At 38.5% G+C, this 67,766-nt stretch overlaps 4 protein-coding genes across 6 annotated transcripts; 2 read left to right on the top strand and 2 right to left on the bottom strand.

Moving 5' to 3' along the window:
- Window positions 1-1,886: 1,886 nt before the first annotated feature.
- Window positions 1,887-2,525, top strand: LOC145090198 (uncharacterized). Its single transcript, XM_079028524.1, has one exon. The coding sequence runs from the start codon at window positions 1,887-1,889 to the stop codon at window positions 2,523-2,525; it is 639 nt and encodes a 212-aa protein (XP_078884650.1).
- A 1,825-nt stretch (window positions 2,526-4,350) lies between these two features.
- LOC145090199 (putative mitochondrial protein AtMg00820) lies at window positions 4,351-4,755 on the top strand. The gene has a single exon (XM_079028525.1). It carries the CDS (start codon window positions 4,351-4,353, stop codon window positions 4,753-4,755), a length of 405 nt encoding a protein of 134 aa, XP_078884651.1.
- A 24,073-nt stretch (window positions 4,756-28,828) lies between these two features.
- LOC145090882 (putative protein phosphatase 2C 76) lies at window positions 28,829-31,774 on the bottom strand. Its single transcript, XM_079028921.1, has 9 exons — window positions 31,490-31,774; window positions 30,566-30,879; window positions 30,304-30,431; window positions 30,125-30,223; window positions 29,895-30,053; window positions 29,675-29,761; window positions 29,468-29,559; window positions 29,322-29,396; window positions 28,829-29,190 (listed from the first exon to the last, which is right to left on the bottom strand). The coding sequence occupies exons 2-9, from the start codon at window positions 30,811-30,813 to the stop codon at window positions 29,038-29,040; spliced, it is 1,041 nt and encodes a 346-aa protein (XP_078885047.1). The 5' UTR covers window positions 30,814-30,879; window positions 31,490-31,774; the 3' UTR covers window positions 28,829-29,037.
- A 5,761-nt stretch (window positions 31,775-37,535) lies between these two features.
- On the bottom strand, window positions 37,536-41,331 carry LOC145088924 (uncharacterized). Of its 3 annotated transcripts, none has more exons than XM_079027408.1 (2): window positions 41,102-41,331; window positions 37,536-40,209 (listed from the first exon to the last, which is right to left on the bottom strand). In XM_079027408.1, the coding sequence occupies exon 2, from the start codon at window positions 40,061-40,063 to the stop codon at window positions 38,198-38,200; it is 1,866 nt and encodes a 621-aa protein (XP_078883534.1). In that variant the 5' UTR covers window positions 40,064-40,209; window positions 41,102-41,331; the 3' UTR covers window positions 37,536-38,197. The 3 variants fall into 3 exon arrangements, with proteins under 3 accessions (XP_078883534.1, XP_078883532.1, XP_078883533.1); XM_079027406.1 differs by having other exon boundaries at window positions 41,096-41,331; XM_079027407.1 differs by having other exon boundaries at window positions 37,536-40,212; window positions 41,096-41,331.
- Between the last annotated feature and the right edge of the window lie 26,435 nt (window positions 41,332-67,766).

The raw sequence follows: 67,766 nt of genomic DNA on the forward strand, positions 1-67,766 counted from the left end.
GGTGAGTTTCCCTTTGTGTGAATGGGTCTACGGCCACAATGCCGGCCCATGTAGTTATGAGTAGGAAGACCTGGGGGTTAGCCCTAGGCACTGTTTGCTATTATGATATTCACGACCAATGTCCAATGTCGGGAGGGTGCCCAAGGAACGATTCGCATGATAGAGTATACTTGTTGTCTGTGTGATACTTGTATGTGCCTGGTAGGGAGGTGAGTGTGAGCGAGGTCCTGTATCTCACCATTAGCAGGAGTGTGGACGGGGTTCCATATCTCATTAATAGCCGAGCAGGGTCGAGGCCCGAGTTAGGAAAGAAGTGAGTGTGGGCTAGGCACGTATCTCACTATCAGCATGAGTGTGGACGGGGTTCCATGACTCATTAGTAGCAGGGCAGGGTGGGGCACAAGATAGGCGAGGCCTTAGGATAGTAATGCAGTAGGGTATGTTAAGTTTATATGTTATGTGTTATGGTTATATGTTTGCATGCATTTAGCGGGTTGGGCCCAGAGACAGGCAGGGCCTAAAGTAAAACATATATGTATACCGAGCCGGGTTCAGACACAGACGGGGCCTGGGATCAGGCGGGGCCCGATGTAGTGGGTGAGGCCTGAAGTAGCGGGCATGGCCCAGTGCTTACAGTATGGAATTATGTATGGTATGTGATAGGTTGGGGAACTCACTAAGCTTCGTGCTTACGGTTTTCAGTTTTGGTTTCAGGTACTTCCGGTAGCGGAGGGAAGAGCTCGGGGTGATCGCATGGCACACACCATTGTTTAGTCAGCCTGTGGTGTTTTACTATGATAATAAGAATATGTTTTGAATTAACACTCTGATTTTATGTTGTGATTTATGTTATGGATTGAAAAATTGTGGTTTAAGTATGTTTTAAAAATGAAATTTTTAGTCATGATTTTTGGGTCGTTTCAAGAAAGGGAGGAGGAGTGAGTACAATGAGGCAGGAGGCGGATCACAATTTTAGCAGAGGGACACAACGATGGCTTGGTGGTTCGTTCGGTGTCCCAAACATCCGGATTCAACATAACGGTGGCGTCCGACGGCTAGACCGCCAATGGTCGGGTGGTGGTCAGTTACGACAAAGTGGCGGCTGGAGGACTTCCGATGATGGCAGCTGTGTCATGGATTAGGGTTAAGGCAATGCAAAAGTTATATAGCCACTACCATAACAATCTTCATCCCATAATTACAATTTCAGTCCCTCCCTCCCCATTCTCTTCAAAATGAGACCATAAGTTACCATTTAAACCCTGCCTCTTAAAACCTTTACAAATTAAGTCCAACTTTTACCAAGTAGCCCCTTCTTTCATAAATCCTTTCATATTAGGTCTAATACTTACCAAATATCCCCCTGTATTCTAAAATCTTTACAAAATAAATCTCGAATTTATACCTTGACCCCCAAATAATCCCACTTATTGCATTTGGCTTCCCAAAACCAACACCTTGCTATATAATTATTGATTTTAGGGCTACTATACATTCATCAATATATTTATTTATTTATTTATTTAATAAATGGGGTGTTACACAACCCATGATGGCCAGCCCTAATGAAACCCTAATCTTGTTTATTATATAAACAACTCTTCTCTTTAAGAAGAGACACATAAAAATTATTATCTTTCTTCTTCTTCAAACTATTACAGAATCTTCTAGCAATTTGGCTTACGACTTCTGTGTCTAGATTCATAAGTGTCCTCTTGGATTATCCTATGCTGAATTTCTTGCAACCTAGGTATAGGGTAGAAATATCAGTTTGGAAAGTGTTCACACGATCCAAGTGGTATCCAAATCTCCAACATAAACCCTATATTTTCCAACATTCGAACTAATATTTCCAGTTTCTGGAGATAGGAGACTCAATCAACGAGATGACCATGAAGTTTGCAAAGTTGGAGAAGTTCAAAGGCGTCGACTTCAGATGCTGGGAGGAGAAGATGCACTTCATGCCGACTACTCTGAAAGCAGCATACATGTTGACTACTTACAGACCAGCGGAGGCTGAGGAAGGTGTTGTTGTGACAGTTGAAGAGATAAGGTGGAGACAGAAGTGGGACAACGATGACTACATCTGCAAAGGTTACATTCTGAACGATATGTCTGATGCTCTATTTGATATCTATAGTGAAGCCTTGTGCGCCAAGGAGTTATGGGACACCCTTGAATTGAAATACGTCACTGAGGACGCTTCTAGCAAGAAGTTTCTGGTCAGTGATTTTAATAATTATAAGAGGGACGATTCAAGGTCTGTCACTGAACAATACAATGAACTCTTTGGCATATATGGTCAGTTTAAACTACACCGTATGAATATGGATGAATCCATTGTTGTGCCAACCATCATTGACAAACTTCCTGCATCTTGGAAAGACTTAAAACATACCTTAAGACATCAAAAGGAAGAACTATATTTGGTTCAACTTATTAGTCATATTCATATTGAAAAATCTCTTCGTGCGAAGGAAAGTGACAAATCTGAAAAACACAAAGGAAAAGTTAAATCTGGATAGCCCTCGGTTCATATGGTTGAAAACAAACCAAGAAATCAGAACCACAAAGGACATGGCAAACTTAAGCATGAACATGTCCCAAGCAACTCCAACAAAAAGAAAAAGGATCTGGTTTGTTGGAGGTGCAATCAGATTGGGCATTGAAAGTGTGATTGTCGTGTGAACTTAGGCAACAATGGTTCTGGAAACAGTGGATCCAATAGGAAGGAGAACGGGTCTTTGGCCCAATTTAAAAGAGGTCAGTTTTTTACTAACTTTGATAATTCTAATCAGAATTATGTTTACTATGTTTCATTCATTCCTGAATCATTCTATATGCAGGATGATGATGTTGCTTGGTGGATCGACTACGGGGCAACGAACCATGTATGTAAGGATAAACGGATGTTTGAAACATTAACTCTACTTGAAGATGGTTCGGTGCTAAAATGGGAGACAATTATTGTATTTCTATTTGTGGTGTTGGTGTCGTGTGTCTTGAATTTACTTCTGGAAGGACAATTAGGCTTTCTGATGTTTAAGATTTGCAAGAATCTTGTTACTTCTAGTTGTTTGAATTCTGATGGTTTTAAACAAGTTATTGATTCGGATAATTTTATTTTATCTAAGGGTGGAATATTTGTTGGGTTTGGATATTTAAATAATAGAATGTTTCGTTTGAATATTGTTGTCAAATCATTACATGTTCATAATTCTGCGTTTGTATCTTATGCTTCTAATGTGGATAAATCTATGCTTTGGCATGTAAGATTAGATCATGTCAACTTTAGAAGGATGCATAAGATTTCAAAAGATGGATTAATTCCACCCTTTGATATCACTTCTGATAAATGTAAAACATGCATTCTTACAAAAGGGATAAAACATCCCTTTCCTAGTGTCACTAGAAATTTAGCTGTTTTGGAACTTGTACACAGTGATCTGTGTGATTTTCACTCCACTCCTTCTTTGGGAAATAAAAAGTATGTAGTCACCTTTATTGATGACTGCACTCGGTTTTGCTATGTGTATTTGTTACATTCTAAGGATGAAGCTTAGATAAATTCAAAATATACAAAAACGAGGTGGAATTGCATCCGGTTAAATGTCTTAGGACTGATAAGGGAGGTGAATATATGGATCCCATATACTTCCAGTCAGTGGGTATCATTCATGAGACCACGACACCTTACACACCCCAATAGAACGGTATTGTTGAACATAAAAATCAAGTTTTAAAGGAAATGGTAAACTCGATGTTGTCATACTCGGGATTGAGTGATGGATTTTGGGGAGAGGCCATGTTAACGGCATGCTATTTATTAAATTGGGTTCCAAATAAAAGGAACAAAACAGTCCCATATGAACTTTGGTTTAAGAAAAAGTCGAATCTGAGTTATTTTCGGTTTTGGGGATGTTGGGCAGTTGTAAAACTCACTGAGCCCAAAAAGAAAATTTTAGGAGAACGTGGAATTGATTGTATATTCATTGGATATGCTGAACATTCCAAGGCATATAGGTTTATGTAATAGAACCTAATGATTCAGTTTCAATTAACACCGTTATCGAATCACGAGATGCAATTTATGATGAGATGCATTTTTCATCAATTCAAAGGCCTAAGGATCTGACTTTTGGTACTAATAAAATCCAAGATTCAAAAAGTCAATATGGTGGTAATGTATAAAAACCAGAAGAGCTTCGTAGAAGCAAAAGAGTCCAAATTGCAAAAAATTTCGGATCTGAATTCCAACTGTATTTGGTGGAAGGTTCAAGGGATGAAATTAATTTTGAATACTCTTAGTGCTATAGTATTGAAGATGATCCTAATACATATCAAGAGGCCATGGATTCTCGCGATAGTGCCATTTGGAAGGAAGTAATTGATGATGAAATGTCATCAGTTCTTGAGAACAACACATGGGTATTGTCTGATTTGCCTCCATGTTCTAAACCACTTGGTTGCAAATGGATTTTCAAAAAGAAAATGAATTTTAATGGGACTATTAACAAATTCAAAGCCCGGTTAGTCATTCAAGGTTTTAGACAAAAACCCGGTGTTGACTATTTTGATACGTATGCTCCAGTTGCACGTATTTCTACAATTAGATTGTTGATTGCCTTGGAAAGTATCCACAATCTGTTTATTCACCAAATGGATGTGAAAACAATCTTTTTAAATCTTAATCTTGACAAGGATGTTTACATGAAACAATCTTTTGTCTTTTGGTTTCAAGACAAACCAATGTGACAAATATGTTTATAGTAGATTTGATGATCCTACTAGAGCTGGAGTGATCATTTGCTTATATATACATGACATGTTGATTTTTGGTACCGACCAAAATCAAGTAGATGAAACAAAGAAATTGTTATCATCTAAGTTTTCCATGAAAGATTTAGGAGAGGCTGATGTAATTCTTGGAATAAGAATTAAAAGGATGAACAAAGGTTTGGTGATGACTCAAAGTCATTATATTGAGAAAATTCTCAAGCGGTTTGATTTTATCGATTGTTCTCCTGTGAGAACTCTTATGGATCCAAGTGTGAAACTAATGCTAAACAATGGCATTCCTATTTCACAATTGGAATACTCTAAGGTTATTTCTAGCTTGATGTATGCCATGACAAGTACCAGACCTGGTATTGGTTTTGATGTGGGCAAGTTGATCAGGTACACTAGTAATCCTAGTACTCAAGATTGGCAAGCAGTGAATAGAGTGTTTAAGTATCTCAAAGGAACCATGGATTATGGTTTGAGTTACTTAGGGAGTCTTGCGGTTTTAGAAGGTCGTTCGGATGCAAGTTGGATAACCAACATGGAGGACCATTCCTCAATTTCTGGTTGAGTATTCTTGCTTGGGGGAGGTGCCATTTCTAGGGCTTCCAAGAAGCAATCTTGCATTACAAACTCAACAATGGAATCTAAGTTTGTTGCGTTAGCAGCTGCTGGTAAAGAAGCAGAGTCGCTAAGGAATTTATTCTATGAGATTCCTTTGTGCTCTAAAACGATAGTACCTATATCTATCCTTTATGATAGTGCAACTGCTTTGGCTAAGGCATACATCCAGGTTTATAATGGCAAGTCTATACACTTAGGTGTTAGACATAGTATGATTAGAGAACTAATCATGAATGGCGTGATTTCGATTGAGTTTATGAAATCGCAACAAAATTTGGCAGATCACTTGACTAAAGGTCTGATAAGAAACTTAGTGCATAAGTCTGTAATCGGGATAGGATTAAAGTCCATGTAATTATGTAATAATGAGACACCCAATTCCCTCCTAATATAATGTCAGGAGTTGAATTCAATGTGGAATGCTCATACTTATAGATTGGAACACATGAAGTATACACCCCAGGTATGTGTTCGGTTCTCCAAGGTAGTCAGGTTGAAGTTTAACTTCTTAATAATTCATTTGATAAATGTATGTGCAGATACATGGAAAGTCGTTACCTACGTGATTGTGAAGTGTAACCCCATTTCAAGAGGTTGTGGACTTGACCTTGATACGATCATGATAGGATTGGGACACACGGCTTTATAAGAGTCTCGAGTTGTATTTTGCTAGAAATTCAATAAACTAGTATGTATTTTACTTTCTTGTATTCAAATGGGTTGATGGGTTCAATTCTTAGAACACCCTGATTCTCGAGTATTTACAAGTGTATGATACTAAGTGGAAATTCAATCGTTTCGATATTTTCATTATGTACTAGTTTGGTTTGTTTTGATAAGGTTATGTTTGTTTAAGGGTTACACTAAAATGGGGGAGGATTGTCAGCGATTTTAGTGTCACAATGTCATTTTATGTAATTGGAACTAACATATGAGCTAAGGGGCTTCATAATATGTACGGGTTTGTGTAAAGTGCACGCATGTATAAGATCGAATTAGAACCCGATTCGACGACAATTCGGGGTCCGAGGGCAGCGCCCCTGGGTCAGGGGTTTCCAAAGGGGCAGCGCCCCTTTGGCAGGGTCTAGGGGCAGCGCCCTTAGTGGGGTCCAAGGGGCAGAGCCCCTGGCTGGGGTCCCGATATTTACATATGGGAACATAGTGAGAAATTCAAATAGGTTACTATAGTAAAACTAACGAAACTAGTTAGTTTTGGAAACCCTAAATCCTCATTAAATTTCGGATTTCCTGTCTTGCTTCCAAAGCAACCCATGACGGTCAGCCCTAATGAAACTCTAATCTCGTTTATCATATAAACGGTTCTTCTCTTTAAGAAGAGACACACGAAAATTATTAGCTCTCTTCTTCTTCAAACGATTACAGAATCTTCTAGCAATTTGGTTTACCACTTTTGTGCCTAGATTCGTAAGTATCCTCTTGGATTATCCTAGGCTGAATTTCTTGCAACTCAGGCATAGGGTAGAAATATCAGTTCTGAAAATGTTCACACAATCCAAATGGTATCCAGATCTCCAACATAAACCATATATTTTTCCACATGATATAGATGTACTTTGGAAATATCTATTATAATAAATAAAAATCATTTTTGTCACATGTCATATTTTTATTTATTTTGTCACATGTCATTTTGTGGTTATATTAAATTAACTTTTATTCAACATGTCATTTTATGGTTTTTTCTATGTTATTAAATTTCAATAGTATTTAAATGTAAATAATAAATGCATATCAATTTCATTAATGGATTTTCCTTCTAATTTTAAAATTCTTAAATTAAAGTCTCATTAGTTTCCGTTTTTATTTATTAAATTTTTTTGTTTAAATTTAAAAAGAAAAAAAAATAGTTCAATTTTAATAGTTTAATTTTTTTTCATTTTTCTTGTAAATTCAAAATTTTCAAATGTTTCAAATTTTATATTTAATTTTTCTTTTAAATAAACCAATGTAATATATAGGTCTCACACCTAATATTATAATATGTATCGTTGTTTTTTACTAGAAAATTCTTTAAAAAATATTTTATAATGATCTACGTTATGTAAATTCGTTTTTAATTTTTATATTTAATAATTGTTACATGTTATATGTAAAATCACGTCTAACGGGTCAAGATTTATCAACATCAAGTTTGATGAGTCATTAAAAAAAAGATAAATTGGATTGTTTGTACAATTCACATATTCCTCGTTACAAAGCTCATGTAAAGATAAACTCGTTATAAAGCCCATGTAAAGGTAAATCATCAATATTAGTGGTATTTTGGACATATCGTGGCTTAAACAATAGACCTTCCGTATAAAATTTTGTACCTCAACTACTAGACATTTATGGCATGATAAAACTTTGGTAAGTCATTAGTCATCGTAACGAAATAATTGACTTTGCAAGATAGTTGGAGCTCCAATCGCCATAGTTTAGTTTATATTTGAAATGTAAACAAGCTAGATGTATCAAAATTAATTAGTGTGTGATTCATATCGGTGCAGTGGCGGCCGGGTAACACACGTAAATTTTAAAGGTAGAACGTTCAAAAATTACATTACATAAAAAGAATTTCAAAAAAATCCACTACCCCTAAAAATTTAAGGGGTAACACGAACCACCCCGGACGCCTTATTAGATCCGCCCGTGCATTGTTGTCTGATTCACATCATTTTGAAGATTATATAAAGACAATTTTAAGCATATGTATATATAAATATCAGCAAAAAAAATTAGCCAAATTTAAAGAGAGATAAACGGTCTTTTAATATAGTCGAAATATATAAGCACATGATAATACCCAAAACACCTAAGAGCCAAACATCTAGATAAATTTAGATGCATATCATTTTGTTTACATTTAAAAAAAAAATACTTTTTTCACAGTTTTTCATTAAGCTAAAACTATTTTTTGTAAAATGTTATTTTCATTAAAAAAAATTGTCATTTTCCAGTGGGGTGGGGATGGGGAAGGGGTTAAAGTTCATCCAAATTTATCAATCATTCAGTGTAATAATAAAGTTCACGAAACATAGTGTAGGAAAAAAATAATTTCGTAGATTACAAAACCTTTGTGATATATATTGAAAAAACTTATCATTTTATGTTTTTCTCTTACATCTTTAGGTCATTTTTTGGATTAACTCAATATATAATAGGTAAAAAGGTTCATGTTAATACATAAATTTCATAAACAAATGATGTATAGGTAAATAGGTACATAAGAACGCTACAGGGATTGACCTATACCGACGACTTTTACAACCCCTTTGCCAACGACAAGTCATCAGGAAGCCTATATCGACGACAAGTCGTCGGCGGAAGTGCAAATAGTCATCGGGATAGATACCCCTTACTAACGACAATTCGTCTGCGGAGGCTCTATTGAAACTGATTTCTAGAAAAAAGTAAATAAAGTTAAGACTTTTACTAACATGTTGTCTTGATACAACCAGTAGAGACGACCTGTCGTCGGTATAGGTGTGTAACCGCTTTTATCATTTGAGATATAGCGACGACTTGTCGTTGGTATAGGTCAAAACCGGTTTTACAGTTAAGACTTAAGACCTATTCAAACTATGTCAGAACCGGCTATTCACCTGAAAAATTAGACATTGTGACAAAAAGATAAAGCTTTAAAACAAAATCCTAATAACTTAACGAAAAAGTTATATCAAGTGAAATAAATCTCAAACAACCAACCTTATACAACTTATCAAAAAGTATTGGACATAAGAGATAAGATGAATCAACCTTCACCCAAAATCAAGCCAACGAGACACACACACACACACACACACACACACACACACACACACATATATATATATATATATATATATATAGCCAGGTTCAAATGTTTTTAGCAAGTATTGTGTGCCTAAATGCATCAATGAGAATTCAAGAAATAATAAATCATTAAATAAATCATTAAAGGGTATTTTGGACATTTTGTACTTTTAATTAAGGAAATCATTTAATATAAATCTTGCAATTAAGGAAATAAAGTAATATATTTGACCTAGTCATTTGTGCTCTCGTTTATAGGCGTGCATATTGTTCCGTTCCAACCTTAGCACATCTCTTTCTTTTTTGCAGCCTTCTTTAGCAACCAACGAGAATGTTTGATTAGAGATAGCTTCAACATGAATCTTCCAGATTTTCGTTTCAGTCAGCCTTCATCTTCCAGATTTTCATTTCAGTTTGAACATCGATGGATGTTTGATTAGAGATAACTTCAACATGAATCTTGAAGAGGAAGGGGTTCGCTTGTGTGCTCTCGTTAGGGCTTCTTTCCATCGTGTTTCATGAGACGACATCACATTTGCCGCTTGTTAGCACGGTGGACTCCTCCCATGTAGCATCTGGTTCCTGGTATGTAAAATTTATCTAAGTGTTGCATTGTTTTTAGCCTCTGACTCGGCGAGTTGTAGGCCCGACTCGCCGAGTAGAGACGGGAGATAGAGCACGTTTAAGTTGGCGACTCGGCGAGTCCCCGTTGTCTGATGAAACCCTAATTTCAAGAGTTTGCACCCTATTTAAGTCATCTTATGCGCCCCCAAGCTCGCCCCCTTCACCCTCAGAGCTCCCTATATCGTCCAACCCTTGTTCCTTGTGAGATTGATGTGCTTTGGTGTGTTTTCTTGAAGATTTTGAGAGAAAAGGAGAGTAGATCAAGAAGAGAAGAAGGAGGCCACACATATTGGTGTTATTTCAGTGACTTCCTTGAGGTATAACTCAGTTTCCCTCTGTTTTCATGCTTATAGTCCCTTATAGCTCCATTAAAGTCCTTCTTGAGCCATTTCCAAGCTTGATTATGAATTAGGGTTTGTAATAAGTTGATTAACCTTTAGATCTAGGCATGATTGAGCTCCAAGAGCTCGGATCTACTACCTTTATGGAGCCATATTGCATGAAAGCCCTAGATCTACTCTTTTAGTGCATTTTGAGCCCTAAAACCTTCATTGGTGTTTATTTACACGTAATGTTGGAAACTTTATGTGTTAATCAAGCCCTAGAAACCCAGATCTATGTATGGCATGAGCTGGATTCAAGCAAAATCGAGTATATAGTATTTGCATGTGATAGACTCGGCGAGTCGTTCATCGGACTCGGCGAGTCGAGTCGCGAGTCCCCGAGTTTTCCCCCTTTTCGTGTTTGCGGAGTGGAGTAGTGAGTCATGGGGTGTGACTCAGTGAGTCGGAAGCCAGACTCACCCATGAAGGAACTCGGCGAGTCAATGCCCTGACTCGGCGAGTCCAAGGCAATCTTCTTGCCTCAAGAACAGACTCAGCGAGTTGTTCATACAACTCGACGAGTTGTTCATACAACTCGACGAGTTGTTCATACAACTCGACGAGTCTCAGCATAGAATGTTCTTCGGATGAAGATGAACTCGACGAGTTGTTCATACAACTCGGCAAGTAGGATGAAGGACTAGTGGACATCGATTAGAAGAAAACTCGTCGAGTCAATGCCTAACTCGACGAGTAGTGACGGGATTATGGTCAATCGAATGGATAGGGACTCGGCGAGTTGGCAATCCAACTCGGCGAGTCGAGTCAACTGGAAGTTGACTTTGACTTTGACTCTTGGCTTGGTCAGGGGGTAAATGGTCATTTTACCCTGAGGTCGGTTAGCAGTATTTGACTGAGTGTTTTGTGGGAATTATAGCCGGAGGATTTCCGGGGCAGCAGCAGCAGAAGACAGTCAGTTCCCACGCAGATCAGCAGCTACTTTGAGGTGAGTTACCTTCCAGTAGCGGTGGGTTTACGGCCACAATGTCGGCCCACCAGTAGGAATTGTATGATAGATGTTTGTCTCTGTGATATTCATCTAGGGTTGCTACTACCTGTGATATGTTATTGTGCTAGTATGATATGATGCTATGTGCTAGTGACAGTAGGGGGAATAGTCCCCCAGAATACTGGTCGATAGGGCCGAAGGGGCGGTCATGCCCAACCATGCTAGATAGATTATGTGATATATGTGTTATGTGGTAGTAGTAGGGGTGAAATAGTCCCCAGTATCCGATCGAGAGGACCGAAGGGGAGGCTAGCTCCCAGATATGCTAGTAAGCATCCGGTCGAGAGGACCGAAGGGGAGACCAGCACCCAGATATGCTAGTCAGTATCCGTTCGAGAGGACCACAGGGGAGGCCAGCTCCCAGATAGATTAGTATGTATCCAGTCGAGAGGACCGAAGGGGTAGGTCGGGCACCCAGATATGCCTGACAATATATGTATGTTATGTGATTGTATGGTATGTGGTATGTTAGGGGAACTCGCTAAGCCTCGTGCTTACAGTTTTCAGTTTTGGTTTCAGGTACCTCTTCTTCGAAGGGGAATGAGTTGGCGCTGTAGCGGCACATCACATACATGCTTTCTATTTCACACTATGAGATCTTCCTGGGGATTTGTACTCGGACATTATTATGTTTTATAAAATGGTTTTTCAAACACGCAACATCTTTTGTGAAATTATATGATCGGTGAATGTTTTATTTCTAATGTTTTGCAAAGTATATGTTTTAAAAATGAAATTTTTGGCTCGTATTTTTGGGATGTTACAAGTTGGTATCAGAGCCCTGGTTTGAGGGATTCGGACACACCTTCGGGGGTGTCTGAACTCAAATCGAGGGATTAAAAGATTTAAAGAAGAAAATATTTTCTAAAAAGCTAAGTAAAGAGTTTTAAGAAGGAACGAAGTGTGTGATGTGCGCGACCGGCCGAGCTCAAGTAAGTATTCCCCAAAGTACCCATACAAGCTTATGTTATGCTTATCAGTTTCAGTAGAACAGCATGCTAGAATAGGACTAAGGATCTAGGGTGATGCCTTATGTGCCTGCTTTATGTGCTTCAGTGTATGAAAATTGCATGCTAGAATTGAGTAGACGGCAGTAGGATAGCCTTTTAGGTTATGTCTGATAGTATGAGTTTAGCATTGTATGCTAGTTCAACTTCTCTCTATGAGGACGGATTTGCTTGAGATTGTTCCCTTTTGTCTGAATGTTGCTTGCTTTGTGCTTCGTGGGACTCTGAGTGATGGGAGTTAGACATTAGGTGAATATGTCACGTCATATGTGATCAGGGTTGAATAATCTTAGAGTGTTGGATTTGGCCCTATTGCGCAGCTCTTGTCTGAGTCTAACTGTTGTAGAGCCGAGTCTGTTACTCGAAGGATTATCTGAGCCTCACCACATGTGATGGTATTCAGGTAATGACTAATTGGCATTACAAGGAGGCCTTCAGCAGCTGAGGACCGGGTAGGGTGGAGTTAGATATTTTCCTGGGGCAAGCCTTGGAAGAGTATAGCAGTGATCAGCGGTAGTGAAAGGGACCTGGTGGAGTCAAGGCAGTCCTTGGAGAAGGTACGGATAGATGTGGAAGGTAGTATGGGCCCGTACTACTGAAAGCATAGGATCCGTACCTGAACCAAGGAAAGCCAAGATAAGACCAGGGAACTTGTAGTAGGTGTGATCCCTCCACAGGTATCAGTATCGCTAACGATTATTATTTATGAATTTCAGAATGGTGGTACTACGCTTGAGGCCAGCAGTTGGCAGTACCGGAGAGGGATCGGGTTCGAGATCAGGTTCCAAGCCAGTAGATGAGGGGCTACGCGAGTTCATCGCGTCAGAGATCACCAAAGGCATCCTTGAGTCGACCCCCATTATCTTCGGGTCGATCAAGGAAGGGATAGTGGAGTTGGTGGAGGATCGCCTCAGGGCATTCAGGAGCGACATGGCATTTGCCCAGTCGGGATCTCTCACACTGTCCTTCAAGGACTTCCGGGGCAGTGGTGTGCCAGATTTTCACGAGGCGAAGGACCCCATAGCTGCCAGGCGATGGATTGCAGACATTGAGTCTGCACAGTTGACTAGCTTCTGCCCTGAGGGGTCGAAGGTGAGATATGCAGCAGGATGTTTGAGAGATCGAGCTAGGGATTGGTGGGAGTCCGTTGGTGACTCGTTGGGAGCCTCGGCTGTCGAGGCTATGACCTGGTCGGACTTCGTGACCAGGTTCAGAGCAGAGTTTGCACCGGCTGTCGAGCTTCAGCAGCTGGCCAGGGAGTTCCTAGATATGAGACAGGCGACAGAGACTGTGGCGGAGATCACCGCCAAGTTCTGGGAGAGGGCGTTGCTAGTGCCCCAGTACGCAGGTGATGAGGATATGAGGAGGACCCGCTATCATGACATGCTACGAGCTGATATTCGGGAGCATGTCAGTTTTTCAGCTTGCCCTACCATGGACTCTATGATTGCCAGGGCAAGGGAGAGGGAGATAGATCTGTAGCACATCCGGAAGAGGAAGGCGGAAGAGAGGCATGTTATGGGGGCTTCGGGGAAGAAGCCCAAGGGACCAATTGCGGGGCTGAAAGGCCAACAGGGGCGGGGCTACTGCAGGAAGTGCGGCAAGACGCACGAGGGATCGTGCAAGTTGGGATCGTTAGGCTGCTAAAAGTGCGGCAAGTTAGGGCACTTCAGCAGGGATTGTACCGCCCCTGCACCTGTGATACAGACGTCGGAGTTGCTTGTTTCCACTGCAACCAGAGGGGCCATAAAAAGGCCAATTACCCCCGGTTGGTAGCATCAGCGCCGGTTAAGGCGCCAGCTCCAGCTACCTTGTGTATTACAGATGGATGGCAGGGAAAGGCAGAGGCTCCAGTGGTAAGGAGCCGAGTGTTTCATCTGACTATCGAGGAGGCTCGCGCCGCACCCGATGTGGTGACGGGGATGATTCTTTCCCTCTATCTTATTTTTATGATGTTATGATATTGATTTGTGCTCTGTGTATATGCGTTAGGATTGTTCTATGTGAACGGTATCCCTGTTCAGGTGTTGTTTGACTCGGGTGCCACCCGATCATTTGTTTCCCTTGCGCTTAGCAAGAGGTTTACTGAGTCTTCGGGCATGTTGGATTGCCCTTTAGAGGTAGAGATTGCCGATGATCGATCGGTGCGAGCATCAGCAATATTCAGGGATTGTGTTCTAAGGTTATTTGAGGAGCGCTATTTGGTGGATTTGGTTCCCATCCCGTTGCGGGGGAACAAGGTGATTATAGACATGGATTGGCTGAGCCCTAATGGGGCGGTGATAGATTGCGCACAGCAGCTAGTGCGGATCAGGACCCCAAGTGGGTGAGAGTTGGTAATCTACGGTGAGAGGCCACAGCGTGGACCCACAGTATGTTCAGCAGCGAGAACTAGGCGCTACCTTCAGCAGGGTTGCGCGGGATATGTCGCGTACGTTATGGATACCCAGGAGACGGGTAAGGCGACGGTGAGCGAGGTTCTAGTGGTGCGAGACTACACTGATGTGTTCCCGGAGGAGCTTCCTGAAATACCTCCGGAGCGTCAGGTAGAGTTCAGGATCGACCTAGTTCCTGGTGCGGCTCCGATAGCCAAGGCACCCTATCTGTTGGCTCCTCCCGAGATGCAGGAGTTGTCTACGCAGCTGCAGGAGCTACTAGACAAGGGATTTATTCGACCAAGCAGTTCACCCTGGGGAGCCCCAATCATGTTTGTGAAGAAGAAGGACGGGTCGCATCGAATGTGTATAGATTACCGGGAGCTGAATAAGGTAACGGTGAAGAACCGTTACCCACTCCCGAGGATTGATGACCTCTTTGATCAGTTACAGGGAGCATCTTGGTTCTCCAAGATCGATTTGCGTTCAGGTTATCATCAGATAAGGGTCAGAGAGGAGGATGTACAGAAGACCGCGTTTCGGACGCGTTATGGCCATTATGAGTTCGTGGTGATGCTGTTTGGGCTCACCAATGCTCCTTCCGCGTTCATGTACCTCATGAACCGCGTGTGTAGACCGATGTTGGATCGGTCTGTGATAGTTTTCATTGATGACATCTTGGTTTATTCCAAGACGCAGGAGGAGCACGAGGAGCATCTGAGAGAGGTTTTGGAGACCTTGAGGAGGGAGAGCTTGTACGCCAAGTTCTCCAAATGTGAGTTTTGGTTGCGCGAGGTGCAGTTTCTTGGGCACCTCGTCAACCAAAACGGGATTTCAGTAGACCCGGCCAAGGTGGAGGCCGTGATGAGATGGGAGGTTCCGAAGTCTCCATCCGAGATTCGGAGTTTCCTAGGATTAGCAGGCTACTATCGAAGATTCATTCAGGATTTCTCCAAGATAGTCGTACCCCTGACACGGTTGACTAGGAAAGTCGTGGTCTTTCGATGGGGGCCTGAGCAGCAGGCCGCGTTCGAGATTCTGAGGCAGAGGTTGTGCGAGGCGCCAATCTTAGCCCTGTCCGAGGGCGTAGAGGATTTTGTGGTATACTGTGATGCGTCTATCTCGGGCTTAGGCGCAGTATTGATGCAGAAGGGACATGTCATTGCTTATGCCTCAAGGCAGCTGAAGCCTCACGAGGCGAGCTACCCGACGCATGATTTAGAGTTGGGGGCGGTGGTCTTCGCCCTCAAGATTTGGCGACATTACCTCTACGGGGTTCGATGTACCATTTACACAGACCACAAGAGTTTGAGGTACCTCATGGATCAGTCGAATCTGAACATGAGGCAGCGTCGGTGGTTGGACGTGGTGAAGGATTATGATTGCGAGAACCTTTATCACCCGGGGAAGGCCAATGTGGTGGTTGATGCGCTTAGCCGTAAGGCGGCACCGGTCGGGGATGTGTGTATGAGGATGACGGTGGTGACTCCACTGATAGAGCAGATTCGGGAAGCTCAGCAGGAGGCTATGAAGGAGGAACATCGGAAGAGTGAGCGAATAGTGGGTCAAGTCACCTCCTTCGATTATGATAGTCGAGGATTATTAACACTACACCGTAGGGTGTGGGTGTCGTATCATGGAGGCGTGTGCCAGATCTTGATGGAGGAGGCGCACAAATACCGATTCTCTATTCATCCAGGGGCGACGAAGATGTATAGGGATCTTCGTCTAGACTATTGGTGGCCCTGCATGAAGCGGGATGTGGCGTGGTACGTCGAGCGGTGTTTGACCTGCAGGAAGGTCAAGGCCGAGCATCAGAGACCGCACGGCAAGATGCATCCGTTGGATATCCCGTTGGCGAGAGGGTCATGGGGAGCACCGAGGTGGTGCTCAAGACGACCGATAGAATCCAGTAGGTTCGAAGCAGGCTTCAGACTGCGCAGAGTCGACAGAAAAGTTACGCCGACAAGCGTCGATCAGACCTGGAGTTCTAGGTCGGGGATATGGTTCTCCTGAAAGTGTCGCCTTGGAAAGGCGTCATTCGATTCAGGAAACGGGGCAAGTTGGGCCCGAGGTACATTGGTCCGTTCAGGGTTGTAGCCCGGGTGGGCAAGGTGGCATATAGGCTGGATCTGCCAGCCGAGCTCAGTCAGATCCACAACACCTTCCATGTCTCCCAGCTGCGGAAATGCCTAGTGGATGATTCAGCGGTGGTATCGCTAGAGGATATACAAGTTGATGACAGCCTGAATTACATTGAGCGCCCAGTCGCAATACTTGACCGGAAGTCGAGGGATCTGAGAAACAAGAGGGTGGAATTAGTGAAGGTGCAATGGCAACACCGAAAGGGTTCAGAATGGACATGGGAGCCGGTGGAAAAAATGATGGAGCATTACCCCCGAGCTATTTCAAGATCGAGCAGCAGACTTCGAGTACGAAGTCTAAAATAAGTGGGGGAGATTTGTAGCACCTGGTTCCTGGTATGTAAAATTTATCTAAGTGTTGCATTTTTTTTAGCCTTGGACTCGGCGAGTTGTAGGCCCGACTCGCCGAGTAGAGACGGGAGATGGAGCACGTTTAAGTTGGCGACTCAGCAAGTCCATATTCTGGACTCGGCGAGTCCCCGCTGTCTGATGAAACCCTAATTTCAAGGGTTTGCACCCTATTTAAGTCATCTTATGCGCCCCCAAGCTCGCCCCCTTCACCCTCAGAGCTCCCTATATCGTCCAACCCTTGTTCCTTGTGAGATTGATGTGCTTTGGTGTGTTTTCTTGAAGATTTTGAGAGAAAATGAGAGTAGATCAAGAAGAGAAGAAGGAGGCCAGACATATTGGTGTTATTTTAGTGACTTCCTTGAGGTATAACTCAGTTTCCCTCTGTTTTCATGCTTATAGTCCCTTATAGCTCCATTAAAGTCCTTCTTGAGCCATTTCCAAGCTTGATTATGAATTAGGGTTTGTAATAAGTTGATTAACCTTTAGATCTAGGCATGATTGATCTCCAAGAGCTCGGATCTACTACCTTTATGGAGCCATATTGCATGAAAGCCCTAGATCTACTCTTTTAGTGCATTTTGAGCCCTAAAACCTTCATTGGTGTTTATTTACACGTAATGTTGGAAACTTTACGTGTTAATCAAGCCCTAGAAACCCAGATCTATGTATGGCATGAGCTGGATTCAAGCAAAATCGAGTATATAGTATTTTCATGTGATAGACTCGGCGAGTCGTTCATCGGACTCGGCGAGTCGAGTCGCGAGTCCCCGAGTTTTCCCCCTTTTCGTGTTTGCGGAGTGGAGTAGTGAGTCATGGGGTGTGACTCAGTGAGTCGGAAGCCAGACTCACCCATGAAGGAACTCGGCGAGTCAATGCCCTGACTCGGCAAGTCCAAGGCAATCTTCTTGCCTCAAGAACAGACTCGGCGAGTTGTTCATACAACTTGGCGAGTCTCAGCATAGAATGTTCTTCGGATGAAGATGAACTCGACGAGTTGTTCATACAACTCGGCGAGTAGGATGAAGGACTATTGGACATAGGTTAGAAGAAAACTCGTCGAGTCAATGCCTAACTCGATGAGTAGTGACGGGATTATGGTCAATCGAATGGATAGGGACTCGGCGAGTCGGGTCAACTGGAAGTTGACTTTGACTTTGACTCTTGGCTTGGTTAGGGGGTAAATGGTCATTTTATCCTGAGGTCGGTTAGCAGTATTTGACTGAGTGTTTTGTGGGACTTATAGCCGGAGGATTTCCAGGGCAGCAGCAGAAGAAGACAGTCAGTTCCCATGCAGATCATCAGCTACTTTGAGGTGAGTTACCTTCCAGTACCGGTGGGTCTACGGCCACAATGTCGGCCCACCAGTAGGAATCGTATGATAGATGTTTGTCTCTGTGATATTCATCTAGGGTTGCTACTACCTGTGATATGTTATTGTGCTAGTATGATATGATGCTATGTGCTAGTGACAGTAAGGGGGGGGGGGGGGAATAGTCCCCCAGAATATCGGTCGATAGGGCCGAAAGGGCGGTCATCCCAACCATGCTAGATAGATTATGTGATAAATGTGTTATGTGGTAGTAGTAGGGGTGAAATAGTCCCCAGTATCCGGTCGAGAGGACTGAAGGGGAGGCCAACTCCAAGATATGCTAGTCAGCATCCGGTCGAGAGGACCGAAGGGGAGACCAGCACCCAGATATGCTAGTCAATATCCGGTCGAGAGGACCGAAGGGGAGGCCAGCTCCCAGATAGACTAGTATGTATCCGGTCGAAAGGACCAAAGGGGTAGGCCGGGCACCCAGATATGCCTGACAATATATGTATGTTATGTGATTGTATGGTATGTGGTATGTTGGGGGAACTCACTAAGCTTCGTGCTTACAGTTTTCACTTTTGGTTTCAGGTACCTCTTCTTCGAAAGGGAAGGAGCTGGCGTAGTAGCGGCTCATCACATACATGCTTTGTATTCCGCACTATGAGATCTTCCTGGGGATTTGTACTCTGACACTATTATGTTTTATAAAATGGCTTTTCAGACACGCAACATCTTTTGTGAAATGATATGATCGGTGAATGTTTTATTTCTAATGTTTTGCAAAGTATATGTTTTAAAAATGAAATTTTTGGCTCGTATTTTTGTGATGTTACATTGTAACTGTGACAACCGTCAATTTTCGGTCAAGTCAAAGTCAACTAAAGTCAACAAGTCAAACCGGTCAACTCAATTTGTCGTGAGTATTAGAGTTTACGTTATGTAATTTCTAAACAACTCTCTATTCTAATGAGAGATCATAAATCGAAAAGTGTGTATATCTAGATCTCCTTAACCTAAAACGGTGGTACGTGGAGAGCCAAACCGATAAAACAATGTTACATACTCATCGGGAGTATGCAAGATCCTTAAACAAGGCTTAACGGGGTTTACGGACCTTGCAGTGCGAAGCCGGACACTCAAAAAAGTCACCAATGAAACCTCTCTCAATCGTTTTCACTCAATCTCTTCTTATCAGAAATCTCTCCAAGAATGTCAAATCGCTTCCAAATCTCTCTAAGAATGTGAAATCTCTCCCACATATCTCTTTGTATGAGAAATCTCTCCAAGAATGTCAAATCTCTCCCAAATCTCTCTAAGTATGTGGAATCTCTCCCAAATCTCTCTCTGAATGAGAAATCTCTCCAAGTATGTCAAATCTCTCCCAAATCTCTCTAAGTATGTGAAATCTCTCCCAAATCTCTCTCTGAATGAGAAATCTCTCCAAGTATGTCAAATCTCTCCCAAATCTCTCTAAGTATGTGAAATCTCTCCCAAATCTCTCTCTGAATGAGAAATCTCTCCAAGAATGTCAAATCTCTCCCAAATCTCTCTAAGTATGTGAAATCTCTCCCAAATCTCTCTCTGAATGAGAAATCTCTCCAAGTATGTCAAATCTCTCCCAAATCTCTCTAAGAATGTGAAATCTCTCCCAAATATCTCTTTGTATGTGAAATCTCTCCAAGTATGTCAAATCTCTCCCAAATCTCTCTGAGTATGTGGAATCTCTCTCAAATCTCTCTCGAAATCTCTCCCAACTCTCTATAATCACTCGGGGCATCCCGACCCTCGAATTTGGCGAAAACACCCCAAAAACGGAAGTCTAAACGAAAAAACGGACTTAAGGAACCGAAACCCCTCTTAGGAACCGAAACCCCTCTTAAGAACCGAACCTCCTGATGAAGAGGAACCGAACCGAAAGTACTGTTCACTACTAACCGAACCTCGCTTAAAAGGAAGAACCGAACCCGAAGGTACTGTTCACTACAGTTCATTCGGTTCTGACTTCTCGCCTTTTATCTCCGGACCGAAACCTCACCTTCGCTTCTGACCCTTCGGACCGAGCCTTCGGACTGAGCCCCTCGCCTTCGCTTCTTGCTTCTGGTTCGCACCGTTCGCTTTCGGCTCAGCACCAGCAGGGACCGAACCTTGGCCTAGGACCAAGAGGTCTCGCTGGGAACGCTTTTTCTCCCGGTTTTCGACTAAATTTGCATTTTAGGCCCGTTATTAATTGTTTTAGCATGGGATTTTCACCCAAAACTTTATTTTAACATATAAGGCCCCTAAACTATTAATTAATCACGTTTTTAAGGATAAAACCTTATCCAAAAGGGAGTATGTGAAGTACAAAGATGGAGTGTTGACTTTCCTTTATTTTATGACTCAAGCAACCTTCATCACCCACTCCATGTCACTATTCCCCATCAGCCCTTACCTAGTCATTTCATTGTACTTTTCCCACCTTTTTCCAACCCCACAATTGGTCAAAGGCTAGAAAAGCCTCCTCTCTCCTCATTTCTCTCATTTTCTCTCTTTTCACCAAAAAGAGCAAACTCTTTTCTCTCTCATTTTCCCTCTCTAGAACTCGAGATTTGAGGGCTGATCTTGGGATTTTCCTCCACATTTGGTAAGAATAATCCCTTCTCTTTATGATTATTTCACTTCTTTCTACTCGAATCATGGATATCTTACGCAAACTCTCTCATAATTGTGTTAGATCTTCGAATCTTCAAGTGATTCTTCAAGTGTTCTTGGGTTGAACACTTCTCTTCTTCAACACTTACCTACTGAAATCACTTAAGGTGAGTTCATACCCCTACATTTTTTATGTTTTCTTAAGTTTTTAGGGGGGGAATACAAGTTAAAACACCAAGAACATAACTAAATTTTTCTAACAGCTTTCATCAGAAAAGCTGGACTCCATTCACGGACTGTTTTGGATAACTTAAACATTTTTGTTTGAAAAACTGTTTTGGATAACTAAATTTTTCTAACAGCTTTCATCAGAAAAGTTGGACTCCATTCACGGACTGTTTTGGACAACTTAAACATTTTTGTTTGAAAAACAGTTTTAGGTGTAAGTAGTTCCAGTTCTTATCTTTAAAATGACTACTTGCACATCTCCATACGATTTTTCTACAATTTATGGTGATTTTTACAAAACTGCCTATCATTTCAAACACCAATCCGGACCTGTCTGTGATTATGGACTTTTTCACCCAAGTTGGAGGTCATTAAAAATCATGATAAAAATTATGAGTAAACTAGACACATTTTGGGAACTCTCAGAATTTACGGATTTAGTTTTCGACTTCGTATGATTTTTCTATGGCTTTTCTAAAACAGTGCAAGAAGGTCTAATTTAGTTAACATCATATAATTTTCATAACACTTTGTATTATGTTGAGCAAAGTGTATAATAATAAATTCTAAGTATTGAATGTGTTTCTTTGTAAATTTTATCATCATAAACTGAAAATAAGTCATTCATGATAAGATTATTCATTCATTTAGAACACGTATATAAGCTATAATAAGCATAGTTTAATGGATTTCATAACACTAACGCTTTTTCATAAAAGAGTTCTTATATATTACAAACATTTTGGATAAAACTATAATAGGTATAGTTTATGATACATCACATAACACACACGTACAAAAAGGGTACATTCATACAGAAAGGTTTTACACTCACGCACACAACTCGTAAACTTGTTAACCTAAATTGTGAGACAATCTCTTTCCGTACGTCCGAGTGCGGGATATAATTCCTGTTAGTTATAATCAGAGTCTCCTGGAGGGAGAACGTGTGATATGTGTATTTTTATATATATTTTTATGCACTTTATCTTAATATTTTGGCCTTATTTATTCTATTTTAGAACTAAAAAATACTCATAATACTTTGAATTATGTTTTGCAGCTATTTGTTGTCGATAAAGCACAAAAGAAAAGACTGAAGCGGAAACGGGGCTTAGAAGCTAAAAGAAAGAAAAGAATGCTGAGGAAGCGGGTACGCCCCGCGTACCTTAAGGTTACACCCCGCGTACACCTTTGCACCGGATAGACTTGATCGCGTGATTATCTTGAGTACGCGCTGCGTAATCCTAAGTACGCCCAGCGTACTTAGGTCGGCCACAAAGACTATAAATGTCGATTTTTAGCTAACCAGGGGAAGGGATTCGACTTCTAACCTAATTTAGTCGACAATTAACTTCTGTTAAGCCGTTTTGAGGGTCTAGAAGGCGGCCGGAAGGCTGTTAAGCTAACGGGAGCGGAGATCGGAAGGATTGGAGAGAGGATACATGTCGGTTATCATATGGATTGCTGACGTGACCATGTTTAGCATTCCATGGTGGTACTTTTCTGTATTTAGTTTCTGATTTAGGTGTAAAAACCTTTTACTTTGTGTTTATGATTGAATGAAGCTTTGATTATTAGACTAATTGCTATATTAAATAGTTTATTTGTGTTTAATTTATCTTGCCAAGCTTGTTTAAAGATCCTCATGTGTTAATGATGATTATTTTCTGTTAATTGTTAAGTGAATTGAGTTGCTTGAACATCTGCTCGATTTGCTTGTCTCTTATGATTTTTGATGACCATCGAGATTATAAGACTAGAAATAACGAATGTGAAACTAGGATTAATTTGAGAATAAGTAAGTTAATGTGTGAGCCTTGTTAGATGACCATCAACAAGAGGTTAATTAAATGTCTACATTGATTAACTATATTTACAAGTCTTGCTTGATACGAACTGAACACTAGGAAGCATGTTAGTTTAATCAACTGATCACTGTTTGAATTGACTTGTTTGCTAAAGGATTAGTTATAGTGAACGCGAATCTAATCATTTTAGGAATCGGTGAACATTGAATAAATGAATTTGTGTATGCAATTATCTATGTTTTAAGGTGTAATTTATCTAAACCAAAGTACCTGAAGAGATGTGCTTTCCTGTTAGTTTATCGAGAGTTGTTATTTGCTAGTTTGAGATTTATTAAACCATTTTAATTATTATTTTCGTGTGACCTGTAACCTATAATCAAATATATTAAATTAATCCACCGTTCCCTGTGATCGACACCCGACTTACCTAAGCTATACTGTAATCTGACTAGGTACACTGCCTATAAGTGCATAGATAGTCTAAGTTTGTTAGGTTATAAATATTAAAATTAGTGGGTACTTTTGTGCACATCAACGTGATAGTTGTGTATAGATCTATATTGGGTTTGACACCCCACACCTTGTTGCTAACTACAGTGGGACCTGCAGGTCTACGGGTGACAAATGTCATTTCAGTTTTACGACGTCTGAGAAACGTCGTGGCAGGTTCATTTAGTCATAGTATGATTATAGCGACTCACATAGGGATATAACAATACATAAAGTTTACGGGATTTTTATAAAACTTAAGTGGGTTTTATGTCGATTTTAAAATCATTTTTTTTTATCTCAATAAGTACAGATATTACTGTACACTTTCGGTTTTGGTATTTATGACTACACATCATTTGAAACCACATTTATATCTTTAAGTATGGACAATACTTGGTATTTTCTCGGTCTTGGGATTTAGGACTACATATACATAAAGTATTAACAAACATAAGAATTTACGGGAATTTCATTTAATTCAAGCGTGTTTATGTCAATTTAAACACATATCATTTTCTATTAGTAAGAGAGGTTACTTATACATTTTGGTCTTCGGTTATAAGACTACATTACATAACTTTTATAAAGAAAATATCGGATTTTCTGGATACATATACTATCGCTTTTACAAGGAAAACGGTTTACTTCTCCAACAAAATTTCTTATGAACTCACCAACCTTTGTGTTGACACTTTCTCAAAACTACTTGTATTCTCAGGAAATCAATAAACAGGTAACCAAGTGCTTTTGAGGATGGGACGTTAAGGCGTCAAACATTTCATACTTATTGTCTACATATTGTAATTGATTTAGAACATGTAATTCATACAATGATGTAACTCTTTCGAATAGATATATATGATTGGTTGTATTTACTTTGAGCACTATTATACTCGTTGTTGTGATACTATACATGAAGTCCTCCACCCCCGGACGTTTCCGCCATCCTTGGTTTGGGGGTGTGACAGTAACGACCCAATTTTCACGACCAAAAATTTTGTTTTAAAACATTACTTTAGAGAATATTAATAACTAAAGCATTGTTTGATCAAACCATAACACAAAGTGAACCATGTCTAAAAGCCAATTCATACACCCAATCAAAATATCAGAGTACAAATCCCAGTGAAGCTCGTAAATGCGGAAACCGGAGAGTGTGTGTGTGACATGCTGCTACTGCGCCGGCTCCTTTCCCCTAGCTGAGGAGGTACCTGAAACCAGAACTGAAAACTGTAAGCACAAAGCTTAGTGAGTTCCCCCATCGTACCACATACCATACAAACACATAACATACTTACTGCCAGGCTATTCTGGGGTGCCTGACTACCCGGTACGGCCGTTCTGGGGTGCCGTCCTACCCGTGTCAAGCCATTTTGGGGTGCTGACTACCCATGTCAAGCCATTCTAGGGTGCTGACTACCCATGTCAAGCCATTCTGGGGTGCTGACTACCCATCGGTCCTAACAACCGATCTTCGGGGACTAGTCCCCTCTTACTACCTTTATCTCATATAACATAACAAGCCAGCATGCAATCATATCATCACGTACTGTCAGACATATCTGGGGTGTCCGACCTACCCTTCGGTCCTAACAACCGAACTCTACAACTATCACATATACATATCATGTCAGCATACAACATATCAGGTAGTAGCAAACCTAGATGATATCACGAAGACAATCATCTAACATACAACTCCTACTGGTGGGCCGGCATTGTGGCCGTAGACCCACCGCTACTGGAAGGTAACTCACCTCGAAGTAGCTGCTGATCTGATCGGGAACTGACTGCCTACTGCTGCCGCTGCTGCTCCAAAAATCCTCCGGATGCAATTCCCACAACATACTCAATCAAACACTGCTCACTGACCTTTGGGTAAAATGACCATTTTACCCCTGACCATGCCCTAAGTCAAAGTCAGAGTCAACTTTCAGTTGACCCGACTCGCCGAGTTGGCTTTCCAACTCGCTGAGTCACCACCCAAACGATTGTCCTGGATCCCGTTCCTACTCGTCGAGTTAGGCGACGACTCGACGAGTTCTCCTTCTAAACTGATATTCAAGTCCTTCATCCAACTCGTCGAGTTGTACGAACAACTCGTCGAGTTCATCTTCATCCGATGAACACTTATGCTAAGACTCGCCGAGTTGTATGAACAACTCGTCGAGTCTGTTCTTGATCTAAGGGCATTGACTCGCCGAGTACCTCCATAGATGAGTTCAGCTTCCGACTCACTGCTCACTCGACACTACGAAAAGGGGACAAACTCGGAGACTCGCGAACAGACTCGCCGAGTCACATGAACGACTCGCCGAGTCGTTGCCATGCGCCCACTAAATACACAGATTTGCTCGATTTCAGTCCATGCCATTCACAGATCTGGACTTCTAGGACATGAATCACACGTAAAGTTTCCAACTTTACGTGTGGATATTCACCAATATGGATTTTAGGGCTCAAAATGCCTCAAAAGGGTAGATCTAGGGTGAACAAGCAACATGGGGCCATAAAGCTAACAGATTTGAGCTCCTGGAGCTCAATCTTGCCTAGATCTAGAGGCCAATCGACTTATTACAAACCCTCAAGCATACACAATCTTGGAAATGGCTCAAAAAGGACTTTTATGGAGCTATAAGCTTAAAAACAGAGGGGAAACGAGCTATACCTTAGGGGAAACGTTGGAATGACACAGAGATGCTTGGCCTCCTTCTCCTCTTCTTGATTCCCTCTTCTTTTCCTTCAAAGAAACTTCAATACACCACAAAACACTTCAAACTCACAAGAAAGCAAGACTAGAGAGAGATACAGGGCTCTGAGGGTGAATGGGAGCTGGCTTGGGGCAGTTAAGTCATTTAAATAGGGTGCAAACCCCTGAAACTTAGGGTTTCATCCAACAGCTGTGACTCACCGAGTCCAGGATATGGACTCGCTGAGTCGCCAACTTAAACTTGTCCCGGGTCCTGCATCCACTCGGCGAGTCGGACCTATGACTCGTCGAGTCCAAGGCTAAAAGAAGGGAAATACTCAAATAACATTTACGTACCAGGAACCGGGTGCTACATACATCCCACTTCAGTAACATCACCTGCCCGACTTTCACTTCCGCCAGACCTTCTGCTACCTGGAGCTGTATGAGATGCTTAAAGGGTTCTGATTGTGGATTATGTGCTTCACAAACTGATAAGGTAAAAACCATACTTGTTATTGACTTTTTTAGTCAAACTAACTAATCTTTAACTCCATAACTCGTACTAATCATTCAATCTTTTCAAAATCTACAAAAAAAAACCTTTTGAGGAATAAAACTATAATCAATTCCGAGATATACCCATTAAGATTCTGAGGTGTTTGTGGTGGAATCGCTGCTACATCAAACTAGATTTCAAATCTTATCGTTGCTAAATCATTCTTATCGTTAACTGAAGCCATAGGAACTTCCTGGACTTTTCTAGGGTTTGGGGTTATATCAGTCATAGGAACTTAATGGACTTTTCTCAGGTGCCTAAACATTTTTCTTGCTTTTCAATTTTCTATTAATTCTCAGGTTCAATTTTTCTTTTATCTTTATCTTGTACTCAATAATTAACTTGAACATGTTAGGCTTGATGTAATTTCCCAAATAAAGTTAACCCGGTTCCAAATCTTTTATAATAAAATGTTTGTCAACTTATTTATGTTGCTGATCTTGTATATTGTAGGTATACCTTCAGAATTTGGTCTTCAAAATTCTGCCTTTAAAGTGTTTGTGAAAAGTCCTCAACGAATGAGAGTGACAATGAGTGCACTCTATAAGGGGTTACATTCTTGGAACATTATTCAAAGCATGTGAATATGAGGCCTTTACAAAGCAGCATTATCGCGAGCTTTGAGGCATGAGTAAATCTGAAACAAAAAGAAAGTTGACTCAATAAAAGCCTGAATTGGAGAAATATGAAGACTTTTATACATTTTTGTGAGAGGAGCAGAGAAAACTTGAAGTAAACCCACGATTGCATCCAGCAATGGGAAGATGTTGACATATCTTTTACTAATGCACATGTAAGTCTTTGTTATTATTCATTGATTCTTTTTCTACATAGAATGTTGTGAATGGAGTAGCATATGATTGATTTATATGATATTTGTGAATAGTCTTTTAATAAACACGCGCTGTAATATGTTTTTGAAATCTGTAAATATAGCTTGCTCAAGGCTTGTTTTCATGTTAGTATGAATGTTATTAAGTTTGGATTTAGAATGTAAAAAACAATAAACAGGTGTAAAATAGCGATTCTGATAGAATATTCAAACCCATTCTGCAAAAATAGTTTATTCTGTAAGAATATTTATTGTTGTATTCTGATAGAATTGTAGTTAATTGTTTATATGTTTAATGTGCAGTTGTTACAAGTGTATCACTACAAAATATTTTGCAATAAATTTGTGATAGAAATTGCTTGAAAAATGGTTTGAAGACCTCATGGTAAAGGCTTGAAGAATGCATTAAAGAATGATCACACTCATACAATGTAATTAAGATTGTTGTTATTTTTTAGGAATTACATTTGTTATTTTTTCAGAATGTTGTTATTATTCAATGAATCACAATCATACAATGTAATTATTTGGTATATTATTAGTTTAAGAATTGATTTTGTGTATTTTTTCAGAATGTATTTAGTAGTTTATGATTGGCATTATGTCATTCTGACAGAATAAAATCGAAAATATATTTACTAGTTCATGGTTGTCATTCTATCATTCTGACGGAATAAAATCGAAAAATATATTTACTAATTTATGATTGGCATTCTATCATTCTGACAGAATAAAATCGGATTTTTAAATTTGAATTAATTTAAAATATTCAGATTTTTTAAAATAAAAAATCTAATTAATTATCCTTAAAAATCCAAAAATTTCCTTTTTTAATATAGGTTAATTGACTAAAATGTCTTTATGCTGAAATTAGTGTGATTATATGGTACATGTTATCCTATTTTAATATCATAGACCCTCAGATAATGACTTTTGATTCTATTACATCCGGTGGTCTAGATCTGTGCATTCTGACACACAATAGTTACTAGAAACAATATAACCTAACCCTATATATATATATATATATATATATATATATATATATATATATATATATATATATATATATATATATATATATATATATATATATATATATATATATATATATATATATATATCCCAGTGTTACATTTGGCAATGAAAATGAACATAATGAATATGATTGGTGGGAGTAAAGAGAAAGAAAGTGACATCTTTTATTCAAGTGTAAAAGCAAACAGGATCAAGAGCAAAAATTAGAATTTACACGAGAAGACACAATTTTCATGTCTCTCTTCACTGCAGAACAAAAGTTGCAAAAGAAAGCCATAAATTGAATAAAAAAACATGAACATCTTGAGCAGCAATGCAAGAAAACCGAGGCATGAAATCCCTCCGGCATTAGGCATCAGTTTGGGTTTGTGGTTTTATGGTGGTAGGCTTGACTACAATGCAGGTGATATTATCACAACTGCCACGGGTAAAAGCAGTCTCCGTCAGCTTTTGAGCTGCTGCCTCTGGTTCTTCTTCAGTCTGTGCAAGTGACACAGCATCCTGATGATGCAAAATTTCACAATCAAGCTTACTTCTTCAACAAACATTATACATATATATATATATATATATATATATATATATATATATATATATATATATATATATATAGTATGTTATATATATACTACCTCATTGGGTACAACGTCCCAGAGACCATCACTTGCAAGAACCAGCAGTTCAAATGCTTCATTCAGCTCTTGTTCCTGCAAAAGAGAAAATGTAGGTAGGTTCAACAGGGAATCTAATATTAAGGTAACTAACATGAAATGGCAACCTGGATTTCAGGTTCGGCCACCACATATTGCTTCAGCATACGGTTTCCAAATGCACGAGACATTGCCAATACGCCTCCAACCCTCCATGTGCCTTGAACAAAAATTAAAGACAAATATTTGAATATCAAAACATGAATTAGAAAGTACGTACTCCTGTTAAGTAGTATTAATTAAGTTATCCATTTTCCATTCACCGCTTAATTTACCTGCCCACATGACAACCCCACCAGCACTTTCAATTCGCATCCGCTCATCACTTCTGTTTGGTTTGTGATCCTCAGAGAGGGCGATCGCTGCCATTATCAACAACAACTCAAACGGGTTTAGTAATTAGTTAACCTCGATCAAACAACAATTAATCTTATCTTATGATCATCCAGCCAGCCAGCCAGCCTCACTGCTAATTTGATAGGAAATTAATTTTACCTTTGCCCTCATTGGATATTACAGTCCGGGAATCTCCAACATTAGCAACATACAGATAGTTTCCTACCAAAACTGCTGTCGAAGCAGTAGACCCATCATCGCGAAAATTATCCTTTTCGGACTCCAAAAAGTCTTTGTCGGTTTGCTGATAAGTCTCACCTGTCAAGTTATTCAAATTCTTGGATTCAAAATTCATGTTGTATGTGCATGATAAGAATTAGTGAACTCACTAATAGCCACTTTTGTGTTTGTTATAAACTCTGGATGCTTCATGAGGTTCTTAAACAGATTTTCCTTTAAATATTGAGATGCACGCGAACCACCATGACCTACAATCAAAATATTCATTCATTCATTTTAAAATTTAAATCTGCAAATTTAAAAATTAGCTGATGGGAAAGAATATAACCGTCAAATATCCCGAAGAGGCAGACCATTTTCCCATCGATCTTGCAAGTCTTGATGTCATAAAAATCCTCCATGCTAGGTCTTTTACCTCTGAAACTTGAATAACCGCAGCTCAATTTTCCATCTTCACTGCCAATATTAGGGTGTAGCTTTAATACATAATAATTAATCACATGTGGATTGCGCCTATAGGTTTATATATACTTACTCTAGAATGTACAGCATTCTTACAAAACGTACAATGAATAAGAGAATCAATTTACCTCTTCCAACCTCCACTTGTATATGAACCATCACTATCCTTCTCTGTCAAAGCATCAGCAATCAAACCCCGACTCCCGGATGCACCTGCAGCCATCATCCTTTTCCCAGTTGTCAACCACTTGTGATCAGAAGAAAATGTTACTATAGGACTTGTCTTCAATTTTGCAAACTGCAACAACCCTTCCACAGGTTTCCCAATATGCCCTCCTTGCAGAATCAATGTCCTCAGGTAACTGCTGCATATCATCTAAGAATCCACAACCTGGTTTGGCCCTGTATGCCAAACCTTTACCTTGAGTTACCAACAAATTTCCTGCTAATGTCACAGATTTCATCATATTTCTAAACAATCAGGGGCGTAATATGTATACCAACATACATAGAAACTCATATATTTACGCTTTTGAATAGCAATATATATACCAATGTGTTGTAATATATATATATATATATATATATATATATATATATATATATATATATATATATATATATATATATATGATTGCCTTCGTTCATGTTATGTGGGATGATGTAGGTGCATATAGACGTTTAGAAACAAAAATGTCTCAATACCTGGTTCCTGTTCTCCATCAAACATGCTTTAGAGTAGACACATAGATTACAAACCATCAACCATGTTATGTATTCTGTAGCAACGTTCTCAAAGAACCAATCCCTCCAAATTAAAGTATTTATTCATATAAGATGATTTTAAAAATTATAAATCATATCATAAATGGACAAATTTGGAGGCATGAGAATAATTTACTGGAAACTAGATGCAATCATAATGTGCTCATATATACTACTATAATGAGTGAAATGGAATCAATTGCTATGAATTTCAATACCAAAATCCTGAATTTCAGTCCCTAACGTGATGATTATAAACATGAAAACAAACAAAGAGGAAATCTTACTTTTAGATTGATCGGTTTTCAACGAGCATAACAGATCGATAAGCACCAATCTTTGCAAAAAGAATCAACCAATTGGTGATTATCCAAGAATATCTTGATATACGGATGCGTCCCCTCAACAACAATCTCTTACAAAATTGTCCACAAAAATATAAAAATTAATTATATAGAAACCTGGAATCCTCAATAAAAAAAGAACAAGTCCAAATGGTGGAATCGGAAACACTACAAATTAAGCGGTAATTCAATGGCATTTGTTCCAAGAAAATTGAAGGTGAATAATCCTAAAAGAGTTTTCTTACAAAACTATAAATAAATAAAAATAAAACGTGGCTGTAGGATTAAACCAAGAGAATTGTAACCGTGTGTCTAAGTATTTTCTTTTTGTAGAAAAACAAAACTAAAAGGACCCAAAACAAAACAAAACTCAAATAAAATAAACAAATTAGTTGTAAGGCACCCACCAAATTTCTCTTTATTTTATTGGATCGATATCGACTTTAGTTTAGGAAAGGAAAACGGAGAGTTGCGAAACGAGAGGCGACTGGACTGGTTCTAAGAATCAGAAGAGAAGATCAATACAAAAATTGATGTGCACGTGCGACTGGTTGTGTGCCATTACCTGCTGGCTCACCTCTAAAATGCGCCTTCACATATATACATGTATATGTATATAAAATTATAAAACATTAAATCCTGAGATGCACCCACAGTTACCGACTTACCGGACCGGAGAACTAGACAGTAAGGCAGTAAGGCGATCATGGGTGCGGGTTTTCACCTTACTTGCGAGTGTAATACCCAACTTTATATCTTCATGAAATATATATACATGCATATAAATTTTTCACAAGAGTAGACTCGAATGTATCTAATCTTTCCAAGCATTTCATGTGTGAAGTTAGATTACACTTTTCCATTTGATGAAAAAAATGTTAAAATCCGAAAGTAAAATGTAAAGTTGAAGTTCTCTTTTAATCCTGTTTCCAACTTTCAAAATTTTCCTTTAGATAATAAAATATCATTAACTAAATAACTATTATTATATATAAAAAACAAATCTTCATAGTTCACGTGGTTTTTTAGAATATCAAACTTAGTTTCCAACCTTTTCGTTCTGGCCATGTTGTATCAAATTTTATCGTATAAAATAATTTTTATATCCTTTTTAACTTATTTTGTACTTTTTTAATATTTAATAAAAAAATAAAAAAGAAAATAAATAACATCGCCTATCTTCTTCCCATCCCCACCCCCACATGATATACTGATCTCTACCCCCTCTCTCTTTTTCACTAAAATCCAAACTTAGTTCAACCCTAATATAAAAGTTTATCAACCAGTTTGCTATCAAGAATAGTAAAAAAGATTCACATGTTGTCAGCTAGCTGTTACAATATGTAATTACTCACTAAAATACTATAATTTTGATATGTTTATTGCTATAAAGTTTATCATTATTTAAAAAAATCTTTAGTTTATATAATTTGATTTGTTACACGTTAGGGCCTAAGGGCCTTTTTTCTGCCTCGTCTTGGGCATTTGAATCCCCATGATCGGCCCTGGTCCCCCCTTTAACCCTCCCATTTACCTGCCTTATACCATAGATCACAACTATCCGTCTTTCTCGCTTTTTACTCCAATCGGTCTCCTTCGCTGCCACCACAACCATCACCGCCATCGGTATCTATATCGATTTAGGCACACCAGCTTCCCAAACCACCGTCATCATGAATTTCCACTAAACCAAAATCCTAGAACTTCCCAAGGTTTTGTCCACAACATATTACTACTAAAACATACGGATTTGTGTATAAGTTCCCATCAATTGGATTACATGCTTTGAAACGACTACCGACTTTGTATTTGATGTTCAAAACGGCCAATAGATTCCTAATAAAGCAGGTTGGTTTGATTTTTTTTTCTCTCCTCAAAGATGATTTGCTTATAAAATTGGTACCGATGGGGATAGTGATCAGAAATGGACGATATCCCACCATCAGGGGAAGGAGAACATAGAAGAGTCTCTACAACCGCCACTCACCATCAGCGAACCACCACCACTCACCCTCATCAGTCCTCAGCCTCACTCATCATAAACAATTGGTTGATGGAGCAAAAATTGAATGGAGGGTGTTGCATTAATTTTACAAGTAGTGGATGGGAGGTGTACGGCAACGTCTAGCGACCTCCGACAACGACATTAGGATGGTGGCAACGAGTCTAGTTCAGGAGGCTATTCTTGTGTTTTATTTAGTTGTCGGGTGGGGTATGGTATGATAGTCTTTTTACACAGGGGCGGCTCAACCAATTTGGGGACTCTAAGAAAATTTTAAAAAAATGGTGCCCTTCAGTTTTATAATTTAAACCAAATCCTAAACTATTTCTTAATGCATCTCAGCTTATCACTTATATAAACATGAAGTTTGTTGAAGTTTTGATCTCCCAGCCGATGTAGGACTCAAAGGTAGAGTTAATACGAAACAAGAGGACGGTTAAGCTTATATAAGAGATGAAAGTTGGCTGAGTTTCATCCATGAGCAATGTGGGATATGTTTAAGTAGCTTCCAAAATAAAATGAATGAAAGATTAGCAAACAGATTCAAACATGAAAGCTTTAGTTTGATAAACTGACGCCTTTACCACCAGGCCAAGCTCCAACTTGTCTTTGTAACTCAAGAAATACGTATATATACATATATGATTAACATAATAGGGTTTAAAATCTGGGACCCTTTAGAATTAGGTGCCCTAAGCTCTTTCTTAGTTTTGCAAAAGGTAGAACCGGCCCTATTTTTACATCACTCGGAAACCAACCACCCAACAAAATCATGCCGCAGGGATGGTCTGAATTAAAAAAAATAAAAAAAAATAAAAAAAATAAAAAAAAAAAAGTCAATAACCAAAGACACAAGTTATCCTAAAGAACCATCCATGCAATTTACTCTTACATTTAAATATTATTATCATCAATAATATAACTAAAATTACTATTATAATAATAATAATAATAATAATAATAATAATAATAATTGGAATTGGAATTGGAATTGCATTCCTTTCCTACTAATTTCCAACTAATTAGGAATAATAAAATTATAAGTAAATTACATCAATGGTCCATGTGGGTTTGGGAGGCTGAATATGTTTAATCTCCAAATTTTTATTTTTTATTTTGGCCGGTCCTTATAGTATGGGTTTATTTCGGTTTTGTTCCTTAATTGATGACTATGTCTATTTTACCTTTGTTGATTTATTTTATCTTTTCTATATTATTAACCAATTAAAAATAGGGTAAATTACACCATCCGTCCCTCATGCTGGTGCCAAAAAGCACGTTTAGTCCCTATTTTCAAAAATTAACTCGGACCGTCCCTCATATATCTAAAATTTGCACGCTTCATCCCTCATTAGTTTGAATTTGCATGTTGTATCCTTTGGAAGACATAAAAAGACTATTTTGCCCTCATTATTTTAATTTTAATTAAATTATAATTAAATTTGTATTAAAATAAAAAGAAAATAAAATAAAATACCCCACCCCTTCCCTTTCCCTTTCCCATTTTCCTTCTACATTCCCTTTAAATCACAATTCACCGGACCACCACCACTCTTTTTACCTCCGAGATTCCCACCATCACCGCTTTATTCACCTCCAACCACCACCGCTCTAAACATCGCCGGAGAAGAAGATCGAGAACCCACATGTCCCAAAGAAGAAAAAAGATTCAAATCGGAACACCGAAACGCCACCAACACCCACAAACTTCATCTTCCTCCGGCGAACATCATCTCACTGACCTCATCTTCCTCCGGTGTGCATCAAGAAACTCTTCTCTCTTCTCTGAAATATTGACACCAGCACATACACACAGACTCTCAATCTCCCTCAACTTCGTTGAACAACTCACATCGTCGTCACCTCCTAAACTCTCTCTGATCCACCATCCTATCTCCCAAAATCAAACCCCATAACTTAAAGCTACAGACAAACCCCACCACCCCATCGGTGGGTTTGGGTGGTTGTAGAAGCCGTTGGAAACAAACTCCATCTCCGTCAGAAACATCCTCCTCTCTCCCTTTCCGGAGATAACATCTTCATCACCGCCGACATTTGGTCTCACCCCTTTTATTTATCCTTCTCTCTTTTGAACCAAATCTCCAAGGCCATAGCCTTAAGCTTTGTTATTCACAGTGACAATGATTGAAGCATTGTAAATTTCCAAACCACAAATCGAACTAAGAAGAGGAGAGATCGGAGAGACTGAGTTCCAAACCACAAAATATACCTAAGGGGATCGACACTAACTATTTGTCGCCTTCATGGGGGTGATTGTCGCCATCGACGACTCTATTTCTGTCGCACCGGCATACACAAATTGAGCATCGATGTGGATGGTTTGTTCAAGGGGATTTAACCTGAAACCGGTTTCGTTAGGGTTTAATCCAGGTGATGTCGCTGCAATTTAACGTTTGCTTTGGGTTTATTCCATACAATTTAGGTTTGTTCCAGTGGAGCAACAGAAGTTGAGAGAAAGGAAGAGGTGTTGCGATGGTGGAACCTCTAATATTAAGTCTAATTATTAAAAAAAAATCTAAAAACTGATAAAGAAATAAAAAAAATGAAAAAAGAAATTATTAAGGGTAAAATAGTCATTTTATGTCAATAGGGACTAAGCATGCAAGAAAAAACAAACATAGGGACGGTCCGAGTTAATTTTTGAAAATAGGGACTAAACGTACTTTTTGGCACCTGCACGAGGGATGAATGGTGTAATTTACCCTTAAAAATATTACTCAAATATATAGTCCCTTATTCCTTCCTCGTATTTTTTCTTACACACCGCCGCTGCCCATCCCGCTTCCTTCTTCCCTTCTCACCGACACCACCACACACCCCTCTTTCTTTTGATAACCAAAAAGTCACATTATACCAAAGGGCTTTTAGCCCAACGGTATCAGGTGGTGTCATCCCTCTTTGAGGTCGAGGGTTCAAGTCCTGTCGTGGATATAGGTGGAATTATGTGGTATTAGTTTAGGAGTATATTAGATTTGTCGGTTCAAAAAAAATAAAAAATAAAAAAAGTCACATTATAGAATTTTATATAAGGCGGGTGTTTGCGATTACTTTTTGAGTTTAAAAGTTTTTTTTGAGTTTAGCTTTTGAAGAGGCAAAAGCTAAATTTTGTTTTTAAAAAATGTTTAGGTTGTACTTTTGAGTGTAATTTAGCTTTAAAAGATTAAATTTAAAGATAAAAGTCACAAAAAAATTACACTTCGCCGACTAAAACTCATCTTTTTCTTCTTTACAAAAGTTATTTTGAAAAAAAATAAATTTGTGTCACCAAACATCATTTTGACTTTTTAAAAAAGTTAAAAATCATTTCAAAAATAATCCCAAAAAACCTCTAAGTTCATATCGAGCAAAAATAGATGATGTTTAACTTTTATTTGTATTATTATTTATATAAGTTCTTGTTTAACAAAAATAGGTAAAGGTGCAACTTTTATTTGTATTGTTATGTTGGTAAAATTAGATTGAAGCTATTAAAATATATAAAACTACATAAAATAATTTGTTTAAATAAAAAAGATAAATATGTAAGTTATAATTTTCATATTAACAAAACAAAATTGTTATATTATGTAAGAGTTTTTCTTAAACGTAACTTCAATTAACTTTACGAATAGGACTATAGGAGTAATTTTTGTTTTTATTTGAGCATCAAAATGGGGTGATGTCGGTTTAACATGTTGTGATGTATATTTATATTTTGTTTTACAAGTAAACATATTTAATATATAAAATCAAAAACATGACGACCCTCCCCACAACTCCCATCATTCAGCTTCATCTTCATTACCCTTCCTGTGCATCGGCAAAATCGAAGTTCGAAGATGGTGATGGATTGGATTGAAGAATTGTGATGAAATTACCAAACATTAAAAAGTGTGATGGAAGCCACACTCTAATGGCATAAGCCTTTCCTGGTCTCGATGGTCAAATGAAAACGAAAATTACAAGATGACACAAATACAACTTACATAACTTAATGAGCAAATTGGTCATTATTAGTTGCCTAAATATGACATGTGCCTTTCTTAATATATTGTGTATTGATTAAAAAAAAGTTACAATACTTAATAAAACACAAATAAATTAAAGGAAGCTACTTCTTGTATTTAGCCCTTACTGAACCCAACTACCAACTTTCGGCACTGTCATATTGAGTGAACCTTTGCACTGATGCCCTTTAGTAAATGGTCATATTCGAGGAACTTCAAATCTTAGAATCTATTATCCTCTCAAACTATAGAAAAAAAAAACTAGACAGGAAATTTTTTACAAAGCAGAGAGTTCTTCAACTTTGTACTGAACAAGAATAAATGAAGAACTCTACAAAGTAACTAGGGTTAGCCTGATTTAGGGGAGGGATTGATCAAAAGGACACCAAATGCTTTTAGAAAATGTGAGCCCAGCCCAGCCCAGCCCCCACATAACTTCTAGAGAGATCATGCATGCAAAATTGCAAATGCAATGAACTAAACTCTTTTTTTTTTTTTTCATATATATATAAAACATTACTAAAGGAAAAAATAGAATACAATTTTTTTATACCTCTGCTGATGACTATCCTATTAGTCTGACTGTCCATTTTGTTGATTTATTCTCTCTCTCTCTCTCTCTCTCAGGCATGATGATGGTGATTAGGTTGTTGTTTGAATAAGGTCCAATGGGGTAGCTGCAGGATCCAGTTCCAGGTAGCCTTTTGGAGAATTAAAAGCTTCTTTACCTGTAAGCAAATACTTTGGGACTTGATGTGAGAATCGAAACATTTCTTCTTTTGGTATCTTCTTAACCTGACTCCTGTCTGAATCTGGACAGAAAACCGTCCTAAATCCAGTCAGCTTCACAAGAGGTCTGACAGAGACACCAGTACCACCTTCTTCTTCTTCTTCTTGGTTATAGTCAGCAACTACTTCCACCATGTCATACTGGTGAATCACATGATCTGGAATGCTTTCGTTCCAATCACTGGACCAGTTTCTGTAGAGGGCCCACACGTCCCCTTTTTTAGGGTGTATAACAACAGACCCTCGTGGCGTTTTCGTAAATTTAACCTTCTGAGAGAATGAATTTAAAGATGTATTGATTTGAAACTTTCCGACCCGGAACTCCCCGCATGTCTTCCTGAAACCTGAACCTATCCATTCCATCTTCCCAAATTCAGCGGTTGTTTTTGAGTTGAGCCAACTGATTTTCATCTGAAGTGGTTTCCTTGAGATCACTTTATGAATCAACGCATAGAAGCGCGGCATGCCATCATCATCATCATACGCAGACCACACCTGGTAGTCTTGAAATGAATTTTCCGTTCGATCCGAATCAAAATTGTGAAAGTCAGGATCAGGAACACTCATTGCAGGCTCATGTTCTTTTTCTTCTTCTTGCATGTCATCCATGGACATGGTTTTATTTGTACTACAGTTAACATTATCTGCAGGAAGTTTTGTGGTTTCCTTCCTCGCATCTGAAAGCCATTTTCTAATCTCCTTCTGGGCTTTCTTCATTAGCATGTTTCGAGTTTCAACTACGGTCAACTCTCTGGTGCTATTCCAAATTTTATATCCCACATCAGTCTCAAAACCATTTGTTCTTATGATCCCAGTCCCAAATGTATTTCTTGAGGACATTTGATACGTGGTGTTAAAAGAAGAAGACTGCTGCTTGATGTCACTATCATCTGCTTTTCTATTTTTTGAGTGGTTTCCCATGGACAACTCTTCACGCTCTCTTTTCAATCTCTCATTCACCCGCTGGATAACATTTGCTGCTTTTGATGCAATGGAAGGGTCTGTGTTGCAGAAGCTACTATCTGTGTTGTTTGATGAATGATATTGCTTCATTGAATCCTGATGCTGTTGGTGTTGGTGTTGGTGTGCAACCGATTTCTTAAAATTAACAGGTGGTGCACTCTCTTTAGCCAAAAAAGGCTCCTGACAATTGGGACATAGGAGTGTTTGATTGAGATATATTTTTAGGTATTCATATTGCATCCTGCATCCATGGCAAACAGTCCAAAAAGTAGTAGTGGTGGAGGTGTGGGACTTTTGTACTTTTGAAGCTGCACCCCGCTTTGCAAAATTGTTTACACCAGCACCAGGGGATGCTGATGGAACTTTCCTCCTTTGGTTATAGGATGATCTTTTAGCCTTGTCAGACAACAAACTCCACGCTTCAGAAATAAGTTTAAATGCTCCATCTGCACCAACCGATTTGTTTTTATCAGGGTGCAGCATGAGAGCCAGCTTTCTGTACTGTTTCCTGATTGTCTCATCATCATCACACGGGTTTACACCGAGTATCCCATACCAATCGAATTCACCATTTACCTTGTTCTCTGCAGATATATACACATCAAGAATGGTGGACATCTGAGAGATGCCATCAAGATCAGGACACAGGGTTTGGGCCTTTACTGTATATTTCTTTGAAGCAGCAAAATCTTTATCACCCAATTTCTTCTCGGCGAGTCTTTTTGCCCTGATGGCCTCATCCCTCTTGCGTTCCATGGCCGACCCTCAATGTTACTTTCACCTGTCTTTCTCTCCTCAGGAAAGGGTGCGTGCAAAAGGGCTACAACACAACAAGTACTAAAGGCTTAGACTTGAGGGCTTTCCTTTGGTATACAGGTGGTTGTCACAACCAGTCAACATACCTGCTGAAGAGCTAAATTAGGGAAACTGAATTTTGTGTATGTAAATTGGAAATGAATGAGCTGAAACAGACTAATCTCCTCATTAGATTTGCAATGAAGACTAGATGTATCATATTCATGTATGTACCACTTATACCATGATAATAATGATGGTGGAGCTGGAGCAATATTATTAAGTGGAGCCATCATGTTATCATCGAATATGCTATCATATTCATACATGCATTTCTTATCTAGAACACATTCTAATGTCAATATTATCTCCTATATTAGGTATGGAAGTAGCTAGTAACTGAAAAATCAAGATTCAGGTACTACCACAAGCAATTGTAGTATAACAAATCTATGAAATATCTACACTAAGTGACACTTATTGTAATCATTGAGAGAAAGGGTGACACCATTCCTAGATGACTACATGCAAGGTAATGTTACCCCAAGAAATGGCTTAAAAAAATGATGCTATAATAACACATGCTACATCTGGTTCTAAGATATGCTTTTGTCATGTGGCTGTATATAGATTTGGTAAATGGCATATTCAATTAGGAGAGAAAATGATAACAAGCTTGCCAACTGACAATCACTATTCTATATGATCTTCCGTCTCATTTTATTAAACCGTTTAATTGTCACTATTATTATGCATTCGCATTTTGCGAGGATCCAAGCAGCAAATCGGGTACCTAGGGAAAGCCAAGTTCGAGAATCTAAAAACTAGATTCGAGTCGTAAACATTGGACATAGATCTAAAAAAACTCAAACCTAAACACGATACAGAAGTAGTAAAATGACGAAATTCAAGTTTAATAATCGGGTAATTGAAGCTCATGAAATGTATGCAAATTATGAAAGTTAATGAGAGTGAGAAAGAACAGTAAATTACCCGTACAAATGAGTAAGGGATTTGAATCACCACCATATGATTTGATTATTGGTTGACCATATGATATGATTCCGCCACAAAGGTAAAAAGGCGAATGAACGCCCGAAGCGAATTTCGGTCAAAACCCTGCACCGAAGAAGTAAGAACTCGAGAACAAAATCAATCCGCTCCAATAAATACCGGAATATTTCGCTATTGAAAAGGGTATGGGTGGAGGTGGACACTTCTAATTTTTTCCAGCTTTTGGGCTTCAAGTCTTGACTCTGGAACCCTAACAATTAACTTAACTATGGTTAATTCTTTACTCGTCATAGAGTATGGTTCTTATTCCAAGGAAAAGTACATCTTGCTACCTTATCTATATTCTATATATATTTTGTATATGGTATGAAATTGATCTTTAAATTGATTTGTGACAAGTAATTTTAGCATTTAATGGCATTTTTTTTATCAAATATCAAATAGTAAAAATGAAAATAATAACTTTTATTACTTCAACTATACATTAAATATATCATATAGAAATTAAAATATTTCAATATTTTGTCAATAAAACAATTTATATTTTATTATTATTTTCTTTTATTAAAATATACTAAATATAACATGTAATTAGACTTACTTCATCTATTAATAATAAGGATATGTTATAAAAATTTAATCAAAATCTCTCTAAAATCTAAATATTAAATTCAAACATTGGATTATTTTACCTTTTACATAAATGAGTTTCAGATTGTTGAGTAAGGATTTGTCAAATTTGTTCTTTAGGTGATATAATAAATATGGAATTCAAACAAAGGTTTAAAAAATCAAAAATGTTACTATACGTATCCTGTTACTAATTATATATAGACTAAAACCCCTAATTACCTCCTAATATCAATTACATCAAAAAGGATTTTGACTCTTTTTAAATTTTTAGTCATTTGTTGTTTTTTCTTTATAATTTATTATTATTATTATTATTATTATTACTATTATTATATTTATAATATTTTGTTGGGTTGTACAAATAGTTGTTCAGATTTATATCGTCGTTCGATTTTATACAGTCATTCAAATAATTCACAAGCATTTAAATAGTTGACAACATTCAAATTATTATTAACATTAATTTTTATTTTCAATAATAATGAAAATTAGTTAATAATTAATAGGCATCTCTAAATATTATTAAAAGAGAAACCTTATGATATTATCTAAAACAATCTGAGCCGTTGATTGTGTTTTCTTTATAGGTTTTACACCTTTAGATCAATTTGCTTACATCACATTGATCAAACAAAAAGTCAATTCGTTATATTACGAAATTAAATGTAGGAATTGAATGAAAATAATACTTGAATTCTTTCCAAACTTACAACTACAAAATTAGTTCTTTATTAATGTAAACCTTAAATTTAGGCTTTGTTTTCATTCAAAATTGCTTTCCAAATATATTATATGTTGAAATCTCGGAAACTATTAATTTCAAATTTCAAAAGTTTCGGATATTATTATGAATCAATACACTTTCAAGCATTATATCTTCTATTTTAAGTTTAAATAGGATTTCAATTGATTACCTGCTAATTTTCATCATATTGACATGTATATATATATATATATATATATATATATATATATATATATATATATTTCAAACCTTTTTAATAATCGTTTTACATAGACATTATGTCATAATTCATCCGCATAAAACAAAAGCAAAAAAACTTCAACCTTTCCATCAGTCTGATTTAGTCGAATAGATGTATGTATTTCTTCTTTAAATCCTTTTAAGTTGTAAGTTTGATATTCGTTTCGAATTTATATGTTTTTACTCATTCGTATGGTTCTTTGTTGAATACTTATAATTTGGATGTATAATGTTGTTTTTGATTTTTTTTTTTAACGTTGTGTTTGGTTCTTGGTTCCATCTTTTTAATCGGTAACTATGATCATATTTTCGAAAACAGTAAACTCAGTGTTAAAATTGGATGTTATATATAATGAAATTATGATGTTACATGTGTGTATACATTTGTAAAAAATCAATAGACAAGACAAGAGAGGACATGACATAATATAGCAGACAGGTTGTACAAAAGATATGAACACCCTCATTATAAAAGTTTTCTTATGTCTCCGATAGCAACAGAATACGAATAAGAAATATACATTCTCAACAACTCATGTGAGCTTTAAAGTTAAATATAAGCATGGTGTGAAAGATGAAAATAGGCTCTCGTATTATTTGTTCGAAAAAAATCGGTACCATACATGGGTAGGTAAGAATGCACGGTATAATAGAAGTGTGTGCTCAACTAGAGTCAGCATTTGACCATGAAATACCAAAAACGCCCCTCAGAACCTTCTGGAAAAAAAATCAGGTATACTCAAGGATCAAAAATGTAATCTACTCTAAACTTAAGTAATATATATATATATATATATATATATATATATATATATATATATATATATATATTGTTGTTATGCTATATGTTTTTTAGTTTTGGTCCAAAGGCAAAATGGTCATTTAAAAAAAAACTAAGAGCTAGGCTGTTAACTTAGGCAATTATAAAAGTTTTATGAAACAGTGAAACAAAGGTCCGAAAACTACAACCTGATTCTTTTAGGGACCAAAACCGAAAAAATCAACTAAACATAGGAACGAAATATGTAAATTACTAAAAATAAATGAAAAGACTTTTGTTTATACTGATTCCCCCCCCCCCCCCCCCCCTCTGTAACGCCCGTGTTTTTGGGCTTGCCATTTTTAGCAATGTAATAGTCTAGGTTAACCTTTGTAACCCCAATTTGAAATAATAAAAATGTATTATTTGTGAATTATGTGAATTATGTGATTTATATGTGTATTCTTAATTATTATAATTTAATGAATTAAGAATAAAATAAGCGTCAAAAATTAAAGTGTGAGATAAGCCTGATATCTTTGCATAATGTTGTAGTGGTTGAAACAAGGATTCCGATGATATAAGGAAGACCAAAATCCGAGTTATAACGAAGAAGTTATGACCTGTCGAAGTTTCGCGACAGAACCGGCACGACGCCGAGTGACGTAAAATATGAATTTAAGATAGACCGATATTTAGCCTTAGCGATCTAAACGAAAGTCGTAGATTTCGTTAAACCAAGAGTGTGCATAAAAGGAACGCCCAAATCTGACTTCGTATGAGGAAGTTATGATTTTCTAAAGTTTCGACTGGGCAGTATGCAGCCCGAATACTCGATTTGAGATCGAGCGGTTTTTAGCCGAAACAATCTAAATGAGAATCGAAGATCTCGTTGTTAGTAGCGAAACGATGAAAAGTTAGGCGAGAACGGACGTCAGACGAAGAAGTTATGAATTTATAACGAAGTTTTTCTGTCCCGGCCTTTTAAAAATAAATAATAAAAATAAAAGTCAAAATTAGCCGACGGAGTCTAAACGAAAGTTGTAGAACGTAGTCTCACCTTGGCGTGAATATAAAGAACGTCGAAAACGAAGTTCGTATGAAGGAGATATGAATTTTTGAAGTTTATTAAATATTTAATATTTATTTTTAATTAAACCTCCGATATTATCCGAAGAGGAGTCAGTCGGTCTATCCGAAGTACGCCCCGCGTACAGCGAAGGGTGACGAACCAGCACTCGAGTACTCCGGAGTCGTATGCAATGACGTAGAGGACCGATGACGTAAGCGCTGACGACAACCGAGGCGTACGCCCCGCGTACCCCGAAGTTACGCCCCGCGTACGTGCGAGGGTTCAGCACCTATAAAAGGGGATCCGAAGGCAGCTCTTTTCTTTTTACAATTTCTTCCTTCTCTCTAGTCTTTTGCCTCGTTTTGCGTGCCGTTTATACCCCGAAGCCCCGGTATTATTCCTGAGCCCCGAAGCAAGATCCGAAGCCCCGAGGATCCCGAAGAGCGTTATTTCCGAGCCGAAGCCCTGCCCGCGAGGAGCCCGGTTTTTGTGAAGATCTTCCAGATCTACGGAGAGACACTACTTCTATAAGCCGTAGTGCTGTCGGATCATCTTCTGATCAAGTGAGTGTGTAGTTATTTTCATTCCAACGCAGTATTATGAAGTATTTAATATAAAATACATGCTACGTGTAAATATTTTGTGGTTATATGTGTGAATGTATATTCACTCTCTTCTACCTCATATATCTGATATATTATCTATGAAATACGTGTTATGTGTGTATGCCTCATCTGTTATGTGGAATATGTATTGATTAAAGCATGCTATACAAGTTTTTAAACAACGTATAAAAATGTATATTTTTATCTACTAATATGTTGGGTAGAATATGGGTAGACAATTGGTGTGAAATAAACAGATGAGAGGCCTCGGTGTTATTGGTGTTATTCTAGTCATTCAGCAGAGTATGGATGACGACCACGGACTATTCTAGACTGTCCTGTGGAACACTAGCAGGCTCATTACCTGTAGGTGTTGTGAACGACGTGTTCACCGGTGTACTCTATCCCCCACATGGTTGCCTTTAGGACACTTATTGTTGAGGAAGCCCCTCTGCAGTAATGTCCGTCCCGATGAAAATCCTGAAATAAGTTCCTTATAATAGACGTTATTTTTAGGAACGTAAAGTGAGGATAACGGGAATGGGTAATCGGGTTTATTTTGGATTGTTGAAATTAAATATAATTATTGTGGGTTGAAAACCCTATATGCTCACCAGGCTCCCAAGCCTGACCCACTCAGTTTATTTGTATTACAGGAAGTGGCGCAAGAGCTTAAGATGGGCGAATCATCAAGTTGTTTTTGTTTACAAGTCTGTATATGTATATATTTGTTGAACGACTTGTAATGTTATCGTTTATGCTTTATGATCTGTATCGGAACATGACATCCCGACTTTTGATTATGAAATGAAATCATATTTCTTTATGAAATGTTTTGATAAATATCTATTTTATCATGTTTTGTTTTGGGGAACAAATTTCGCATCTCTTTTAAAATCAAACGGATTTACTCTGAAAATGTTTAAAAAGCATAAATGAAATCGGTCTTTTCTGGCCGAGATTTTGGGGATGTCACAGTTGGTATCAGAGCATTAGTTTAAGCGAACTAGGAATTTGTAGGATTTCTAGACTTAAACTTAAGATGCTAAGTGGAGATTGTGAGATGTGTGTCTGATAAATTTTAGACACGAGCACTAGTTTATTTTAGGAAAGTTGCCTAAAATGTTTTTATGTGCTAAATGTTATATGTTGCCATATATGATATTGTTTGTTCAGATCTACGGTTTGTTGCCAACCGGATCTGAAGGTTTATGTGTTTAGGATTCTAAGCGTATGTATACGATATTAGAACTAGCATCTAATCGTTTGGAGTAATAAGGTGAAATTATTCGGTGTGTAGATCAAAAATGGTGAGAACAAGAAGCGGAGTTGGAAATGCTGATGAAAACAGGAATCAACCGCCTGTAAATCAACAAGTACCTGTCGTAGCTGCTGCACCTGAGCCGATAACAATGGCTGGTGTACAAATGATGATTCAAATGATGTTGGATCGTCAAATGGAAGAAACAAGACGCCTGCTTAGGCAGAATCGTGAAGAACCGTCAATTCAAGCGGAAGAGCCCGAGGAGAATGGAGGGCAGTCTGAAGGAGAAAACTTTAGTGGGATCATTGGTCAAGACGAACAACCAGTGATTAGATGCAATAACCAGTATGGAGGAAATGATGGTCGTGGGTGCAAGTATAAGGATTTCATGGCATCCAAACCACCATGTCTATCCGGAAGCCCGACGCCGGTGCAAGTTATGGACTGGGTCTCTGAAATGGAGACTATGTTTGAAAGTTGCGAATGTAGCAACAGGCAGAAGACCGCTCTTGCGATCCCTCTGCTAAAATCTGGCGTGTTGAGTTGGTGGAAGCTGTTAGTTGACTCTATGCCCAAGGGAGAAGCAAGCAAAATGTCTTGGGAAGACTTTGTGGAACAACTAAAAATGCAATACTGCTCCGAGCAGGACCTTCTGGAAATCAGTAATGAGTTTCAGAATTTGAAGAAAGGGAAATTGAGCGTTACTGAATACGCTGCAAGTTTCACAGAAAAGATGAAGTTTATCCCATATTTGATGCCTACAGAACTCTCTAAGGTCAACAAGTTTGCCCTTGGACTACCAGCGGACTATGGTCCAATGGTTAAGCAAGCAACCACATTGAAAGCCGCCATCTGGGCTGCTAGAAATGTTGAGACCCAGATCAGGGAAAAGGGTCTGGAAAGGTCAGAGCTTGGTGAGAAGAGGAAAATCGATGGATTTTCAGGGTCCAGCAAGAAAAGTAAATTCTCGAAGTCTAGTTCGAAGGGAAGTGGAGGAAAGGTAGAGGCGAAATGGTGCGACAAGTGCAAGAAGAAGCATCATGGGAAGTGTGGCGGGGAAACCACATGCTTCAAATGTGGAAAGTTAGGGCATTATGCCAACGACTGCACCTTCACCAAGAATGTTTGTTATGGTTGTGGTGAGGAGGGGCACATCTCAAGGGATTGTCCGAAAAAGAAGGAAGCAGCAAGACCCAACATTCCGCCAAAGCCAAAGGCGAGAGCATTCCAGATGACACTGGAAGCTGCTAAAGATGAAGCTGATGTCGCTTCAGGTACCTTTCTCGTTAACAAATTGTCTGCCCAAATTTTATTTGATTCTGGAGCCAACTACTCCTTTATATCGCATGAATTTGGTAGAAAACTAGTTTTGCCTGTTGATAGACTAGATAATGCCTTATTAGTCGAAGTTGCTAGTGGAAAGTTTGTACCTGTTAGCCATCGTATGAAAAACATCTTAATTGATCTGAATGGGAATAAGTTCCACGAGGAATTATTGCCTATTGAACTTAACGGTTTCGACATCGTTTTGGGAATGGATTGGCTTAGCGCCAATGATGCTGAAATTTTATGCAAGAAGAAAATAGTGAAAGTGAACCCGCCTAGGAAGGAATCGTTTATGGTGTACGGAGATAAACGCAGAGTAAACTCTGGAATCATTTCTCTAATGAAAGCCATAAAATGTTTGACCAAGGGGTGTACATCATACTTAGCATTCGTGATCGACGCTAAGAAGGAAAAGAAGGTGATGCAAAATATTCCTGTTGTGTGTGATTATCCGGAAGTATTTCCCGAAGATCTTCCTGGATTACCACCCGATCGGCAAGTAGAATTTCGTATCGACTTGTTGCCCGGAACAACGCCAATTGCAAAAGCACCTTATCGATTAGCACCGACGGAGATGAAGGAGCTGATGATGCAACTTCAGGAGTTATTGGATAAAGGTTTCATTAGACCTAGTTCATCACCCTGGGGAGCTCCGGTGTTATTCGTAAAGAAGAAAGATGGAAGCATGAGGATGTGCATTGATTACCGAGAGCTGAATAAGGAAACAATAAAGAATAGATATCCGTTGCCGATGATCGATGACCTGTTTGATCAATTGCAAGGTTCGAGCTATTTCTCGAAGATCGACCAAAGGTCAGGATATCATCAGCTAAAGGTAAGAGAGCAGGATATAGAGAAGACTGCATTCAGAACGTGATATGGACACTATGAGTTCTTGGTTATGTCGTTTGGACTGACCAATGCTCCAGCAGCATTCATGGATTTAATGAACAGGGTTTGTAATCCGTTCCTTGATAAATTTGTGATAGTGTTCATCGATGACATTCTGATTTATTCGAAAAGCCAAGAAGAGCATGGCAGACACTTGCGAGAAGTGTTGGAAGTCTTGAAGGAGGAGAAGTTGTATGCGAAGTTCTCCAAATGTGATTTTTGGATTCGTGAAGTCCAATTCTTGGGTCACGTGGTCAACCAAGAAGGGATAATGGTTGATCCAGCGAAGATCGAAGCTGTGATGAAATGGGAACAACCGAAAAGTCCCACGGAGATCCGAAGCTTTTTAGGATTAGCCGGATATTACCGAAGATTTATCCAAGGCTTTTCTTCGATCGCTAGTCCATTAACAGCTTTGACCCACAAAGGAGCTACTTATGCTTGGAATGATAAACATAAAGAAGCATTCGAGAAGCTAAAGAAGAAACTATGCGAGACACCGATACTTTCTCTACCCGATGGAGTTATAGCGATGCGTATGGGGTTGGATTGGGTTGCTTTTTGACCCAAAGGGATAAGGTGATCGCATATGCGTCTCGACAGCTGAAAGAGCACGAAAAGAACTACCCGACTCGTGATTTGGAGTTGGCAGCGGTAATTTTCGCTCTGAAAATATGGAGGCATTACCTCTATGGCACGAAGTGCAAACTTTTCACTGATCATAAGAGTCTCCAATATCTCTTTAGTCAGAAAGAATTGAATATGAGGCAACGACGCTGGATGGAATTACTTAAAGACTACGACTATGAGATACTTTACCACCCCGGTAAAGCCAATATTGTTGCTGATGCTCTCAGTCGGAAATTTAATCTTGAAAGGAGAAGGCCAAGAGCGTTGAGAATTAAAGTTGTCTCGACTATTTTGGAAAATATAAAGAAAGCTCAAAGCGAAGCTTCTGAGAAGAATGACCGAAAGGAGGAACGTTTGGGCAAAACGTTGGTGTTCGGTGTAAACAGTCACGGACTGAAGGTGTTCCAAGATCGGATTTGGATACCTAAGACAGGAGGAGTCAGAGATCTTCTGATGGAAGAAGCTCACAAAACCATGTACTCGATTCATCCTGGTAGCACAAAAATGTATAGGGACCTGAAACCCTATTATTGGTGGCCGACGATGAAGCTCGACATTGCGAAGTATGTGGCCGAGTTTGTGACTTGTGCAAGAGTCAAGGCACAACATCAGAAACCATACGGGAGTTTAGAACCAATACCTATGCCTATGGGTAAGAGGGAAGACATTGTTATGGATTTGGTCACTAAACTACCCAGAACAAAAAGTGGTCATGACATGATTTGGGTGGTCGTTGATCGATTCACTAAGAGTGCGCATTTCATAGCAGCCAACGAGAAATGGTCTATGGAAAAGCTTGCGAATTCTTACCTGAAGGAAATTGTGAGGCTTCACGGTGTTCCGCTAACGATTGTGTCGGATCGTGATAGTCGTTTCACCTCACGATTGTGGAAAAGTCTACAAGAGGAATTGGGTACCAAGTTGTGTTTAAGTACAACTTAACATCCGCAGACTGATGGTCAGAGCGAAAGAACGATACAAACACTTGAAGATATGCTGAGAGCGTGTACCTTGGAATTCCTAGGTAATTGGGATGAACATTTACCTTTGGTAGAATTTTCCTATAATAATAGTTTTCACTCGAGCATAAAGATGGCACCTTATCAAGCATTGTATGGACAGAAGTGTCGTACGCCGTCTTGTTGGCTTGAGGCTGGGGAAAAGCAGTTTATGGGACCGGAGATAGTCCATCAAACTGCTGAAAAGTTGATAATAATTAGGGAAAGAATGTTAGCAGCTCAGGACCGTCAAAAGAGCTACGCTGACAAAAAGCGAAGACCGATGACTTTTAAAGTTGGAGATTCGGTTTTGCTTAAAGTCTCGCCGTGGAAGAGACTTATAAGATTTGGTAAAAGGGGAAAGTTAAGCCCAAGGTTTATTGGACCGTTTAAAGTTCTTCAGAGGATTGGGAACCAAGCTTACAAGCTCGAACTACCCGAAGAACTGAATGGAATTCATAACACTTTTCATGTGTTACTTGAGGAAGTTCACGGGAAAAGTTCCCGACATAATTCCACTTTCGGAGTTGAGGATCGATGAGAACAAAAGGTTGATTGAGGAACCGGAGGCAATCATTGACCGCAAGAATAAGAAATTGCGACGTAAGATGGTTGAGTTAGTGCTTGTCCGATGGAAACACACGAATGGGCTGAATCTCACCTGGGAGACGGAGAGTGACATGATGAGTCGCTATCCACATTTGTTTGCTGGTGTGTGATTCTGGGGACGAAATCATTCTAAGGTGGAGAGAATTGTAACGCCCGTGTTTCTGGGCTTGCCATTTTTAGCAATGTAATAGTCTAGGTTAACCTTTGTAACCCCAATTTGAAATAATAAAAATGTATTATTTGTGAATTATGTGTTTTATGTGTGTATTCTTAATTATTATAATTTAATGAATTAAGAATAAAATAAGCGTCAAAAATTAAAGTGTGAGATAAGCCTGATATCTTTGCATAATGTTGTAGTGGTTGAAACAAGGATTCCGGTGATATAAGGAATGCCAAAATCCGAGTTATAACGAAGAAGTTATGACCTGTCGAAGTTTCGCGACAGAACCGGCACGACGCCGAGTGACGTAAAATATGAATTTAAGATAGACCGATATTTAGCCTTAGCGATCTAAACGAAAGTCGTAGATTTCGTTAAACCGAGAGTGTGCATAAAAGGAACGCCCAAATCTGACTTCGTATGAGGAAGTTATGATTTTCTAAAGTTTCGACTGGGCAGTATGCAGCCCGAATACTCGATTTGAGATCGAGCGGTTTTTAGCCGAAACAATCTAAATGAGAATCGAAGATCTCGTTGTTAGTAGCGAAACGATGAAAAGTTAGGCGAGAACGGACGTCAGACGAAGAAGTTATGAATTTATAACGAAGTTTTTCTGTCCCGGCCTTTTAAAAATAAATAATAAAAATAAAAGTCAAAATTAGCCGACGGAGTCTAAACGAAAGTTGTAGAACGTAGTCTCACCTTGGCGTGAATATAAAGAACGTCGAAAACGAAGTTCGTATGAAGGAGATATGAATTTTTGAAGTTTATTAAATATTTAATATTTATTTTTAATTAAACCTCCGATATTATCCGAAGAGGAGTCAGTCGGTCTATCCGAAGTACGCCCCGCGTACAGCGAAGGGTGACGAACCAGCACTCGAGTACTCCGGAGTCGTATGCAATGACGTAGAGGACCGATGACGTAAGCGCTGACGACAACCGAGGCGTACGCCCCGCGTACCCCGAAGTTACGCCCCGCGTACGTGCGAGGGTTCAGCACCTATAAAAGGGGATCCGAAGGCAGCTCTTTTCTTTTTACAATTTCTTCCTTCTCTCTAGTCTTTTGCCTCGTTTTGCGTGCCGTTTATACCCCGAAGCCCCGGTATTATTCCTGAGCCCCGAAGCAAGATCCGAAGCCCCGAGGATCCCGAAGAGCGTTATTTCCGAGCCGAAGCCCTGCCCGCGAGGAGCCCGGTTTTTGTGAAGATCTTCCAGATCTACGGAGAGACACTACTTCTATAAGCCGTAGTGCTGTCGGATCATCTTCTGATCAAGTGAGTGTGTAGTTATTTTCATTCCAACGCAGTATTATGAAGTATTTAATATAAAATACATGCTACGTGTAAATATTTTGTGGTTATATGTGTGAATGTATATTCACTCTCTTCTACCTCATATATCTGATATATTATCTATGAAATACGTGTTATGTGTGTATGCCTCATCTGTTATGTGGAATATGTATTGATTAAAGCATGCTATACAAGTTTTTAAACAACGTATAAAAATGTATATTTTTATCTACTAATATGTTGGGTAGAATATGGGTAGACAATTGGTGTGAAATAAACAGATGAGAGGCCTCGGTGTTATTGGTGTTATTCTAGTCATTCAGCAGAGTATGGATGACGACCACGGACTATTCTAGACTGTCCTGTGGAACACTAGCAGGCTCATTACCTGTAGGTGTTGTGAACGACGTGTTCACCGGTGTACTCTATCCCCCACATGGTTGCCTTTAGGACACTTATTGTTGAGGAAGCCCCTCTGCAGTAATGTCCGTCCCGATGAAAATCCTGAAATAAGTTCCTTATAATAGACGTTATTTTTAGGAACGTAAAGTGAGGATAACGGGAATGGGTAATCGGGTTTATTTTGGATTGTTGAAATTAAATATAATTATTGTGGGTTGAAAACCCTATATGCTCACCAGGCTCCCAAGCCTGACCCACTCAGTTTATTTGTATTACAGGAAGTGGCGCAAGAGCTTAAGATGGGCGAATCATCAAGTTGTTTTTGTTTACAAGTCTGTATATGTATATATTTGTTGAACGACTTGTAATGTTATCGTTTATGCTTTATGATCTGTATCGGAACATGACATCCCGACTTTTGATTATGAAATGAAATCATATTTCTTTATGAAATGTTTTGATAAATATCTATTTTATCATGTTTTGTTTTGGGGAACAAATTTCGCATCTCTTTTAAAATCAAACGGATTTACTCTGAAAATGTTTAAAAAACATAAATGAAATCGGTCTTTTCTGGCCGAGATTTTGGGGATGTCACACCCTCCCCTCCACAGTTTTGAGGTCATGGTGGTGGATTGAGCTTCATCGCTTCTGCCTCTAATTTGCTCTTTGCTTTATAGTAAGGAATGTTCTTTACTACCACTGTATCATTTCTTACACGTTCAGGATCCATTGATATAATCTCTGTTGTATTTCAAATTCAATAACAAAACTATAATTTATTAATTTCTCATTGAAGTTAATAAATTAGAAATTTATCTCACTTCCTGTTCATCCAAGTTTTCTCATTGCTATAGCATCACGAAGTTGATCATATCACATATTTTTCTAAATAAGAAACACTAATATCAACAAAAGAAGCTATTTAATTTCGTAATAAAGTTGAATTAAAAAATAAGTAAATAAATAAATAAGAAGAAGAAGAACCTTGTATTACCACCATATTTTATGTTTGGCCTCATCATCATATGTAAATCCTCCCATAATTTGAGGCATTGTGATTAACCAAAATGCAACAATGTTTGGATCTTTCATGCTATCAATAATATGCTGAAACACAAAAACAGGTGTTTTGAAGTTTTGAAGTGAAATAATTGTTACAAGAGGAAAATGGGTAGAATCGTAATTGGCATTTACCTCATAAGAGTTTTTTGTTTTTTTTATTATGTTGTAAGCTTTGCATGGAGGCTCGATAATCTGCAAAGTAAATAAAACTAAGGGGGTGATTCTTTTTTCCTTCATTAAACTATGTAGTGAATGACTGTATGGATAAAGTGTTCTATACATAAAGATTGTAGATAAAGATGGAAAATAAAACGCAATGGATTATAAGAAATCACAAAAAATAAGAACCAAACCTAGGAACCAACATCGAACAAAAACCCTACTTTCTTTACTTTAAAAAAATCAACGTACCTGCACATACTCAAAACCGTAGAACGAATTTCACAAAAAAAATGTTTTTCATAAAAAAAAGAGCCTGAAGAAAAAAGATGGTGGTAAACCGAAGAAGGCATATCAAAATCCACACACAAAAATAAATAAATAAATAAATAAATAACAAAAAAACGAAGATATAAACATAAATGATAGACCTGATAAATGATTTATGTCATATTATCCTTAAAATAAAACGAAGCCATCAATGAATCTTAACATTGTCGATGATAGTGACAATAACTCAGATTAAGGAAAAAAAGACTTGATATTAGAGATGAAGTAGAGGTAGATGATTAGCTTCGTTGCAGATTTATTGGTTATAGTTTCTTTATATTTAATATTATGGGGGGGGGGGGGAGGGGGGTTTATGTGGTTCATTTTAAAGGAACATAAATAAGTTGCTATTTTTTGAAATAAACAGTTATATTTCGCAATATAGACATAAAATAACAATGTATTTTGAAAGTACACTGTCAAATGTTGGATTATACTTGTGTAGACCCATTTTCACACATGGTTGGCTATATATAGTTGTTTTCCGTGTCACAAGTAAAAAATGTTTGAAGGTACTTATATGTGACAAGCAAGGTCATTGAACTAATTAAACAAAAAAGTTGTATATAAAGAGGTCCTTCAATGCTATATATATTTACCGATTTTAGTGTAATATCTACACATTTCAATAATACCAGTAACCCTGCTTTTTTTATAATTATTATGTGATGTCTATATAAATTTGTATTTTATTTATGTGTTCCATGCGTTTAATGCGGGTCATAATCTAGTTCTAAATGTAACACATGATTCAGGTATTTGATCTTTTATGCTTTTATGGAACATCCCAAAAATACGGTCCAAAATTTTCGTTTTTAAATCGTTATTAGAACCATAAATATCATCACCATAGTATAAAATCATAAACCATGTATCTCAAAATATCGTAATATCTGTTAACATATCAAAATCTCATGCCAAATATCAGAGTAAATCTCTCATGCTAGAAAATTATGGTGTGTGTCATGCGATCACCCCGAGCTCTTTCCCTTACTAGTTGAAGTACTTGAAACCAAACTGAAAACTATAAGCACGAAACTTAGCGAGCTCCTCTAAACCACCACATACCATACACATATATCATATAACAGATAACGCAAATATAGGATACCGCCCAACTGCAATGGAACGAACCTGACATCGGCTTACCCGGTATCAGACTCATGTCCGGCATCGGGCTCACCCCGGCATCAGACTATGTCTGGCATAAGGCTCACCCCGACATCAGTCTTACCCCGTCACATACACAACATATCATATATCATAAACACATAACATAAGCATATAACATACATCGGGCTTACCTCGGCATCGGACCGAAGCCTGGAACATATAACAAATATCATATAAACTAACATGCATCGGGCTTTCCTCGGCATCGGGCTCACCCCGGAACACATGACACATAACATATACACTAACACACTTCGGGTTTGCCCCAGGACACATAATACATAACATGCATGAATTACAAAGACATCAAGCATACATATACTCTTCTCGGGACCGCCCCGGCATCAGACCTTAGTCCGGAACTACTAACAACTAAAACGGTCCGGCATTGTGGCCTTAGACCTATTCATACTGGAAGAGGACTCACCTCTCAAAATGGATGTTGAACTCGTGTGTGAGGTATCGTTGTTAGTTGCTCCCACGACTCCCCGGCTAGCTCTATACAATATTACTTAGTCAGAAAACTGAAAATGTATCTAAGGGTAAAATTACCATTTTACCCACAGTCAAAGTTCATACTCTAGTCAAAGTCAACATTATGGGTTGACCAACTCGTCGAGTCAACCTTCCACTTGACGAGTTCTATAACTCAGAAATCCTGGAATCACGACTCAACTCGTCGAGTCGCTCCACCGACTCGTCGAGTCTTATCGAGCTGCTTAGTCGCGACTTGGCTAATCCACTCGTCGAGTCCCTCTAAAGACTCGTCAAGTTACATGATATTATGCATTTTGTTTGTGTGATATATATGCTATATTTTGTGTTTTACTGAGATAGGATCGAAGGGTCCAAACCGTGTTATGGGACTAGAGGGTTTCCACTGAGACAGGACCGGAGGGTCCAAACCGGGTTGTGGGACTGAAGGGTTTCCACTGAGACATGAACAGAGGGTCCAAACCGAGCTGTGAAATCGGAGGGTCCTCATTGAGACACATGACCGGAGGGTCCACACCGAGACGCATGAGATCGGATGGTCCATGCCGAGTTATAGCCACGAGAGGCTTATTATTTGTGTATGTGGTATTTTGGGGAACCCACTAAGCTTCGTGCTTACCGTGTTATGTGATATGTGTTTTAGGTTTTTCTCATGATCACGGGAAGGCGTCGACTTGATTGTACACACAAGAGAAAAAGTTATGTTTTGAGGACCTTAGATTATTAATCAAACAATTATCGAGTTGCGTTTTGTAAATTAAATAACTGGGATTTTTGTGAAATGTGTTATGAGAACTATGTGATTTTAAAATGAAAATTTTGTTTGAAAATATACAGTGTTACAATTATAATAGTATAAAGGTTGAATTTTAACTTTAAAATCCTAGGGTTTGGAATTAAATGTTTCATTAGTGAGACTTTACAAATTCCAAAACTTGAGGGCAAGTTTTGAAACTCTTGAAAACTCTTCATTTCCATAACTTATGAGTTTAATCTTATTTTAATGGGTGGGACTTTTCATGTTCCATAACTTAAGGACAATTTATGGAACTCATTAAAACATTTAGATCAATTCCAACAAATATCATATAATTCATGATTGATCTAACTAAACTCATGAGGCATGATAATATCAAATCAACAATTTACAAGTAACTTTGTTTATCATATAACCAACAATTATCTTAAAACTTTGACATTTATCTTTTAATTGGATGAGGATCATCATTACCAAATAAGAAATTACGATTTTTATGATACAAAACAGTTTGTGGTAATGATCCTAATCCAATTCTAGCCAAAAACTCGAAATTCTGCAAACAGAAGCCTTTACTCGACGAGTACATGAACTGGACTCATCGAGTTGCCCTTTTAGTGAGTGAACTCATTGAGTTAGAACATGGGACTCAGCGAGTTCATCAGTCAGAAGCCATAAAATCGATTTTTTCAGCTTTGAAAAATAACCAAGCATCAAATATAATAGAAAACAATCCTAGTCTTTGATACCACTGTTAGGTTTTAAGCACTATAACACTCCTATGGTGCACATGCAACCCTAGATGCATTGAATCTATGTTTTCTCTAATTATACATGCAATTTCAATTTTCCAAAGCATACACCCTAACTAGCATGCAACAGAGGATATACAACATAAAAACCAAGTTAGATGAATACCTCTTGATGTAGTTTGTAGTTCTTGGCCTTAGAAAGCTTTAGCACCTCTAGTTGCCTCTAATGTGTCACAAACACCAACTGTAAAAGGAGGCTTGAGATAGTAGGCTAGTTAGCTCAAAATTGGTTATCACTATCTTATAATGAATGGGCAACCGATTTTGGGGCTAGGGGGTTGCTTTTATAGTGTAACAAAGGCTAGGGTTTCATCCATGCAAACCCTAATGCACCATGACCCTTCATATTTCTTAGGCTCCATGTGTTAAACCTCCATGGACTATCATATTGGTTTAGCTCATCCTAATCAACCATGGATCATTGGCCCACACTATAAGAATCAATGATTTACTTAATCAGTCCTCGTATATTTAATCATTCTCTTTTGATCACTAAATTAGTTTCAAATTAATTCTTGATCAATACTAATTAAATAATATGATTTCTCAATTAATATATTATACTTATAATATATTAATAAATCACAAATAACCTTTATCTCAAAAGTCCATCCTATCAAATTGCTCTGGTGAAGGCAACACAAAAGGACCATGCTACTATCGGGTCAAGTACATACCATTTATAGTTATGGGATTAGATACCTAATCCAATAATATATTGAGGAAATCACTAAGCTTTGTGCTTATGGTTTCATATTTATGGTTTTAGGTACTTTCGGTTCAAAAGGGAAGAGCTCAACGTGACTGCATAACATCCCCCTGAGGTTTCTGCATTGGCAATTAATGATAATACTTTGATGTTTAAATAATATATTCATTTTGATCGGTTATGGAACAACTCGTTGTATGATTATTTGTTTTAAAAAAATGAAAATTTTACCTTGGATTTTCGGGACGTTACAAGTTGGTATCAGAGCCTTGGTTTGATGGATTCGAGCACACTTTCGGGTATGTTTGAACTCAAATTGAGGAATTCGTTATCTTTTGAATGAAAATAAGTTTCTGAAAAGATTTTTCTAAATAAAATAAGTTTTTGAAAAGACTTTTATAAAGAAAAGGGGGTGTGATGCGTGCAATCAGTCAAGCTCAAGTAAGTGATTCCTATAATACCCATACATGTTGATATGATATATTATATGAATGTTTGCATGCAAGGATGAGGCTAGGGATACTTTCAGGAATTGCATGCTAGATTGGCCCGATATGTGATGCCTTGTAGCCTAGGAAGCATTGGACATTATTCTAGATTTGGAATCTGTATTGGTAGAATTGATTGCTAAGTGTATGCTTTAAAAATTGTATACGATTGGGATCATATAGCCCTATAATGACTGATTTCGCCTCATTTCTTGTTCATTGTTTGGTTGTGGTCTTAGTGTAACGCCCCGTTCCTAAACGTATTTATGTATGAGTCCCTGAGATTTAAGAGAAAGGGTAATGTTGGTCCTTTTATGGGAAAAGTGGAAAGGGAAGACCATGCATGAAAAAAGGATCATGTTGGGTACGCCCAACGTAGTGGAGGAAGAAACGCGGGTGTTTGAGTGAGTACGCCCAGCGTACTCTCAGAATCCCCAAAACCCTAATTTAAAGGCAACCACTATATAAAGAACATAAAGGCTTCCTCCTTAGCCTCCATAATCACTCTCTTAACCTCAGAAACCCTAAGATAGCCGTCCCACCCCCTTGATTGGGTGTGTTTGGTATTGAAAAGCTTGGATTAGCAAAGGAGAGCATAAAGGAAGAAAGGAGAAGTTGTCAAAGAAGGAGAGGAACGGCTGGAGCTTATAGATCTGGGAAGACATCATCCTTTGGAGCCTATTTGAGGTAAAAAGCTTCTTGCTTGACATTCATATTGGGTAGATCTATGTGTTGTGAAGCTTTGACACCATTCTTGTCCCAAAAGTCCTCATCTTGTTGCCTGTTTCGAGTTGGTCAAGATTATCTGTCCTTTCAGACCTTAGGAGAGGTCTTGAGTGAGAAAAATGAGGTCCCAAGGGTTGTGGTTGTTCCATGTGTGAAATATGTGGGTCTTAATGGATTAAGACCTTGGATTAAGAGCTTTATGGACATCCCAAGTGATAAAGTTTGAGACTTTATGAATCTTAGGCATATTTGGCCTAAGGATCTGAAGTTTGGGCTTAAGAGCTTAAACCATTAAGACGTTATGTGATGTTGTTGAGCAGTAAGGTTACGCCCCGCGTAACCTATGAGTACGCCCAACGTAGCGGACCAGTGTCCCGATCCCTTATTGCGAGCATTGTTGTACGCCCAGCGTACCAAGAAGGGTACGCTCAACGTACCCCACCTGTGGCATTTTCAATTTGGGCCTTATAGTTTGGGCTGTTATTGGGCTGCTGGATTTTGTGCCGTGACTGGAAATTATGGACAGAGTATTGTGGGCCCATTGGTTGTTATGGATCATGAGTTTAGGCCCATTTGGTGGGGTGGGCCTAATTTAGTAAATTGGGCCAATAGTGAGCTTTGCTTTGGACTCCTGGACTTTGGACCATTGGTGGGCTTGGGAGCTTACCTAATGTTGGGTCAGATTGAGTTAAGGGTAAAATGGTCAATTTACCCTTGGAAGGGTATTGTGCTTAGCCTAATGATTATTTGTGCTATGTTGGCTAGTTCGGGATTTTCGGTGAGTCGGTGATTCGAGAATCTGCTTCTTCAGTTCAGAGTTTCGGCAGTGCGAGGTGAGTTATCCTCACTATATCAACAGGGTCTAAGGCACCAAGGCCGGCCCTTTATCAGATTGAGATCCGGGTATTTGTTGTTATGTTATTGCTTTGATATGTTTGCATCCTGGTAGCTAGGATGGTATATGTTAGAGACCTGGTTAAGGTCGGTATCCTGTTATGTAGAGTGGTGCTATGCTAGTGATCGGTTAGGTCGGTATCTTGGTTAGGATGATGATATGTTATGTGATCTGCTAGATCGGCTTGTTGACTGTGAATTGTTATATGATTGTATGCTTATGTGCACATGGTTACTGGACTGGGGTTGGGTTGAGGCGGATCCTGCTTTGTGTTGTAGGCCAAGATACCCAGGGCGGACCGGTTGTCCCGAAGGCCCAGCGAGCGGTTCGGATATGCTGTAGGCCCCAAGAGGGCGGACCAGACGTACCGAGGCTCGGAGAGTGGACCAGGCCGATTGAAGGCTCGGTGCGGGCGGACCAGTCATACTGTAGACTCAGAGAGTGGACCAGGTGGATTGAAGGCCCGGAGCGGGCGGACCAATCACACTGCAGACTCGATGTATATGGCTAGACTCGGAGGGTGGACCAGGTGGACTGTTGGCCTGTACGGCGGACCAGTCACACAGTAAACCCGAAGTGCATGGCTGTTCTATGATCGGATATGATATGGCATGTTATGCGTGTATGGTATATGTGGTTGGTATTTTGGGGGATATCTCACTAAGCTTTCGGGCTTACAGTTGTGGTTTTATGTTTTTCAGGTTCTTCAGGAGACTATGGCAAGGCGAAGACGTGATCGTACCGCTCCTCATGTTTATGTTGTGATGTGATTCTGGGAATACTCCAAATTAATTGTATTGAAAACCTTTTTGTAATAATTTAATGAAATCGAGTTGTTTTCGAAAAGTTAAAATTGGTTGCATTTTTATGGTCGTTACACTTAGGGTAGATTCTTTTATTCGACAATCTATTTGATCATATATTGTATATAATTTTCATGCATAAGGCAACCAACGATGAGATGGGAAGTTCCTAGCATAGTTAGTAGTAAGTGAGCTTGGGGATGTCCTTTGTTTGTTCTGTGGCTTGGAGAGTTACTGCATGAATGTTGCTTGCTTTGTGCTTTGTAGAACTCTTAATGATTTGAGTTAACTTTTAAGTGAATATATTAAGTCACTTGTTGCAAAGGTTAAATAATCTCAGAGTGACGGATTAGACTATATTGCACAGTTCTCGTTTAATTCTAATCGTTGAAGGGTCGAGTATGTTACTCGAAGGATTATCTATGCTTTATGGCATGTGACTGTATTCATGAAGTAGTTAACCGACATTATTGAGAGTTCTTCAGCAGCTGATGGCAGGGTAAGGTCGGTACCTAAGAGAGTCTAGAAGTGCGTTAGCAGGCTTGGTTGCGCTGTTTAGTAGGTACTTGGAGTACTGAATTGAGTAGTTACTTAGAGAATTTGAAACGATCCTTGAGGAAAGTACAGATAGGCGTGGAAGGTAGTATTGGACCCGCACTACTGAAAACACAAGATCTGTACTTGAATCGAGGAAAAATTTTGGCGATTCTAAGGAGCAGATTGAGGGTAGATTGTATGTTTTGGCACCATGGTTCATAACAATGTGTTCCCGTCTTATTTGTTTTATTGGTTATGGTTGTTCAGGCTGAGGATGAGTATGGTGGTTGTTTGGGCCTTATTTGGTTTACACCAAAAGTTCTATCATCCCACTAATTAAAGGTGTACTTCAGACGTACCGTACTCCTCTAGACATACTGTTATTTTATCAGATGTATTCTAAAGGCAAGGTACCACTTTATAGGTATTACTTTACGATATCTTCCAATATGTATCATTCACTATCATAAGCCTCCTTATTTCTTTCATTTGCTCAGTCTAGCATGGTTCACATCATTACCTGAACTTCTTCCAACGTGATAGGTTCGGGTACAGGTGCAATGACCGGTGCATGGCCCATCACATGTTTATGCTCAGGTTGTCGTCTTCCGTTGATATTTCCTAGTCCGCTACGAGTCTTCACCATGACGTTTTGTACACCGAAGCAGGCGTTCAGTATATCGAGACGAGGATATAGATAGAGAAGGTTTAGATGTGTAATCCTCTTTATTACTCTGAAAAGTTACATGCCAGTTCTAATACCGTAATTAAACGTTTAGAAACCTGAACACATAAAATTTCTAGATTTGGTCGACAATAGGCATACATCCGATCAAACAATAGCATCATAAAGCATATAAGACATCTTATAGTATAAATTATTTAGCACATAAAAGCAATTTAGGCATCTTCCCTAAATAAGCTAGTACTCGTGTCTATTTAGGCGTATTTCCTAAATATAACAGACACTCATATCACAATTATTGCTTAACATTCTAAGTTTAAGTCTACAAATTTCCTAGTTCGCTTAAACTAATGCTCTGATACCAACTGTGACATCCCCAATTTCACGATCAGAAAAGACCGGTTCGTTTATGCTTATTTAAAAGTCAAAGTATTTTTTTGAGGAATAACATTGCGAAATTTGTTCCCAAAAACATGATAATGTTATTATCAAAACATTTTCGAAGAAATGTATTTTTATTTATATTAAAACATTAGGATGTCATCGTCAATACAGAAAATAAGCATAACGAAATATTACAAGCCTGGTGAGTACATATGAATTTCAATCCCACAATGTGATAATAATATATATATCTCAAACCTGCAAAACCAACTATTATCATTAACACAAATATATCATATCTCTAAAATAATTTATCTCATCCCATCGATTCAACTACCACCTCATCTTACCTACCCCACTTTATTTAAATAAATTAAAAAAATCAAGGACAAAATAGTTTTTTTAGGTAAGACAGGGACCAAACGTGCAACAAAAACAGACTGTAAGGACCTTCCGAGTAAAAAATAAATAAATTAGAGACCAAACGTACAAATTATCTCAAACCATAAAGACTATTTGTGTAATTTACTCTATTTAATACCAAGAGTCTTTGATTATCGATCTTGAATCTTAATCTTAATCTTAATGTTAATCTTTAGTTCCCATGTAATCACAAAATCCTAAAATATATCTTATAAAAGATTTGAAACTTTTTGTTTATCTTTATCGGGCTTATCAAACTTTCCTATTTTCATGCTTTTGCCACATAAAAATGGCAAATGACACAAGTAGGCCTTCTACTCAATATGTGAAATAAATATATCAAACAAATCACTTGATTTTTTTCCAATTAAATTAATATTGAAAAAGTCCCAAATATTATTTTACATTCAAGAATAACATTTATTAAATAGAATACAAATTTTAGGATGTTATAAACTTAGTCTACTATATGAGTCGTATTAATTATATATAGATATCAAATGAAAGCTGAAAAATCAATATGTTCGTATTACCTTTGATATTGGGATATAATTATAATTAGTATACCTTAAAATATTATAAATAAAACATGTATTTTTATTAAAGAATTGGTTTGAAATCATGACATGTTGTAACGCCCGTAGATCAGGGCTAGTCAATTTAGAGACGATAGGCGTCAAAAATGAATTTTTGATGAAAGATTAATTAGAATGAATAATCTTAACTAAGTTGTAGTATATGTTACAAGGATTCCGTACATATAAAGAACGCCGAAATCCGAGTTATAACGAAGAAGTTATGACCTGTCGAAGTTTCGCGACAGAACCGGCACGACACAGCGCGACGTAAAAAAAAGTGAATTTACGTTAGAGCGATATTTAGCCTTAGCAATCTAAATGAAAGTCGTAGAATACGTTAAACCGTGAGCGTGCATAAAAAGAACGTCCAAATCTGACTTCGTTTGAGGAAGTTATGATTTTTCTAAGTTTCGACTTAGCGGTATGCAGCCCGAATGCTCGATTTGAGACCGAGCAGTTTTTAGCCAAAACAATCTAAATGAGAATTGAAGATCTCATTAATTGTAGTAAAACAATAAAAAGATAGGCGAAAACGGACGTCGGATGAAGAAGTTATGATTTTATAACGGAGTTTTCCTGTCCCGGCTTACTAAAAATAAATAATAAAAATAAAGTCAAAATTAGCCGACGGAGTCTAAACGAAAGTTGTAGATAGTAGTCTCACCTACGGGTGGATATAAAGAACGTCGAAAACGGAGTTCGTATGAGGAAGATATGAATTTTTGAAGTTTATTAAATATTTACGAAATTAAATTTAAATATAAATTTTCGATATTATCCAAGGGAGGAGTCACCGGGCTTATCCAGGTTACACCCCGCGTAACCTAAGTGTACGCCCCGCGTAAATCGCAGATCCAGACCCTATGAAAGGGAGTCGAGTGCAGCCGATTCAATTGCTCATTTCTCTTCTTCCTCTTGCGTTTTTGCATCGTTTTTCGTGCAAGAATTATCCCGAAGCCCCGGTATCATTCCCGAGCCACGAAGCAAGTCCCGAGGCCCCGAAGATCCCGAGAAGTGCGATTCCCGAGCCGAAGCTCTGCCCGCGAAAAGTTCGATTTTTGTGGAGATCTTCCAGATCTACCGAAGAATACTACTTCTGCAAGTCGTAGTGCTGTCCGATCATCTTCTGATCAAGTGAGTGTATACTACCTTTCATAAACACGATAATAATACAAGTATGGGTTGAGTGTATTAAGTATATTGTTGTTTATACGTGTGAGCGTGTAGTTACTTTCTTCTAACACATAAATATGAAGTATTTGCTATGAAATACGTGCTATGTGTTTATATGTTATTTGTCTATTTGAGATGGGCATGCAAATTGGAGTTTTATACAGGTGTTAAATGATTTAAACTGTGTAAGTATTTATATCTACAAAATTGTTGGGTAGAACATAGGTAGATGGAATAGTTGGTGACTATAAAGTTAGCGCCTATTGTATAAACTTGGCGACGATGTGACTTCGTGCCTATTTGATGAACCTTGGCGACTATGGAGTTAGAGCCTATTGTTGAGTAAACCTTGGCGACTATGGAGTTAGCGCTTGTTGATTAAACCTTGGTGACTATGGATTTAGCGCCTATTGTTAAGTGAACCTTGGTGACTATGGAGTTAGCGCCTATTGTTGAGTAAACCTTGGCGACTATGGAGTTAGCGCTTGTTGAGTAAACCTTGGTGACTATGGAGTTAGCGCTTGTTAAGTGAACCTTGGTGACTATGGAGTTAGCGCCTGATAACTATGGATTTAGTACTTGATAAATAAACTTTTGTAGCAATGGAATTCGTGCCAATTCCTTACGAATAAATGAATGAAGGATAGTTGGTTCTTAGGGTAAAACCTTAAGAAGATAATGGGGATGGGTAATTGGGTTGATTGTTTGTTGATTAAATATAATAATTATATTATTGTGGGTTGAAAACCCTATATGCTCACCAGGCTTCCAAGCCTGACCCACTCAGTTTTCTTTTCATTACAGGTAATGGCACAAGGGTATAAGTTGGTGGACTTGACGAGAGATTTTGGGATTATAGATCAGTAGTTATAAATAACTATTGTAAGATCTATTTTATATTGTTTATGCTTTTGGTCTGTAACGAACATGACATCCCGAGGTTTTATTATTTAATAAAAATACATTCTTTTCGAGAAATGTTTTGATAAATGGTTATCATATTTTATTTTGGGAACAAATTCCGCAACCGTTATCTTTAAAAGATTACTCTGATTTTATAAAACAAAACATAAACAAAATCGGTCTTTTCTGGCCGTGAAAATGGGGATGTCACAGTTGGTATCAGAGCATTAGTTTAAGCGAACTAGGAATTTGTAGGAAATTTCTAGACTTAAACTTAGAATACTAAGTAATGATTGTGAGGAGTGTGTCTAAAATATGTTAGGTAGTACACCTAAATTGACACGAGCACTAGTTTATTTTAGGAATGATGCCTAAAATGCTTTTATGTGTTAAATGTTTTGTGTGATAGCTATATTGGTGCTATTATTTGTTCGGATCTATGGTCTGTTGCCGACCGGATCTGGAAACCTTATGTGTTTAGGATTCTAAGCGTACGACTACGATATTAGAACTAGCATATAAACGTTTCGGAGTAATAAGGATGATTTAATTATCTGTCGTGATTGAGGATCTGAATTCACCTTATATGGTGTGTAGATCAAAAATGGTAAGAACCAGAAGTGGAGTTGGAAATGTGAACGAAGACAGGAATCAACCACCTGTGGTTGAGTAAGCACCTGTTGTAGCAGCAGCACCAAAGCCAATGACAATGGCTGGGGTGCAAACGATGATACAGATGATGTTGGATCGCTAAATGGAGGAGACAAGGCGATTACTCCAACAGAATCGTGAGGAAGTGTCACTTCAAGTGGAAGAGCCTGAAGTGAATGGAGGGCATTCAGAGAGAGGTAACTACAGTGGGACGGTTGGACGAGCAGAACCACCAGTGGTAGAAAGGAATGACCCAGAAAGGGAAATAAACAGGGATGGGCGTATGTATAAAAATTTCTTGGGTGCCAAGCTGCCAAGTCTTTCTGGAAGCCCAAAGCCTGTTGAGATTATGGACTGGATCTCCGAAATGGAGATGGTGTTTGAGAGTTGCGACTGTAGCAACAAACAGAAGACTGTCTTTGCAGTTAGACAACTGAAGACCGGAGTCTTGAGCTGGTGGAAGTTACTGGCATATATGATGCCTCGAGGGGAAGCCCTGAAGATGTCTTGGGAATCATTCCTGGAGCAGTTAAAGATGCAGTACTGCTCAGAGATAGATCTGATTGATCTGAACAATGAATTCCAGAACATGAAGAAAGGTAAATTGAGCATTGATGATTATGCTACTGCATTTACCGAAAAGATGAAGTTATTTCCATACTTAGTGCCAACCGAACTCTCAAAAATTGAGAGGTTTGCAAATGGACTGCCTGCCGACTTTGGCCCAACGGTCAAGATGGCAACTACTTTGAAGACAGCAGTCCGAGCAGCTAAAAATGTGGAGACCCAGTTAAAGGAAAGGGGTCTGGAGAGAAACGAGGTGGGCGAGAAAAGAAAGATGGAAGGATCTTCAAGGTCCGATGAGAAGAGAAAATTTTCGAAGTCTGATTCGAAGAAGCTCAAGGAAGGAGCACAATGGTGTGACAAGTGCAAAAGGAAGCACATTGGGGAATGCTCTAAAGAAATGACCTGCTTTAAATGCGGGAAGACTGGTCATTACGCCAACAAATGCCCAACCAAAAGAGAAGTCTGCTTTAAGTGTGGTAAAGAAGGGCACTTCAAGCAAAACTGCCCAAGAAGAGAAGAGGCTATAAGGTCAAATGCACCACCAAAGCCAAAAGCATTCCACATGATCCTTGATGAAGCAGATGGCAATGCAAGGAATCAGGAATGAGGATTTTATATCAAAAGATCAAGTTATAAAGTAACGATATGAAAAGTAACATGTGGTGTAGCCTGCTAGAGGCGTAGTATAGGGTGAACTTGAACCT

The sequence above is a fragment of the Lactuca serriola genome, chromosome 2 (assembly GCF_051521515.1).
Source record: "Lactuca serriola cultivar US96UC23 chromosome 2, Lser_US96UC23_V15, whole genome shotgun sequence".
Classification (NCBI taxonomy): domain Eukaryota; kingdom Viridiplantae; phylum Streptophyta; class Magnoliopsida; order Asterales; family Asteraceae; genus Lactuca; species Lactuca serriola.

What these genes read in the sequence shown, in the direction of transcription:
- LOC145090198 (XM_079028524.1), top strand. Translation starts at nt 1,887, where the DNA reads ATGACCATGAAGTTTGCAAAGTTGGAGAAGTTCAAAGGCGTCGACTTC.
- LOC145090199 (XM_079028525.1), top strand. Translation starts at nt 4,351, where the DNA reads ATGGATTCTCGCGATAGTGCCATTTGGAAGGAAGTAATTGATGATGAA.
- LOC145090882 (XM_079028921.1), bottom strand. Translation starts at nt 30,813, where the DNA reads ATGATATGCAGCAGTTACCTGAGGACATTGATTCTGCAAGGAGGGCAT. An exon ending in CCTCTTCGGGATATTTGACG is followed by an intron (nt 30,224 to 30,303) that starts GTTATATTCTTT and finishes TTTTGATTGTAG; the next exon opens with GTCATGGTGGTTCGCGTGCA. An exon ending in TGGCCGAACCTGAAATCCAG is followed by an intron (nt 29,397 to 29,467) that starts GTTGCCATTTCA and finishes TCTCTTTTGCAG; the next exon opens with GAACAAGAGCTGAATGAAGC.
- LOC145088924 (XM_079027408.1), bottom strand. Translation starts at nt 40,063, where the DNA reads ATGGAACGCAAGAGGGATGAGGCCATCAGGGCAAAAAGACTCGCCGAG.